General features: G+C 36.3%; 2 protein-coding genes and 2 non-coding genes across 10 annotated transcripts; 3 read left to right on the forward strand and 1 right to left on the reverse strand.

Annotated features, from left to right (window-relative positions):
• Positions 1–7,214: 7,214 nt before the first annotated feature.
• LOC141709611 (small nucleolar RNA R71) lies at positions 7,215–7,321 on the forward strand. Its single transcript, XR_012570177.1, has one exon. It is a non-coding gene; the product is annotated as a small nucleolar RNA R71 (small nucleolar RNA).
• Positions 7,322–43,527: 36,206 nt separating this feature from the next.
• Positions 43,528–43,634, forward strand: LOC141709989 (small nucleolar RNA R71). Its single transcript, XR_012570534.1, has one exon. It is a non-coding gene; the product is annotated as a small nucleolar RNA R71 (small nucleolar RNA).
• Positions 43,635–48,823: 5,189 nt separating this feature from the next.
• LOC141707697 (uncharacterized) lies at positions 48,824–54,800 on the forward strand. Of its 2 annotated transcripts, XM_074511015.1 has the most exons (9): positions 48,824–49,347; positions 49,513–49,572; positions 52,229–52,477; positions 52,588–52,664; positions 53,173–53,249; positions 53,349–53,481; positions 53,569–53,777; positions 53,881–53,925; positions 54,288–54,800. In XM_074511015.1, the coding sequence occupies exons 1-7, from the start codon at positions 48,912–48,914 to the stop codon at positions 53,722–53,724; spliced, it is 1,188 nt and encodes a 395-aa protein (XP_074367116.1). In that variant the 5' UTR covers positions 48,824–48,911; the 3' UTR covers positions 53,725–53,777; positions 53,881–53,925; positions 54,288–54,800. The 2 variants fall into 2 exon arrangements, with proteins under 2 accessions (XP_074367116.1, XP_074367115.1); XM_074511014.1 differs by lacking the exon at positions 54,288–54,800 and having other exon boundaries at positions 53,881–54,205.
• An 856-nt stretch (positions 54,801–55,656) lies between these two features.
• Positions 55,657–57,468, reverse strand: LOC141707698 (nuclear transcription factor Y subunit C-2-like). 6 transcript variants are annotated; one of them, XM_074511017.1, is made up of 2 exons: positions 57,269–57,468; positions 55,657–56,560 (listed from the first exon to the last, which is right to left on the reverse strand). In XM_074511017.1, exons 1-2 carry the CDS (start codon positions 57,451–57,453, stop codon positions 55,861–55,863), a joined length of 885 nt encoding a protein of 294 aa, XP_074367118.1. In that variant the 5' UTR covers positions 57,454–57,468; the 3' UTR covers positions 55,657–55,860. The 6 variants fall into 6 exon arrangements, with proteins under 6 accessions (XP_074367118.1, XP_074367117.1, XP_074367119.1 ...); XM_074511016.1 differs by having other exon boundaries at positions 55,657–56,572; XM_074511018.1 differs by having other exon boundaries at positions 55,657–56,572; positions 57,265–57,459.
• Positions 57,469–72,089: the final 14,621 nt, after the last annotated feature.

The raw sequence follows: 72,089 nt of genomic DNA on the forward strand, positions 1-72,089 counted from the left end.
CAATCCTACGATTATACAAAGAATAAAAATTCTAGGCACAAAGTGATATACAACACTACAAGAAATCTGGAGCTTACTACGGAATCGTGCTTCTTATTTACAACTCAAATGCTTATTTGACCGTGCAATGAGTGAGGTCCACAATAGACTTATACAATGGTATCCATGTAACGAGCGTTAGGTTAGCGGATCCCAGACTCTAAAAGCCTTAGGTCACTAGGCACAAAGTCCCCCAAGAACTTAATAACTCGAATACCAAAGAGCCCACTCTTGATCAATTATGCAAATTTTTTTTTTTTCTTCTTTTTTTTTCTCTCTTTTTTTTTCCTGAGCAAGTGCGTTTCGCTCCATCTTGCTCAACCCTAGACTACTCGCATAACATGCGAGCCGGCTACTAGCCATTTGACGCCTAGCCATAAATTCCATTTTTACTCCATTTTTTTTCTTTTTCATGCCTTTACCACTAAGAACCTATTATCAGATTCTAAGCATAATAAATAGATTATCCTCGAAAATAATCAGATCATAACAACAATCTAGTCCTTAAGCATTCTCTAAGATTTAGTGAAAATACAAGTGCTTCTAGCATGCATATCAACCTACACAACTTAATATCACTTTAATGCTATCACTACACTCGCATCAATATCACAATTCAGTCGATAAATCATTGCAAAAGGGATCATGGTATATGTATGAGCTATATGATATGACAAACAAATAAAGCTATAAAAAAACTCTATAGCAAAAATTATGCAACTATATGAACTAACTCTCATGAATATGCAGCTATATGACACACACAAAATATTCCTTAACTACCACCCCCAAACTTAAAATCTTCACTGTCCCCAGTGAAGGTAGTAGAAAGGAACACAGGGTATACCTACTCGGAGTCATCATCATCATCACCCTCAGTGGGTGGAGTATCAGGCGGCGGGTATGCAGAGTCCTCACCAAAAACTGGCCACTGGATATCAGCTCCAAGGCCTCGAAAAGCAGTCCCTAACGCAAGGGTGAGCTCCTGAGCAAACCTGCTCTGCGTCTCATACATGGCATCCATCCGCCGTGAAAGCCTCCTATACTGGGCATCACCCATCCCAGCACCCTCCTGAGCTCTTGAAGAACTAGCCTCACCACGCCCTGGCCTGGCCATAGTAGCACCTCGTGCTGGACGCCCTCCTGGAAGACGATAACCCAGCCCATGCTCCTCAGGCTCACCACCGGTCCACTCCTGCATCCCATTCAGAGTGCCAGAATCTATCGGAGCTGCTGGCAACTGCAACTGCTCATGACCCGGCCAGTTCACTCCTACTGCTCGGCATAGCTTTGTAACCGTGGATTCATAAGGGATGTTCATATGCTTTGCTCCCCTCAAAAACTTCAGAATTCCTTGGTAGATAAACTCACCAAGGTCCATATAGTATTCCTCATTCAGAATTCCCCACAACAACTGTTCATGGCGATCGCCGGAAAGTGACGATACTCATTATTGGCTGGACTGCGGTTCCAAACTGTGCCCGGTCGACAGAGAGTCGCACAAATCAAATCCAAGTCAAAATCCTCAGCAGTCTTTTCATTCCAGTTCTCCTCCTCGGGCTTTCTCTCTCGCTGTCCAATCACACGGCGAATCGCCGCAGGATGATAATCAACCGTCAGCCCACGAACTACAGAAAACCCATTCTTTTCAGCCTTCGCGTAGAACTCGCGAACAACACTCATCGGTACTGCTTCGGGTGACTCACAAAAAGCTATCCACCCCTTCTCTGCAATCATGGGCAACAACTCACCATCCCTCCCTGATGGTAAAAACCCCCTCTCCTTCAAAATCGGCTTCCCCAACAGCCTAGTGTACTCCTCCTCCGCAGCTCTGTCAGTTAACCGAGGCCTTGCAGCAGTACCCCTTGATGAATCAGCAGTAGGAACTGTGCTGCTGCTGTCAATAGTGCGTGCTCTCTTGGGTGCCATTGATTTGTGAATAAAAGTGTGTAAGAACTAATTTTTGATGTTTATGAGAGGGTTTAAGTGTAGGAAGTTGTGGGAGATATGTAGGATAGGTGTATGTATATATAGGGTGTGGAGTAGGTTAAATTAGATTAGGAGTGGGGTTGAGGGATAAAATCATGGAGTAATGGGAAAAGAATTCGTGGGTTTATGGGTTGTGATGGGTTTTTGTGTTTTTTTTATTGTTTTTTTTTTGTTTTTTTTTTTCTGAACTGTAAAAAAATTTCTGGAACTCGACCCCTGCGCGGCCGCTCAGCATTTCTGCGCGGGCGCGCAGCAAGCTGCGCGGTCGCTCAGCATAGCTGCGCGGGCGCGCAGAGGGTCTCTGGAATTTTTTTTTTCACCCCCTGTTTTCTGATTTTTTTGTGTTTTTGGATAGGTTATTAACTTCTAAGGGTTCCTGTAACAACAATTCATGGGTTGCCTCCCATGCAGCGCTTCTTTTTCGTCATTAGCTTGATGTTCCGTATCTTTCTCAAGTAGTCAACAAAATGGCACTAACCACCTCTCGGTTTGCCATGTCCCCATAGTAGTGTTTCAACCGCTGACCGTTAACCTTGAATGCTTGGTCCGAATCATTCTCAAAAATTTCCACTGCTCCATGTGGAAACACAGTTTTGACAATAAAAGGTCCAGACCACCTTGATTTCAACTTACCAGGAAAAAGTCGGAGCCGAGAGTTGAATAACAGAACTTGTTGCCCTGGCACAAATAACTTAGGATGTAGCTTCCTATCGTGCCACCTCTTCACCTTTTCTTTATACATTTTGTTATTCTCGTACGTTTGAAGTCGAAATTCATCAAGTTCATTAAGCTGAAGCATTCTTTTCTTACCAGCTGCATCTAAATCCAGGTTCAATTTCTTCAATGCCCAGTAGGCCTTATGCTCAAGCTCCGCCGGTAGATGACATCCCTTGCCGTACACCAACTGAAATGGTGACATCCCAAGTGGAGTTTTGTATGCTGTTCTGTAAGCCCAAACAGCTTCATCGAGCTTTAAAGACCAATCCTTCCTTGACGGACAAACAACCTTCTCTAGAATGCGCTTTATCTCTCTGTTAGACACTTCCGCTTGACCATTTATTTGCGGATGATAGGCAGTAGCTACTCGATGATTCACATTATAACGCTGCATCATAGAAGTGAACTTACGGTTGCAAAAATGCGATCCTTCATCACTTATGATTACCCGAGGTGTTCCAAACCTTGTGAAAATTTGCTTATGAAGAAAATTTAGCACTGCCTTTGCATCATTTGTCGGTAAAGCTTTAACTTCGACCCATTTTGAGACATAATCGACTGCCAGCAAGATGTACTGATTATTGCAAGACGAGATAAAAGGCCCCATGAAATCGATTCCCCATACATCAAAGATCTCGACTTCAAGCATCACATTTAATGGCATCTCATCCTTCCTTGACAAATTTCCCACTCTTTGGCAACGATCACACCTTAAAACAAACTGATGAGCATCCTTGAACAAGGTAGGCCAGAAAAAACCTGCTTGCAGAATACGAGCTGCCGTCTTCTCACCTCCATAGTGTCCACCATAAACCGTGGAATGGCAGTCTCGTAATATCCCCTCCGTCTCACAGAACGGGATACATCTCCTGATGATCTGGTCAGCTCCCTATCTAAACAAATATGGTTCATCCCACATATACCACTTCACCTCATGCAGAAACTTCTTCTTTTGCGCGGATGTCAAATTAGGAGGCATTATATTGCTGACAAGATAGTTTACAATATCTGTAAACCATGGTTCTTCCTCCTGAATTGCAAATAACTGCTCATCCGGAAAAGATTCATTGATTAACGTCCTATCTTGTGAAGTAGAATCGGGATTCTCCAACCTAGAGAGATGGTCAGCTACTTGATTCTCAGTACCTTTTCTATCTTTGATCTCTAACTCAAATTCTTGAAGTAAAAGCACCCAACGAATGAGTCTCGGTTTCGAATCCTTCTTAGAAACCAGATAGCGAATAGCTGCATGATCAGTGAATACTGTCACTTTCGTACCAAGCAGATAAGATCGAAATTTCTCAAAGCCAAAGACTATAGCCAAAAGCTCCTTCTCAGTAGTGGTGTAGTTCAATTGGGCCCCATTTAAAGTCTTACTCGCATAGTAGACCACATGGAAGAGATTTTTCTTGCGCTGTCCCAGAACTGCACCTACCGCATAATCACTCGCATCACACATCATCTCAAACGGTTCTGTCCAATCTGGTGCTGTAATAACTGGTGCCGTGATTAAACTCTCCTTGAGAGTCTCGAATGCTGCCAAACATTCATCATCAAATTTGAAAGGCACCTCTTTCTCAAGCAAATTGCACAACGGCTTAGATATCTTTGAAAAGTCCTTGATGAATCGCCGATAAAAACCCGCATGACCGAGAAAACTACGGATTCCTTTCACCGAATTAGGTGGGGGAAGATTTTCAATGACTCCTACCTTGGCCTTGTCCACCTCCAGACCCTTGCTAGAGACCTTATGCCCAAGGATAATGCCTTCACGCACCATAAAATGACATTTCTCCCAATTAAGCACCAAATTAGTTTCCACGCATCTTTTGAGTACGGCGCGCAGATTATTCAAACATTCATCATATGAGTGTCCAAAGACGGAGAAGTCATCCATGAACACCTCGACGTTATTTCCAATCATGTCAGAGAATATAGCCATCATACATCTCTGAAAGGTGGCCGGGGCGCCACATAACCCAAACGAAACTCTACGAAAAGCAAATGTGCCAAATGGACAGGTGAAGGTAGTCTTTTCCTGATCCTCTGGTGCAATACAAATCTGATTATACCCGGAATAACCATCCAGAAGACAAAAATACTCATGTCCCACCAATCTGTCAAGCATTTGATCAATAAATGGAAGAGGAAAGTGATCCTTTCTTGTGGCTTTGTTCAATTTCCTGTAATCCATGCATACTCTCCATCCTGTAACTGTTCGAGTAGGGATGAGCTCATTCTTTTCATTTGCGACCACAGTGATACCTCCTTTCTTAGGTACACATTGCACGGGGCTCACCCACGAGCTGTCAGAAATAGGATAAATGATGCCTGCATCTAGCCATTTCAGAATTTCTTTCTTCACCACCTCCTTCATGATCGGGTTCAGTCTTCGCTGCTGTTCCACAGTTGGCTTACTTCCTTCCTCTAGCAGAATTTTATGCATACAATATGAAGGACTTATCCCCTTGATGTCTGCTATGGTCCATCCTATAGCCGATTTGAATTCTCTCAAAATCCTTAAGAGCTTGTCTTCCTCACTACCTGAAAGGTCAGCTGAAATAATAACAGGTAATGTAGATGAATCACCTAAAAAAGCATACCTCAAGTGTTCAGGTAAGGGTTTGAGCTCTAAGGTAGGTGCTTCCTCTATTGATGGTTTGAGCTTCCCTTCAGCATTCTTGAGGTTAGAAGTACCAAGAGATTCAAATGGTATGTCCAGCTTTCGCTTCCAGGGCGAAGCGTTCAGATATTGTAATTGCTCGTTGCTATCTTCATCATCACTGTCAAATTCCCCCACTAAGGCCTTTTCCAATGCATCAGACATTAGCATGTGCTCGAGTTCCGAAGTAACTGCGGAATCAATCACATCCACTTTTAAGCACTCCTCATCTTCTGTAGGGAATTTCATTGCCTTGAATACGTTGAAGGTCACATCCTGATCTTGGACCCGCATAGTAAGTTCCCCTTTTTGCACGTCTATCAAGGTACGACCAGTAGCCAAGAAAGGCCTCCCCAAGATTATGGGAATCTTCTTATCTTCCTCAAAATCCAGAATAACAAAATCTGCAGGAAAGAAGAGCTTATCCACCTTTACGAGCACATCCTCAACTATGCCCCTTGGGTAAGTAATGGAACGGTCAGCCAATTGTAGCGACATGTATGTGGGTTTTGGATCAGGCAGATCCAGCTTTTTAAAGATCGACAAGGGCATCAGATTAATGCTTGCTCCCAAATCACAAAGGCACTTGTCAAAAGTTAGATTGCCAATGGTGCAAGGAATGGTGAAGCTTCCTGGATCTTTCAGTTTTGGTGGTAACTTTTGCTGTAGAACAGCGCTGCATTCTTCCGTGAGAGCAACGGTTTCAAGGTCATCCAGTTTCACCTTCCTTGAAAGAATAGTCTTCATAAACTTTGCATAACTAGGCATTTGTTCCAGAGCCTCAGCGAAAGGTATATTGATGTGAAGTTTCTTGAACACCTCCAGAAACTTCCCGAACTGTCTATCCAGCTTTTGTTGCTGCAATCTCTTAGGGAAATGTGGTGGAGGATAGAGCTGTTTATCCCCTGTATTAGCCTCAGGCAGAGTGTGTTCAACAGTAGTCTTCCTTGGTTCCGCCGCTTTCTCCTTTTGCTTAAATTCTTCATCTCTAACTTCAGCTTCGACTTCTTTTGCCTTTTCAGCATCATCTACTTTTCCAGACCTTAAGGTAATAGCCTTGACTTGCTCTTTAGCTTCCTTCCTGCCTGGTACTTCCGTGTCACTAGAAAGAGTGCCAGGTTGACGATTGAGCACTGCATTGGCTAATTGACCGATTTGATTTTCCAAGGTCTTGATAGAAACCGCCTGACTCTTGCACAACAGCTTAAGTTCCTCAAAATCAGCACTAGTAGGTGCAGTTGCACTTCCCTGTTGAGGATATGATTGCCTTGTAGCATACTGTTGTGGTTGCTGGAATTCAGGTGGGTTAAACTGTTTACTTACTCCTTGCTGATATGGTGGCTGAATAGCATTCTGATTATTTCCCCAACTGAAATTTGGATGATTTCTGTTGTTAGGATGATAGGTCGCTGGCACAGGCTGCTGTTATCGCTGATAATTATTCACATATTGAACAGATTCGTTGACAAGAGAACACTGATCCGTAGCATGAGAACCTGCACAAAGCTCACAAACCATAGCTATTTGATTAACTCCATACGTAGCCAGAGAATCAACCTTCATTGATAGCGCTTGGAGCTGGGCTGCAATAGCGGTGGCTGCATCAACTTCCAGAATACCTGCGACCTTGCCTGACGTCATCCTCTGAGTTGGGTTTTGATGCTCATTTGCAGCCATCGTCTCGATAAGATTATACGCCTCAGTATAGCTTTTAGCCCATAAGGCGCCTCCAGCTGCTGCATCGAGCATGGGCCGAGATTGGGCCCCCAAACCATTATAAAAACCAGTGATTACCATCCAATCCGGCATTCCATGATGTGGACATTTTCTCAACATTTCCTTGTAGCGTTCCCAAGCCTCGCACATAGATTCTGTAGGTTGCTGCGTAAACTGAGTAAGAGCACTCCTTATAGCAGCAGTCTTTGCCATTGGATAAAACTTCACCAGAAACTTTTGCGCAAGATCTTGCCACGTAGTGATGGACCCAGCTGGTTCCGAATGTAACCAGTCTTTAGCCTTATCCCTCAGTGAGAATGGGAAAAGCCTCAACTTGATAGCCTCATCAGTCACGCCATTATACTTAAAAGTGCTGCAGATCTCGACAAAATTCCTTATATGCATGTTGGGGTCTTCAGTTGCCGCTCCTCCAAAAGAAACAGAATTCTGCACCATCTAAATAGTGCCCGGCTTGATTTCAAAGGTGTTAGCTTGAATAGCCGGATGAAGGATGCTTGACTGAATGTCATCAATTTTAGGCCGAGAAAAATCCATAAGAGCTGGATCAGCTTGTTCAATACGATCTCCCATGTTTACTGGTTCTTTCTGCTCAGTTCCTGAATCCGAATCCTCAAAATCTAACTTCTCCGGTGTATCAAGAACTTCGTCTTTCTCCTCAGCTGTATCTAAGGTCCTCTTGCGAGCACGAGAACGAGTTTGCATAAACGCTTGCTAAAGTACCTGAAACACAACCGAAAAGAGTAATTAACTACTACGTCCTAATCACTGAGTCCTAATGACCAATGATGGTAAGTACATAAACTAAACAAATACGCCGAGTCCCCGGCAGCGGCGCCAAAAACTTGTTAGGGCGAAATCACGCACTAATATTCACGCAAGTATACGCGTTCGCAAGTAATATAGAATATTTTCTAGTTCGTTCCATCAGAGACTCAGACTAATTTATTGTCTAATTTAACTCACTCACCAATGTATGATTACTTCTCAATGTTAAGATAATAACACTTAAAATTGTTGATTAAATATTAACTATAATTAACTACTTAATTAACCACTTAACTAACACTTCAATTTATCAAATATAAAACACTCATGAGATCACAACTTCATTATTACTTCCTTCTATAGCCATTGTTATTACCTTTAGCATGTGACAGTGATGATATTAATCGAATAACACGAAACTGATAAAAGCCAACTTTCATTGTACTAATACCATTCTACCAAACATCCACAATTAAGATAGAAGTTGAATAGTCATCAATTATGTTGAGTTCCTATATGTCTACAGAAATTGACAGCACAACGATTTAAGCACAAGTTATCCCTTTTTGATTACATAGGGCAAATAAAACTGTTAGAGTTACCCACTAATCATGCACAACGTACATGAACCTATGCTAGCATGGCAAGTTCTAAATCTCAAGATCCACTGTCGCTTCACAAGAGATTAACACCCTATCTTATATGTTCGCGACGCACATAAGACGAATACGCACAACCAATACTAGATATCATACAATCATCACATACTAAAGTATTAAACAATTAACTAAAGAATTCCATAATAAATCCGTTGCAACCCCATGATCACGATTAGCCCATAATAGAACTTATCGCCATCATGGGTTCATATGAAATCATGATAAACAAACACAAGAAAATAATAACTAAACTGATTATATTAAAACAGAGTATGTCACAAGAGTAAATAAGTCAAAGCAAGAAAACTAGCATCCAACGTTACAACGAAACAAGAATCACAAGAGTATATGCTTCCTCTTCGTTGCTGTGTGCTAAATCGGTCTTCTTCCTTATCTCCTTCGCTTCTTGCGCAAAACACAATCTAAAACATAATCTCCTCTTTTTTTCTCCCATGAAAACGTCTCAAATCTACCTATATAATAGTCCCATAAAACTCAGATTAGTCTAAAATAATATATCTTTTCCCCGACCCTGCGCGGCCGCTCAGCATTTCTGCGCGGGCGCGCAAGGCTGCTGCGCGGCCGCTCAGCATTGCTGCGCGGGCGCGCAGGACCCTACTGGAAAAATTCCAGGTTTGCTCCGTTTCTTCGCCGTAATCTGCCCGTTCTTTTCCTCTCTCAATGGTGAACATATGCCAAGGCTTATTCTTGATGATTCCTCCTCCGAAATGCAACTAATACCTTGAAATGCATAAACACTAGAAAAACGCATCAAATACACAAAATACTTGATTTCAAGACACCAATTTAAGCCATTTTAAGACGTTCTAAGTGGTATAAAATGCCACTTATCACCAACTCAGATAACATAATTTCAGGGGGAGCATCAGAATATGTTGATGGAGACAGCATGGATCATGGGGGAGCATCCAGTTCTAGAGATAATCTTCCATCTGCAAGGAAGTGGACTAAAGCACATACACCTGACTTGATTATTGGAGATCCTGAAGCAGGTATATGTACTAGGACAGCAACATCAAATGAATGTCTCTATCACTCTTTTATTTCTCAGGCTGAACCAAAGAAAGTAGAAGAAGCTCTTCAAGATGTTGATTGGGTGCAAGCAATGCAGGAAGAGTTAAATAAATTTGAAAGAAATAAAGTATGGACCCTAGTGCCAAGACCAAAGAACAGATCTGTTGTTGGTACAAAATGGGTGTTCAGAAATAAAACTGATAGTGATGGCATAATTACAAGGAATAAAGCAAGGTTGGTTGCAAAAGGATACTCTCAACATGAGGGAATTGATTATAATGAAACATTTTCACCAGTTGCTAGATTGGAAGCCATAAGGATATTTTTGGCTTATGCTGCTCATAAAAAGTTTGTAGTCTTTCAAATGGATATAAAAAGTGCTTTTCTTAATGGAGAATTGGAAGAAGAAGTATATGTTGAACAACCTCCAGGTTTGTAGATTCAAAATTTCCTAATCATGTCTACAGACTTGATAAAACACTTTATGGCCATAAGCAAGCTCCAAGAGCATGGTATGAGACATTAGCTCAGTTTTTTTTTTGGAAAGTGGATTCAACAGAGGGACTATTGATAAAACTTTATTCTATCTCAACCATGGAAAAGACTTACTTTTTGTACAGATATATGTTGATGATATCATTTTTGGTTCTATAAATGATAGACTTTGTAAAAGGTTTGCCAAGCTAATGCAATCAAGATATCAAATGAGTATGATGGGAGAACTTAGCTATTTTCTGGGCCTTTAGGTCAAGCAGAATGAGGAATGAACTTTTATTTGTCAATCTAAGTACACCAGAAATTTGTTGAAAAAATTTGGAATGCAAGACTGTTCAAGTGCATCCACTCCTATGGCCACTGCAACAAAATTGGATAAGGATACTGGTATATCAGTAGATATTACTGATTACAGAGGTATGATTGGCTCATTACTCTATCTAACTACAAGTAGACCTGATATCATGTCTGCTACCTGTCTTTGTGTAAGATTTCAAGCAGATCCAAGAGAACCTCACTTAACAGATGTGAACAGAATTTTCAAGTACCTTAAGGGTACAGCTGATCTGGGATTGTGGTATCCTAGAGAATCAGACTTTAAGCTAATAGGTTACTCAGATGTAGATTTTGTAGGATGCAAAATTGACAGGAAAAACACAAGTGGAAGCTGCCAATTTCTTGGAGGCAGATTGGTTTCTTGGTTTAGCAAGAAACAAAAGTCAATTTCCACATCAATTGCAGAAGCAGAATACATTGTTGCAGGAAGCTGTTGTGCACAGATTCTTTGGATGAAGAATCAGTTACTGGATTATGGGTTAACATATTCTAAAATCCCTATTTACTGTGATAATCAAAATGCTATTGCTATGACAGGTAATGCAGTTTAACACTCAATGACAAAGCACATCAGCATTAGGTACCACTTCATAAGGGAACATGTGATAGAGGGTACAGTGGAATTGCACTTTGTTCCAATAGATCAACAACTAGAAGATATCTTCACAAAACCACAGTGTGAAGCTACTTTTACAAGATTGGTAAATGAACTTGGAATGGTTTCATGTTCTTTCTCTAAATCTGCTTAGTTTATGTTCTGATACATCAGACTTTATGATTAGTATTTACAGATATTACTATCTTTGGGTATTCTGTGCTTAAATTGAAATTTTTTAAGTGCTGATTGTTGTCTGATGTGAATTTCTAAACTTTGATAGTGATATGAATGTTTCTGTGACTATTCAATCCAATGAGGATAACTGTGCCAGATACTGACCTAGTAGTCTTTAATATACTAAAGATCCCATGTTTGAAGTAATTGTTTATGTGGAAATCTTTTTACACAAGCAAATTCTGATACTGAGCTTGGTTAGGTTTACTTTGTGTATCTTATTACTAAGTCAAAAACTAGAATAGTGCTTCTTATCTCTTAAGTTCTGATGTTGGTAAATCTTATGGATGTACTAAGTGCTGATAAGCCTCACTTATCAAAAGAAAAAGAAAAAGAAAAGAAATAAATATCAGGTACTCCTTTGAGATCTAGAGAAAAATGTATGTGGAAGGAAAGACCCAAGTGCATTGTTGGTATTAAGTAATATGCATTAGAAAAGCAAAATAAAATTTTCTTGGTGACTTTTCACATTCTTTGATTACTGGAGAAATACTCTGATAATAGCATAAATTCTGATAAGCAGTCGTGGCTCACTTACACTGAGAAGCCACTGTAAAAAGGAATTTCAAAATATGCATAAAATGAGCATAAAACAGTTGAGGTGGACTCATGCATAAACTCATTCTATAGTAGGCTTCAGACTGTTGACAGATTTTAAGCAAAGTTCTTAGTTATGCCTTATTTCTAAGATGTACTGAAGTGAATCAAACTTTACTCTTTGTCTGATATTTAGCTTAATGCACACACTTACACTCCATATGAATGATGAAAATTACTGTGGTGATCAATGTTATTTTAGATGAACAGTTTAAGTGTCAGTTGCATAAATTCCGAGGACAAGTTCTGATGGAAGTTCTGATGATTAAGTTCTGTTGTAACCATATCAGTATTTGTGTGAAGAATTACAGAAATAAACATTCACCTTTTGAGTTAAGAAGCCATATTCTGATGACTTTTAAATTCTGATAATAATCAAGTTCTGATGCTGACGTGGCAGTATTTATTTACTTGGTTTAATTTTAAGTCAATACTTGAACGGTTATATTTTTCAGAATATTGGACTATGTGAGATAAAACAGTAATAATCATTTATTTAGTGAGAACAGTTTCTTTTTGAAAAACTGAACATGCAAAGTAATCATTACTTATTTACCGTGCCCATTAACTTTTGTCTTAACTGCTGCATGGATGATAGGTGTAAGGTCTGTTCCACTTCTCAATAACTGTTGTCACGTGGGTTTTCTAAGTAAAAGAGATAAAAGATTTTCAAATCTTTTATTCACATTTATATTCTATTCACTCTCTCTCTTTTTGTTGTTCTCTCACATTTTTTGACGGTTTTCTATACAGACATTTCATCAAACACCTTTCAGGAACACTTATTTCTCACTTATTTCTGATGGCGCCCAAGGATTTAATTGTTGATGGAGCCAAGTTTGTACCAAATAACTATGTTGCGATCTTGAATAAGGCTGAAGCTCTATCAGATCTGCACTTTGTGCAAGATTTATTAGCCAATAGTGAGATTGGGTATGCTTTGACCCAACCTCAAACTATTTCAAGCAATCAAGTGCTGACATTTTGGCGAACTGGGATTTTTGATAATGGTGGTGCTGCTGGTTCACCAAGCATAATTCTCACATCAGGAGATGTCGAGCATGTGGTGACTCTAGGAGCAGTTCGTAAAGCTCTCCACTTACCTGAAGGTTGTACATTCTCAACAGTGGAGGATCCTGTTTTACAGCAGCTTATGGCCAGTCTGGGCTATGAGAAAAGTTTGGGAAAGCTGGGTCAACTGAAAAGATCAAATATCATAAATGAATGGAGCTTTTTCTTTGATTGTATCACCAAGGCATTCGCCAATAAATGCTCCAACTTTGATGTTATTCCCATCATGAGTCAGCAAATCGGGTATGCCCTTATCCATCAAACTCATTTTGATTTTGCAAGTGTTGTGCTAGGTTTTATATGGGATAGGATGACAGAGGATAGGAATATAGTATACTTTGCTAGATTCTGTCACCTTACATATACTTATTGTTGTGCTGATGAACCCCAACCAGCCAATGATTTAATTTCACCCTTTAAGCTTACAAAAAGGGCCTTTAATGATTTGTTAAATGCTGACAATAAGAAACAAGTGCTGAGACCCTTACAGATTCCTCAGTCAGTAAAACAAATCTTGGTAAATGCTAATCCACAAACTTATACATATGTCTATCTTGATGTCCAACCCACCAACTCATCACAACCAACACAACAGCCATCAGAACATACCACCTCTCATCAACCTCAAACTCAACCACAACCTTCAACACATCCAGTGAAGCCTACATCTTCAAAACCAAAGAGGACACAGACTGTGCCTCAGTCTCAGCAGAAGAGAAGGATAATTATTCTGAGAGATGAGTCAGATAATGAGGAACAGGTTCCACTATCAGAACATGTTGTTGTAGAAGCTGAGAAGATCTTTTCTCAGAAAGATACTGAAACTGGGAGTTCTGGGCCCCTCAAAAGGCTTAGAAAGCTAAATACTGATGATGAACCTCCCAAAGTCTCAACTTCAGCAAAGAGACTTAAAAAGCAAAGAGCCAGGAGGGCTGTAAGTGAATCATCACACTCTGAAGAAGTCCTGGAAGCAGCAGCTAAGGAAGGGGGTCAGGAATCTATGATCCCAACAGAACCTATAGTAATCAAATTACTTCCTACAGCTGAATCAGACATTACTCAAGCTCAAAAGTCTCCTATTCAAGAGCAAGAGGATATTCCAGAGCAAGTGCCTACACCTCCCGTATCTCCTATTAATGATCCAGTACATGCTGAAGATCCAGGTACAAGTGATGAAATAGATATTCACAACTTGGTTGTACCTGATGTTCTGTACTTGGAAGCTCCACCCACTCAAGTTACTCCACCAACAACACCAATTCTAGATGCTGATTTCAATGCAGATGTTCCAACAACACCAATTCTGAATCTGGATGATGAAGATCAAATATTAGGTGGGCGTCAGAATTTGGATGTTGATCAGAACTTAGTTACAGATCAGAATTTAGAGGATGATGTTGAAACATTTATAGACTCACATACTGTTATTCTATCAGAAGATGCTGATACTGCAGGCTCTGTAAGTTCTAATGCTGACAATGTTGAAATTACCGGTGAAGCTGCTACAAATGTGGATGCTGATGCAGCTGGTCCATCTGGACATGCACCTCAACAAGCTCCATGCAAAGCTGATCTAATCAAGAAGTTTGTTAGAGAGGATGCACCAGTACCTTGGAGTGAAACTCCTAAAGGAAAGGAGTGGAACAAAGTTAATTTTGTTCTTACTGAAAAAATTCTTGCTAAGCACCTAGCCAAAGCTGATGAAATGCTGATAAATAATGATTTCAAGGCACAACTTAGAGTTACTGCATTGAGTACCAGGCACCTTCAAGGTCAACACTCAATAACTCATGACAAGGTGAACAAAATTTAGGAATCACTGACAAGATATGAATGTAAAATTGGAAAAGAACAGATTTTTTAAGCCAGCCTTTGACCGAATTGGGTATATTGAAAAGACTCAGGAGAAGCAACAAAATCAGATTTCCGAAATTCTAAAGAATCAAGCTTCTCAGCAAACTCAACTCAATGAGATCCAATCCTCAGTGGAATTGCTTGTCTCTCGTCTTCTATCTGCTAATGCCAAAAAGGGGGAGAAAATGATTAAGTCCAACTGCAAATCTATTCAACCACTGAAGGGTAAGGATGATGGAAATGATGACCAGGGAAACTCTAAAAAGGGTAGAGGTCATGGTCAAGGTCAAGATTCTTCATCTAGGAAATCTGAAACTTCTACACAGAGATCAAGCTCTGATGTTGATAGAAGAATAAGTTCTGGTAAATAAGTTCTGACAAAGCCTGATGTTCCTACACAGGGTGAAAGTCAAGAGTTTATGCGGAAACTGAAGCTCAAGGGGAAGGAAACAATAGTTCACTATCAAGACCATAAGTTACAGAAGCTGGATGAAGAAATTTCAAAGAGATTATTTCTTAAAGAAAATCCAGGAATGGACTTTGAAAGTCTAAAGGAAGAAGAAGCCAGACTTAAAGCAGAAAATGTTAAATCCAAGTCTAAAGCTTCTATTGTTGAAAAGAAACTTCCAAAGCCTAAGGGTATTATGATTAAGGAGAAGACAAATTCTGAGGCAACCAAAGCCAAATCACAAGTGGAGGTAGATCCTAGATTCAAGGGCAAAGCAAAAATTGATGAACTTGTAAAGGTATACATGCCAATCATGGATGAAGAAATAATTAATGATGAAGATACTAGTCTGATTTTAAAGAAAAAGGATATTCAAACAACCTCTGACAGAGCTCATGTTGTTCAAGGTCGGGACTTAGTAAAATGTGATATTACAGTGAAACAAGCAACCTCTGACATAGCTCAAGTTGGCTTGATATCAGAAGATAAAGAAAAGGAAACCTCTGACATTGCTCATGTTAAACCTTCAAGGATGTTACTACCTGGTTTTACCAAAGCTCAACAATCTACTCAACTTTTGAAGACTACATCAAGTGGTTTTGATGCAAGAGTTATTAGAGGAAAGGAAGCTAGAGACAAATCAGGATTGGGTAGTTCTAAAGAGAAGAGAGTAAATAATACCACCAATGATCCAACTTCCTTAAGTGAACCAGGAGTAGGAACAACTCCTTAAAAGATTGAATCAATTGGAGTCTGTACAAATGGTTTACCACTCTGTTTTGAAAGAAAATATCATGTTATATTTTATGACAGATGGGAGGGTATTCCAGATCAGGAAGAATGTTATTAGATTGAAGTATGTTGAAGAACTGGAACATGTTCTATTTCTACTTCAAGTGAAGAACACATCAAAAAATGATGCTGCCAGTTATTTAAAATCTGATATTCAAAGGCAGAAGAAACTTTACTCTGTAAAGTCTGACAGGCCATACTTTCCTAAATATAGAGATCAAAATGGTGATATTGTTGAAATGAAGCCTAATACTGCAAAAATCATCACTACATTTTCTGGTATTAAGGGACTTGAATTCTATCTAGAGTCTGATAAAGCCTATATCATCAGACTACATCAGGATATAAGGAAAGCAAAAATAAATGATCTCAGGGCTGCTATCTTCCAAACAGGTGAAGATACAGTTGAACTTAAAGATGTAAAAAGGAGGATGCAGAATGAACTTGAATACGCTGAGAGAAGTCTGTTGAAGAACTATCTCAGAACAACTCCTGATATTAAAGAGATTACATACTAAAGCAAAGTCAAAGATCTACAACTGCTTAAATTCTGAAGGATATACTGACTGAAGCTGATATCAGACTTAAGGATGGTAAAGCTATAAGGACTGTAAGTTGTAGTTATCTAGTCAAATTCTCATATGCATTTGTACTTAATGTTTTTGACATCATCAAATATCTGTTAAACTTGTATATTATGCTAATTTACAAGTTGGGGGAGATTGTTAGATATATTTGTGATGTCATGTCTAATAATGATTTGTGTTTAGTTTTCAGATCTTAACTAACATGACAAATCAAGACTTAACTGGAAATCAGTACTTATACTGAAGTCAGGACTTAAGATATCAGAACTTAAGTTATTAGAAGATATTTATCAGGAGATAATATCAGGACTTAAGGAGACTTTCAGATAAGGAAGTCGGCTGATTGAAAGGAAAGAAGATCGAGACTAAAACGAGAAGAGATGTGCATGGAGAAGAATTCTATGAAAAATAGAATACTTGGAAGAAAAGATAACTAGTTGATATATTTTAGGATGCAGACTTATGTTCGATATCAATTAGAAGATTATCTTGTAACTGTGTGTCTATATAAACACGTCATAGGGTTTACACTATATGTATTATCCAATTCGATAATATTATTCATTGTAACCCTAGCAGCTCTCGTGATATTTGTTCATCACTGAGAGAGGACGGTTCCATTGTAATACTGTTTTATTAATAAGATTATTCTGTGTTCCATACTTTTGTTCTTAATTCGATTTGATTGTGCTAGACACTGTATCCAACCCCCTTCTACAGTGTGTGTGACCTAACAAGCGTGTCAAAAAGTGATGTATAGAATTCAATGGGACAGATGGAGTACTATTTAAGTAAAAAAAAAACCAAAATATCACTTCTTTGTCAAAATGTCATTTAATAATTGGGTATCGTGAAACATTTTAAAAACACGGCAAAATGCTACACGAAGTATCGTTTCACTATTTTTTTTTTACATTCCAAGGTGACCAACGTCAGATGAACCAACATTTTGTGTATATGTTTTTTTTCTTATTTGAGATGCTTTTGGTATATTATTTAGGGGTCCGGAAACATCACTTAATGTTACATTTTCGAGATTTCTTTTTTATTTAGTATTTTTAGAATTTAATATTATATCAATTTTTAACATTTAAGGTTCACCAATCCCCTTTAGATTTTAGAAATATTAAAAAAGAAATTAATAAATGTTACATTGATTTAGGGTTTAGGATGTAGGATTTAGGGCATTAACCCTAAAGCCTACACTCTAATTTAAGCTAGGATTTAGGCCCTAAATCCTAGAATCCAAAAAAATGTAAATTTTAAATTAAACAATTTTAAATTGGAAAATGTAACTTAATTTAATAATTTTTAACATTTTATGGTTCACCAATCCCCTTTTGGGTTTTGGAAACAATTTAAATAATTTTTCAGTATTGTAGGAATTAACAATTTTTTATTTAAGGTTAAAAATATTTTTTTAAAAAAAATATACGTGTAAAACGCTAGATAAAGTAGAGTTTTAGGGCCAAAACGCTACATAATGTAGTGTTTGGTTTCAAAACACTACATAATGTCACGTTTTGCCAGCTTTAAAAAAAACCAAACAATTTAAAACTTTCTTTCAAGTAATATTTTTTTTTATTTTTAAATTAATAAAAATAATAAAACATTACACGAAGTACCGGTACCGTTTTACGGGTTGAAAAGAAAACGCCTTAAATGTTACACGAAGTTCGTCGTGAATTGACATTTTGGGCCTTAATTTCCAGAAATGACATTATGGATCATAATTTGTGTTAGAGTGACATTAAGGGCCACCACCCTCTTTCCTTAGACCGACGGATGTAGCAGCATTTACCATTTTTCCCAATTTCTTTTCCTCCAAGATAGTATCAATTTTCGTTTTTTAACTTATTAAATATCTACTTAGACCCGACAATTTTTAACACGACACGAACATGACATAAAAAATTAGTATTTGAATTTGCATTTTGAGTACACGACACGAGATACACGACTGATATATTATGTCGGTTTTGTGTTTACCATTTGGGTACACGACACGACACGAGTTGCATGTAATAAATATATTTTTAATTAAATATTAATATCTAAATTAAATAAATGTAATATAAATATGTATAATTATAATGTATACTTTAAAAATAATGCATAGCTTCATAATGTTGTAAGTATAAATGATTTAAATATTTATATTTCATATACTTTTATATATAATTTACCTCAAAAAACAATATTTACATTTATTAATTTAATTAATTATAATAATATTAATATTCAATTTTATACGAAATACGACACAAAACGACACGAAACGAAGGTACACGAACCCTATATGTGTCAATTTTGTGTTTGGCTTTTGAGTACACGACACGAAAATGTACACGACACGAATGAATTAACAATTCTAACAGTACTTCCTCCGTACCTTTTTATTATTATGTTTTGATTTTTGAGGTATAAATTGACGTAATTTTGATTAAAAATTATGTATATTATATATAATTAAAATTGTTTTGAAAAATTATATTATTGAAAAAATATAATTAATTTATTTTAATATATAATTTTCAGTTTTCTAAAATAATAAATAAATGAGTTTTTATCATTGATCAATAATCGGTCAATTTTATTATTAAAACGTAATATATAACAACTAAAAAGGGACGGAGCGATTAACGTTTAGATTATCGTTTATAACATTAATGGTTGTTTTTATTTTCAAAAATAACAATGTAATTAGTTAATATGCTAAGTTTTTTCATATCATTTTAATAATATCGAATCTTTCGAATAATTTACTAATGATGTATTCAGACCACAACTTACAGTACAATTTGCATATAAATTTAACCACAACTCATCGTTCGTAACTATTTCAGAATAGAGTAAACTTGGACTTTATATAATTCTCAAATTTAATGTTAATTTTTAGTTAATCCTGAAACATAAAAAACTAGATAGTATCAATTTACTTCCAATTAACTAAACATTGGTTACAAAATGCTCAATCCCAACCAAACACAATGGATGATCTTTTGGTTGATCAACTCTCAGGTCTTGCAAACATGACACAGCATCTGCTCACTACTAATATGACAAATCAAGACTATCAGACAATTCTGCTCACTTATAATGAAGATGTTGAAAAGCAAAAGCTGAAGATAGTGAATGAAGCTGAGCAGGATGACAATGTGGATGCTTGGCTTTCTAAGGACTTCACCTTGGAGTTGGATGAGGTCTTGGCAAGGTTCAGAGAGGAATATGTCACCATATTGGGGGGTAATGCCAAGATCCTCACTCCACAGGAAGTGTATGATGCAGTCAATGAAGTTTACAAGGATCAAATCAATGCTTTTCACCTCTTTGGTAAAGCACTACAAGTGACTGGTCATCAAGACAAAATCAGAAAATTGGTGAGGGAAAAGATGGATGAGATTATCCCTTCACAAGTTGAGATCAAATAAAAATCTTGCCATAACAGATGGCAAGATTTGATCTAACTACAGTGGATAAAAATGTCAAAAATTTAAGGCAATCTTTTGTGGCTCTGCATGAGGTGGTTCAGCAGCACATTGCAAATTCAAATGACACCAAACTCAAGTTGAATCAATTTCATCAAAGCAGATATGAGCATATCAATCAAAAACTCTTTTGATGGAAGGCATAAAGGAAGCTGTGCAAGCCACTTTTGGCACTTCTAATCTCACGTTTTTCCAACTTTAAAAAAACAAACAAGTTAAAACTTTCTTTCAAGTAACGTTTTTTATTATTTTTAATTTATTAAAAAACAATAAAACGTTACACGAAGTACCGATACCGTTTTACGGGTTGAAAAGAAAAACGCCTTAAACGTTACAAGAAGTTCCGTCGTGAATTGACATTTTGGTCCTTAATTTTCAGAAGTGGCATTTTGGATCATGATTTGTGTTAGGGTGATATTTAGGGTCACCACCCTGTTTCCTTAGACCGGCGGATGTAGCAGCATTTACCATTTTTCCCAAATTCTTTTCCTCCAAGATAATATCAATTTTTGTTTTTTTTAATTTATTAAATATCTACTTAGACCCGATAATTTTTAACACGACACAAAATTTAATATTTGAATTTGCATTTTGAGTAAATGACACGAGATACACGACTGATATATTGTGTCGATTTTGTGTTTACTCTTTGTGTACACAACATGACACGAGTTACATGTAATAAATATATTTTTAATTAAATATTAATATGTATAATTATAATGTATACTTTAAAAAAAATGCATAGTTTTATAATGTTGTAAGTATAAATGATTTAAATATTTATATTTCATATAATTTTGCATATAATTTACCTCAAAATTCATTATTTATATTTATTTATTTAATTAATTATAATAATATTAATATTCAATTTTACACGAAACATGACACGAAAGCGACACGAAACGAAGGTACACGAACACGAAAATGCACAAACCCTATATGGGTCAATTTTGTGTTTGGTTTTTGAGTACACGACACAAACGAATTGACAGTTCTAACTGTACTTCCTCCGTACCTTTTTATTATTATGTTTTGATTTTTGAGGTATAAATTGACGTAATTTTGATTAAAAATTATGTATATTATATATAATTAAAATTGTTTTGAAAAATTATATTATTGAAAAATATAATTAATATATTTTAATCTATAATTTTCAGTTTTCTAAAATAATAAACAGATGAGTTTTTATCATTGAACAAAAATCAGTCAATTTTATTATTAAAACGTAAAATATAACAACTAAAAAGGGACGAAGCGATTAGCGTTTAGATTATCATTTATGACATTAATGGTTGTTTTCAAAGTTTTTTCATATCATTTTAATAATATTGGATCTTTCGAAAAATTTTCCTAATGAAGTGTTCAAAACCACAACTTACAGTACAATTTGCATATAAATTTAACCACAACTCATCATTCGTAACTATTTCAGAATAGAGTAAACTTGGACTTCATATAATTCTCAATTTTAATGTTAATTTTTAGTTAATCAGGAAGCATCAAAAACTAGATAGTATCAATTTACTTCCAATTAACTAAACAGTGGTTATAAAATGCTTAATCCCAACCAAACACAGTGGATGATCTTTTGGTAGATCAACTCTCAGGTCTTGCAAATATGACACAACATCTGCTCACTACTAATATGACAAATCAAGACTATCAGACAATTCTTCTTACTTATAATGAAGATGTTGAAAAGTAAATGTAGAAGATAGTAAATGAAGCTGAGCAGGATGGCAATGTGGATGCTTGGCTTTCTAAGGACTTCACCTTGGAGATGGATGAGGTTTTGGCAAGGTTCAAAGATGAATATGTCACCATATTGGGGAGTAATGCCAAGATCCTCACTCCACAGGAAGTGTATGATGCCGTCAATAAAGTCTACAAGGATCAAATCAAGGGTTTTCACCTCTTTGGTAAAGCACTACAAGTGACTTTGACTGGTCATCAAGACAAAATCAGAAAATTGGTGAGGGAAAAGATGGATGAGATTATCCCTTTACAAGTTGAGATCAAATCAAAATTCAAGACCTTTGCAGAACAGATGGAAAGATTTGATCTAACTACAGTGGATACAAATGTAAAAAATATAAGGAAATCTTTTGTGGCTCCGCATGAGGTGGTTCAACAGCACATTGCAAATTCAAATGATACCAAACTCAAGTTGAATCAACTTCATCAAAGCAGCCTTCAGCTCTGTTGATGGAAGGCATAAAGGAAGTTGTGCAAGCCACTTTTGGCACTTCTATCACTTTAAACTCTCAACAATCCATCTCAACATCAACCAACTTGCAGATCCAAGCTCTCTAAACTCAAGTCTCCACTCTGCAATCAGCTAATGAGTCTTTGACAAATCAAGTATCACAACTCACAACCATGGTTCAAAGTCAACAGGCTGATATTCAAACCTTGGTGGACTCCCATAAGCATCTACAAATGCAGAATTCAGTCTTATTGGGAGCCATCATGGGTGCACTCAACATTCCACTGCATGCACTTCCAGAAGTTGTGAGGCCTGAAATCCCTACACCTCTCATCTTGCCTGCTAACAAGACTAGAGGGAGATAGAGGCTAGGTTATTAAGATCATCTGCCCAAGCTGTTCAAACTGTTCAAAAAGCATATCCACAGTAGTTGATGTTGGAATGGAGAGGCTTATAAAAGCAGTTGAGGGACCTAGTCTAAGCAGGGAATTTGATGAATTGCTCAAGGCTCTCAGGGCTTCTCTAAATAACAACTTCTTCACATACAAGAAGGACTTGGACAAGACAATAAATTTTATAAGGGTGTTTTCGGTGACAAGGGATAATTTTCAGGAGAAAAGAATTATGGTCAACATAAATGACTCAGGGGTAGACAGGTGCATACATGTATCCCTTAACAATCTCATAATAAGAAAGGCATCTGAGCTGGATATTCTAATAAATAAAGTCAAGAGAGTGATTCAAGAAGACATTCTCTTGCTAACTGAATTGAAGAAGGCTCACGTAGCTGCTTTTATAGAAGCATATTTACATCCAAGCAAGGGAGTGATATACATTTGTCCAACCACCAAACATTACAAACACTTCCAAATTCCTAAGCAATGTGTCATGGCAAACAAAAAGCTGATTATGACTTTGGAGACAGACTTGAAGACTAAGCAATACAAGACTGTTGAAGATGAAGAAATGATCAAGCGGTTAGGGAGATATCTGAGAGATCATGAAGCCAATTTGCCCAAAAATCAAATCAATAAGGATGACTTGGATGATGATGAGAAGAAGAAAGATGATCAAAAACCTTCTGGCTCAAATCCAAGTCAATCTTCCAAGGCAACTAGTAGCAAAGAAAATGAGAAGAAAAGAGATGCCAAGAAAAAGAGAAATGATGAGAAGAAGGGTGATGGGAGAAGAAGAAAGAAGAAGGAGGATGGTTCAGAACCAAAGAAAAATTCCCTACAAATCCAAATCAAACAAACTCAAACCCCTAAGCCAACAAACTCAAACACTTTACCATCTCTAACCTCTAAGCCTAAATTTTTGTACAAACACACTGCAAACACCATACTGAAAATACCAATCACTTCCAGCCAAACTTCTCTAAAGAAAATCTCAAACCTACCTTCCTTCAAGCCACCGATCAAAACTCATTACAAATCTGTTGGAAGAAAATCAAAGAAACTGCAAGTTATTGAGAGGGCCATCTGGAACTGCTTTAATCAAAATGATTTTCTACCTTTAAACTGGTGCATCATATATGATGACTACTTTCAACAATTAGCTGAAGAAATGGTCAAAGTTTGGGTTGTATCATTGAGGGAAGTAAGAATCTATTATCAAGATGGATCCTACACTACTTAGCACGAATTTAATGGATATATTTTCAACCACAGAGATTAAGAGGGTAATTAGCTTACCGAAGGATAAGGATACTGGTACAATAATATGGAGGTCTGTATTGCCTGTATGGTTGATAGTAAGGGAAGAAAGAAGAGCAAAAGAAAAGGCTGAAAGATAGGAGATGGAAAGGAAATATGTTGGAGAGATAAGAATGTTTGAGCAAAGATCTAAGGAACTCAAGGCAAAGGGGATGAGCAGAATTTCTAAGGATGGATATTCTCTGAAAATTAAAGTTGGCAGATTCTCAAGAATCAGAGTTGGTTACTTGAAAATTATTCTTAGATGAGTGGCTCAAACTTGTGGAAGCTCTAATGGGACTCAAATTATAGAGGAACTGCAAGTACTTGTAGAATTAAAGGACCTCATTAGACAAGAAACATGCTATGAGAAATCTGTGTGATGAATGTACTTATTGAACTCATATAATCATTTAATGTATAAAAGTTGTACTTCTTTCAATTTTTTATGTAATGTTCTATTGTTCATTGTAATTGGGGCTAGTCTTGTTACTAGGAATGAATTTATGATAAGCAATCTTCTCACAAATTGGGGGAGATTGTTGTGCAAGACATGCATGTACTATAACAAGATTGAGTCAAATTGACAGCCCTAAGAATTAGTTGTATGATAATCTAAATTTGTATTTTGTATTGTGTTGTGCAAGATATGCCTGTACTATAACAATACTAAGTCAAATTGACAACCCTAAGTAAGTTGTATTGTAATCTAAGTTTGTATTGTGTATTGTATCACTTAAGTCTCTAAAAATGTAAATAGACCGGACTGGAGTATTTTTTCTATGAACAGTCTCAAGCCTAAGAATAAGCTCTGGAAGAAGATCATGAAGATCATGCCTTAGAGAAAGTGTGAAGAAGCTTGAGTTGAATAAATCTGTTTTGTGAAAAACATTCTAAGTCAAGAAGTCTACAAGTCACAAATTAAGTGTTATAGAGAAGTTATTCTAGAACTCCCGAATGACTTATCAAGAAGTCAAGAAAAGCTACTAGAGAACTCAAAGATATCGACAAGCCAAATTGAAGACATGAAGATTGGAGATATCGACAAGTCATTTCTTCATTAGAGAACTTTGAGATATCGACAAGTCAAAATATCACTAGAGATCTCTGAGATATCGATACGTCAAAATATCACTAGAGATCTCTGAGATATCGATAAATCAATCTATCACTAGAGAACTCAGAGATATCGATAAGCCAAAGTGAAGACATGAAGATGAAAGATCTCGATAAGCCAAATTCTCTTATAGAGAACTCAGAGACTTTGATAAGTCAAACAACTATAGATTAATTAGAGATCTCGATAAGTCATTATACTTATCGAGATGTCGAGTTTTCTATATGACTAACTGGAGATCTCGATGTAAAGCTCAATTACAGAATGCAGATCAATTTAATATCCAAGATTATCAATCAACAAACAAATCAATCACTGATTTGTAAAGTCTACAAAAGCAGATTGAAGAGTACAAGATCAAAGGCCAAGATTAACTGGCAAAGTAAAGTCACAATCAGGAAAAATTAGCAAAGATACACTAAGCCAGAAACAAAAATATTTAGTTATCCAAAATTAGGGTTTAGTACATGATGTTGCATGCTGTGTAAAAACCAGTATTTACTGTTCTATAAAGTAAACACTCGATGCTTTGTTTTAAAAGTAACAAATAGATCTGAAAAATCTTGTAACTCTCAAGAGAGAAACTGAGTTCTTAACATACTAAGAACTCAGAAATTTGTAGAAAAATACTAGCTTGATTTTTAATATAAAATTAAGTGAATTTTGAAAGATAAGTGTGTTAATGTGCATGTTTTAATTATTCTGTTAAAACACATTTTCTCTATAATACAGATTACTTTGTTCATCATTCTTAAAAGTTTAAAAAGCCATTAAAATTGTTAAAAACACATTCCCCCCCTTTGTGTTGTATTCATTACCCAACAAGTGGTATCATAGCAAAATCTAAAAGCAAAAAGATTAAAGTTCTTGGAAGAATGAATACACAGAAACTTAGTATTATCAAAATCCCCACCTTTGAGAGATCTAACTATACTCTATGGAAAAAGAAAATACTGTTGTTCATCAGAATAGCCAATCTATTATACATTCAGATCCTCAAGAATTGGCTTTTCACTCCCATGGTAAGAGTTGAGGAATCTACAGATTGGGACATGGTCATTCTAGCACATTATGCTCCTAAAGAAAAAGTCTCACCAGATAGTGGCTTGTAGCTGATCTTGATAGAGTCACTTGACAATGTCATGTACAATAACTTTGTCAATTGTGACACAGCCAAACAAATCTGGGAGAAAATAGAGATCTTGTGTGAAGAAACGGAGGAGGTTAGGTCAAACCAAATGAGGATTCTTGTTTCTCAGTATAAGGGGTTTATGACAAAACCAAAAGAAGGAATCACTGAAGTTTTTGAAAGGTTCAATAAATTGATAAATGACTTGCAGCCACATGATAAATACTATGAGGCTGAGGAGGTTAATCTTAAGTTTCTGCTAGCCCTTTTTGACCATCTTGAACAAAAAATATCAGCCATCAGAGAAGGAAGATATTTGAGCAGAATAACTTTGGAAGTTCTATGTCGAATCTTGAAAACTTATGAACTTGAAATGATGCAAAGAAAGTCATTAAAAGCACACCATGGTCATATTATTGATGGTTAAAGTGCTTTAATTGTAAATGGCAGAGAAGAAAGTGAAGATGAGCAAGATGATCAAGTTTCAGTTGTTCAAGCCATAGAACAGAAGAGTAAAGGACCTGAGAAACAAGTTGTGTTGGAAGTGGAGGAAGATGAATATTATACCTTGGATGAGCTAGATGAAATGGACCGATCTATGGATTACTTAGCTAGGAAGTTCTCCAACATAAGAGTCAAGAAGCCAAGGTTTTTTAAAGGCAAAGGACAATCCTCCAATAGCAACAATTGGAAACCAAAAAATCTGTACAATTCAGTTAACAAAGGTGGCTACAAAATAGGATTTATGGACATATCAAAGATAAGGTGCTTCAACTGTGATAAGTTGGGTCACTTTGCTACTGAATGCAGAAAGCCTAAAAAGGTGAAGAAAGAAAGGCATATCTTGAAATAGAAGTAAAGTATGAAGCTCTCTTGAAGAAGCAGTCTGGAAAAGCTTATATTGCAGAAGGAAAGAGTTGAGATGACACTGATGCTAATGATGAGGATGAAGAAGTTAGAAACTATGCACTAATGGCTTTTGAGCATGGAGAAGCATCTACTTCAAAATCAAAGGTACCAACTTTAACCACCATTGATTTAAATGCTAGTCAATATAAGGAGACTATGGAAAAGATGAGTGTGGAGATTTCCATATACACACTAGCTTAGTAGCTGCTACTGAGGAAGTTAGTAGGCTAACAAAAGCTAATGAGAAGTTTGAGAGTGAGAAGCAAAAGATGGATCTACTACTTGTGGAGCTTGAGTCAGTCAAGCAAGAAAATGAATATTTGAAAAATAAGCTGAAGCGTGCCAATGAGATTGAAGCTATGTTAAGAGAAAAGATTGAAAATAATGAAGTTAAGTTGAAGTCTTTCAGGAATGCATCTGAGTTGGTTGGACAATACCATGAGAAGAACAAACCATGTGCTAAAAATTATTGGTCTTGACTATAATGCCTTGAACAACAAGAAGAAAGATATTGGTGGTAAAGGAAAAGCAATAGAAAATGAAGATGTTCCAGCTATGCTGAAAAAGGTTGATTCACCTATATTCAAAGCATGTGAGATAGATTTCAGTGAAGAAGAGTTGATCATTAAACAAGAAATTGCTGATGAAGACAATGAGAAGAAAAATGCTGAAACAACTCCAACTTCCAAAGCTGAAAAGAAGCCCATGGTCAACCAAGATTCCAAGACACCTGTCTAGAAAATGAAAACTAAAGATTCAAGAAAGAAAAAGAAAAATAGAAATGGCAAGATTAAGATAAACAAAAACAACAATTTTGCTTATGTTGCAGATTCTCCAAGGAAATAATGTCAAAAATGTGGCTCTATGAATCATCTAACTCACCTTTATAAAAAGGTTGTTAGCAAGCCAGTAGAAGAAGCATGCAAAAACAATGAAACAAATAAAATGATCCCTACTCATTCTGTGACAAGTTTGATTGCATCCCTTGTAACTTGAAAGTGATGAAAAGTTACCATAAGCTGATAGTAGACCTTAAAGAAGTAAAAATTGTGTCTACATCAAAAAGGGAAAATGCACAACAGTCAATGAATTCTATTTTATCTGAAATAACTCATTTTGATTCTGCTCACTCTATTAACAAGAAGAAAGTACCCAACACTGTTTGGGTTGATAAACACACATAAACTCATTGTGTGCAGGACAAAAAGAAGAAAGTAATATGAATCATAGACAATGGATGCTCAAGATATATGACAGGAGATATGACCCTGCTATCACAGTTTGAGGAGAAGGATGGCCCATTAGTGACTTTTGGAGACAACAACAAAAGCTTCACAATGGGATATGGCAAATTGATTTCTGTAAATATTGTCATTGATGATGTAGCACTAGTAGATGGTCTTGAAGTGAATCTTCTCAGTGTTAGCCAATTTACAGACAAAGGTTTTAAAGTTTTATTCAATAAAGAAGAATGCAATTTTATCAGCAAGAAAACTGGTGAAGTTGCTCTGAAAGGAGTAAGGAAAGGTAGCTTATTTGTTGCAGACTTGGACTCAACAAATAAGGATGGAATGTGTTGCTTCTACACCAACGAATCTGTAGAACAAAGCAAGATATGGCATAAAAATTGTCTCACTTGAATTTCAAGGCAATTAACACTCTGGTCAAAAAGGAGTTAGTGAGGGACATGCCTAATTTGGAGTTTGCTCAAGATGAAGTCTGTGATGTTTGTCAAAAAGGGAAACTGAAAAGATCAAGTCACAAAAGTAAAACTATGAATTCTATAAGTGCACCTTTGCAACTTATTCACATGGATTTATTTGGACCAGTCAATGTCCAGTTAATTTCAAAAAAAAAGATATGCACTTGTAATGGTGGATGACTACTCAAGGTACACATGGGTAGAATTTATGTATTCTAAGGATGAGACTCCACACATCATAATTGAGCACATAAAGAAGATTGAAAAGCAGGCCGAAGATCAGAATTGTGTGAAAAGATTGAGGAGTGACAATGGAACAGAATTCAAGAATGCAACCTTAACTGAATTCTGTAAAGACAAAGGCATTGTTCAAGAATTCTAAACAGCTAGGACACCTCAACAAAATGATGTAGTTGAGAGAAAGAACAGAACATTGGCGGAGGCTGCTAGAACGATGCTACAAGATGCAAAATTGCCAACCAATTTTTTGGGAAGAGACTGTTAACACTGCATGTTATACTCAAAATAGATATCTCATTAACAGGAACCTTGGCAAATCACCCTACTCAGTCTTGTCTAAAAGAAGGCCTACTATAAAGCATCTTCATGCGTTTGGAAGCAAATGCTATATATTGAAGGACAACTCTGAATATGTGGGAAAATTTGACTCTAAAGTTTTTGAGGCAATTTTTCTGGGATATTCATTGGAAAGAACTGCATACAAAGTCTATGTGATTGAGCAAATAAAGATCATGGAAAACACAGACGTTACTTTTAATGATGACAAGTGCCCGAGCTTAGAATGCCTTGATGAAAATGAAGCAGAAGCCCTCAAGTTTGAAAATATCAACATTGATAGTGATTCTGATGATGAAGCTGAAGTCAACATAAATCACAGAATAAATGAAGATTTAACTGAACTAGTGAATCATGAGAATGGAAGCTCATCTCATGGACCTGAATTTGATAACACAAACCCAGGGGGAGAAAGAGAGGAAAATTCTGGAAGTCATGTCAATAATGAAGAAGATGCTGAAAACACAGGTTAATAAACTCACATAAGAAAGTGGGATAGAAGTCACACTAGAGAAGCAATTATTGATGATCCAACTGCTGGAGTGTGGACAAGAAGTGCAACTGCAAATGGATGCCTTCATGCATATTTTAGTTTTATGTCACAAGTTGAGCCAAAGAAAACTGAGGAATCCTTTCTTGATTGCAAGAAGAATTAAATCTGTTTGAGAGAAATAAAGTTTGGAAATTGGTTCCTGAACCAAAGAACAGAAGTATTATTGGAACAAAGTGGATGTTCAGGAACAAGATGGATGAAAATGGAATTGTTACCAGAAACAAAGCAAGACTGGTTGCAAAAGGCTACTCTCAGGAGGAAGGAATTGATTATGATGAAACTTTTGCTCCAGTTGCAATACTTGAAGCAATAAGACTTTTTCTGGCATTTGCTGCACATTCAAATTTCAAGGTATATCAAATGGATGTGAAGAGTGCATTTCTTAATGGTGAGTTGGAAGAAGAGGTTTATGTGCAATAGCCACCTGACTTTGAAGATCCAGAATTTCCAAATTTTGTGTACAAGCTCCTCAAGGCTCTCTATGGACTTAAACAAGCACCTAGAGCTTGGTATGACACACTGTCAGAATTTTTGATTAAGCTTGGATTCACTAGAGGTATAATTGACAAAACTCTCTTCCACAATAAGCATGGTGATGATAAAATTACAGTACAGATCTATGTGGATGATTTTTTCTTTGGCTCTACTAATGAAAAGATGTGCCAAAGATTCTCTAAGCTTATGCAGAGTGAATATGAAATGAGTATGATTGGGGAATTAAGTTACTTTCTTGGACTTCAAGTCAGTCAAAAAAGTGATGGAATCTTCATCAGCCAAACTAAGTATGTCAAAGATTTATTGAAAAAGTTTGGCATAATTGATTATTCACCTGCATCTACATCTATGTCTATAGCAACAAAGTTGGATGAAGATAAATAGGGAATGAGTGTAGATATTTCAAGCTATAGAGGAATGACTGGATCATTGCTTTACTTAACTGCAAGTAGACTAGACATCATGTTTGCAATATATCTGTGTGCAAGATTTTAAGCCAATCCAAAAGAATCATATTTGATGGCTGTAAAGTGAATTTTCAGATACTTGAAGGGGACTCCAAACTTGGGATTATGGTATCCTAAGGGAACTGGTTTTGAAGTTGTTTGATACACAGATGCAGATTTTGCTGGATGCAGGGTTGACAGAAAGAGTACTAGTGGAAGCTGTCAGTTTCTTGGACAAATAATTGTATCTTGGTATAACAAGAAACAACAATCTATGTCAACTTCCACAGCTGAGTTTGAATACATAGTTGCTAGAAGTTGATGTGCTCAAGTGCTTTGGATTATAAATCAGCTAATGGATTATGGCCTAGTGTTACACAAAATTCCAATCATGTGTGACAATACTAGTGCTATATCTATAGTGGTTAATCCAGTTAATCATTCTAGAACAAAGCACATTGATATAAGGTACCATTTTATTAGAGAATATGCTACAAATGGTACCATTGAGCTTATCTTTGTTCCAATAGAAAAACAATTAGCTGACATTTTTTTACTAAACCTTTGGATGAAGCAACCTTCACTAGACTTGTAGGTGAAATTGGAATGGTAAATTATTCATCCCAAGGCAAGAACTCAGTTAATGTTTTGTAGCAGATTAAATTCTAGTAAATCAAAATTCATTTGATTAATTGGAAATTAACTGAATGAATTATAAATATTTCAGAAATCTCTACACATTTATTTCTCAAAATTCAAAAATCAGATTGGAATTTTTCAAATTCTAAGTAAACCGCCTGGTTGTTGATTTACATTTTCAATATGTAAAATTAGCACAAGGCGGAATCAAAGTGATCAAAAGTATATTGAGAACTGAGTTCTCGATAAGTCTAATTGACTTATCGACAAGTCATTTTAAGACTTCTCGAGTGAGTTCTCAATAAGTCATTTTCCTGACTTCTCGAGTGACTTCTCGATAAGCTTTGTTATGACTTCTCGATAAGTCATTGTAGAGTTCTCTATAAGTGTTAATTCACAAAGTTCTCTACAAGTATAATTTTAGACTTAAAAATAACTCAGAACTGAAATAATTTAACCCAATAAATTATTTTAGTAAAATACATTTGATAAAATTATTCTGATTTTATTTTGATTTATTCAAATAAAAATTGGAAACAATTCAGTCCATTTTGGACAAACTGGGTACTTATTAGACATCTCGATAAGCTTATTTTTCAGTTCTCTACAAGAATAACAAAATGACTTATCGATATGCTTTTCACTTTTTAAATGACTTCTTGATAGACAAATTCCAAACGTCTATTTTTGAGTTCTCGACAAGTCATTTACTTTTACTATAAATACCCAGACATCTCGACATACATATACTTACGCCTTCAAGAACTCTAAGTGACCTAGCTTTTTCAATTCAAAACCAATTTCTCTCTCGTTTCAAATCCTTTCTCTTTAATTTCTTTTACCCATCAATCGTCACATTCACAATAATGACAGCAAACATTATTGTAACCTTCATCCCAAAGGAGACCAACTTCCTTGCATTCTTAGATGCAAATCAAGCACCTGAAGCTTTCAAAAGCTTTGTCAAGTTCTTATCTGAAACCTACTTTGTTGGAGCTCTTACAGCTAACCCAGTTCTCTATCTGGATGTGTTGGGTGATTTTTGGAACACAGCTGTAGCTAGGACAGTTATGCATGAAGACCAATCTTCAAGTCTAGTGGTTAACTGTCAAATCAAAGGACAACAGGTTGAAATAATTGAAGCTGATATGAACCTGACCTTGAACATTCCAACTGATAAGGTAGTAGGGATTCCAACTCAGGAGGAGCTGTATGAATTCTTGGATTTTATCAACTACTCTGAGAAGATTAACCTGGCTAGCTTGAACAAGAAAAATCTGAGAAGGGAGTGGTCTTTTCTGTTTGATTCTGTGATAAGAGCTTTCACATGCAGGAAATCAGGATTTGACAACATTTCTAGTGTTGTTCAGAAGCTGGTCTATTCAATGACTCACAACAAACAGATTAATGCAGGACACTACATTCTGGAGGAATTGAGCACCAGGCTCATCATGCCGTTTACTTCAAGAGGTAAAGAAATTTTTCTTCCTAGATTCATTATGTCTTCTTTAAATCATAAAGTACATGACATACATATGCTTGAAGGTGTAGATAGGTCATTAATAGGCAACTGTAAGCAAGTGTCCAAAATCCTATTTGGATCACTTACTACTAAAAATAAGGTACATGTGGGTCTTAAGTTAACACCTTTCATGATTGAAAGATTTAAGAACTATCCTTGCCCTATGCCTGACATGAGGACCAATGTAGTTCAATCTAGTGCAACAATGGTTCCTGACCTTGTGGAAGTACAAACACAGGCACACCCACATGAACCTATCCATGTTGAGCCTACTTCTTCAAAACCAATAGATGCTAGGAAACCAACCACTTCATCCTCTCAAAAGGGTAAAGTGAGTAAATATAAGAGAAATGAGATAACCCTTGATGTATTGAATGAGAGTGGTGAGGAACAAACACCAACTGAGACACCCTTGGTCAGAAAAACAAAGAAGGCTCAGCAAACTGAATTGACCACTCTAGACACCTCTACATCCTCTCAAAAGGATGTAGTTATAAACAAGGGACTTGAACAGACTCTAGGGGTATCCTCTCAACTGGGTGTCTCTATTGAAAAGAGCATTCTCCCAAATGCATCCTGTAAAGAGTCTGCACAACCATCACTTGATCAAATACAAGTGTATGGAAGGAGAAACAAGGATGGCACACACAAGGAGAGCACATCTCTTGAAGCTCCCTCATCCATTCAGGGGGAGTTGCTAACACTCACTAATGACCAACAAATCTTAATCTCTCAAATTTCTTCTTCAAATACTGCACTTAAATCCATTCCTCAAGTGCAAACTCATTCAAGTGACATGGTTCAAGAAACCTTGATCACCACCCAGACACTAAATTTAGATGGTGAGATGCTACTAGCTGGGGTAGACCTTGATGACATCATCATAAAAATGGGGGATTCATCAGTTTTTACTGAAGACCCCATGGTGATCACAAATGCACCTTCATGCGCAAATCAGCCTTCATAGGCTGTTATTTTGAGGGTAGTACTCCTGAGGGGGAGCTATCTAAATCCTCTCCAATTAAATTGGAGGTTCTTGTTCCAGGAACAACTCCCCTCAAAATCCTAGCAGAAATTGTATTAGCAATTGATGCTAGGAGTACAATTACCAATGATCCTGTTATAGAGGAGGCAAGTACATCACATTCAGGTGATAATGTTCTGAAAGGGACACAAGGGTTTGATATTGGTGTACATGAAAATAACCCAATCAAATCCCCTCCAATTCAAATGGAGGTTCCCACTTCAAGTGGAGGACAATACACTGTCATAACCACAATACCTGTTGTGAGTTAAACTGTAACTCCTGTCACAAGGGTCATGTTATATTTTCACCTTCTTACCCAACAAATCAACCCTCAAGCTCTCAACCTCAACCATCTCATCTCCCAGTGGCTTTAAGAAACTGAAAATCAACCTTCAACCATTGAAGATCTTGTAGTTGAGTTGACCAGATTGGAGGCCTTGCACAAATCTCACAACAGCTGCTCACATCCAACATGTCAAATCAGGCTACCAAGCTATCATGCTCACCTACCAGACAGATGTTGAAGAATATCAAGCTAAAATTGTAGATGAAGCTGGTCAGGATGCAAACTGTGATGCTTGTCTAGATAAAGAATTTTCTATTGAAATGGATGTTATGCTAGCTAAGTTCATGGAGGAGTATATCACTATTCTGGGAAGCAATGCTAGATCTCTAACTTCTTAGGAAGTGTATTATGCCATCAATGATGTATACAAGGCTCAAATCAAGGTTTTCCACAACTTTCGAAAAGCACTTCAAATCACATTAACTGAACATCAAGATAAAATAATGAAGATGGTGAGGGAAAAGATGGATCAAATCATTCCTTCTCAAACTGAGATAAAAAACAAATTCATAAACTTTGTTGACCAGATGTCAATGTATGATCTCAGTGGAATGGAAACAAGTGTCAAGAATCTCAAGACCTCGTTTGCGGCCCTGAATGAACAAGTTCAAAATCATATCATTCATTCTAATGACACAAGACTGAAGGTGGATCAAATACACTCTAGCAGATATACTTCTTCAGCCTTGCTCATGGATGAAATCAAGAAGGTTGTACATGACACTTTTGGGGTTTCTACTTCCTCCACATCTCAATCCTCCTCCACACTGCAAGTTCAAGAACTACAACACCAAGTATATTCTCTCAAATCTTCCAATGACTCACTGAGTGCACAAGTACAAGCTCTTACATCATTGGTGCAGAGTCAACATATAGATATCAAAACCCTGGTGGACTCTCACAAGCATCTCCAAATGCAGAATTCTGTTATTTTGGGAGCCATCACGGGGAAGCTCAACTCCAGGCAAGAGGGAAGTTGAAGAACAGGTGAACGCCATCACCTTAAGGTCTGGAAAGGTCGCAAGCCCCCAAGTTCAGCAAGACGAAGAGCCAGAAAAATCTCAAGATTCAGAAAATACAGTTGTGGCTGAAGAAGATGTGCAGAAGGAAGTAGAGGTGGAACCAAGGAAGACTACTTTGGAACACACTCCTCCTGAGGGTAATACAGGGGAGAAACAGATTTATCCTCCACCTCCTTTTCCTAAAAGGCTGCAGAAGAAAAAGTTGGATAAGCAGTTTGAGAAGTTTCTAGAGGTGTTCAAGAAACTTCATATCAACATACCTTTCGCTGAAGCTCTTGAACAGATGCTTAGCTATGCGAGGTTTATGAAAGGTATTCTCTCTCGGAAAGTGAAGCTCGATGACTTAGAGACCGTTGCTCTAACGGAGGAATGCAGTGCTGTACTGCAACAGAAGTTGCCTCCGAAGCTTAAAGATCCTTGAAGCTTCACTATTCCTTGCACCATCGGAAACTTATCGTTCGACAAGTGTTTATGTGATTTAGGAGCTAGCATCAATCTGATGCCCTTATCTATCTTCAAGAAGCTTGGTCTGCCTGAGCCGAAACCAACATACATGTCATTGCAACTAGCTGACCGTTCCATCGCTTATCCACGAGGTATAGTGGAGGATGTCTTGGTCAAGGTGGATAAACTCTTCTTCCCTGTTGACTTTGTAATTCTTGATTTCGAGGAAGATAAGAAGATTCCCATTATCTTGGGAAGACCATTCTTGGCTACAGGCCGAACTATGATCGATGTACAAAAAGGAGAGCTTACGATGAAGGTTCACGATCAAAAGGTCACTTTTAATGTGTTCAAGGAAATAAAGTTACCCACAACTAAAGAGGAGTGTTTTAAAGTAGAGCAACTGCAGGTTTTGAATGCACTTCCGTGGAAGAGGAAGTTGGATGTGCTATTCGATTCTCTTGGGTTAGCAGAGCTGAAAATTTCTCAGGAGCGTCTCGAGCCGTCTATTGAAGATGCTCCCACACTTGAGCTCAACCCACTACCAGATCACTTGAGTTATTCATTCTTAGGTGCAAACCCTGACAAGGGGTTGGGATATATCTTTGATGATGTAGAGGGTAGCCGAACGGATCCTGTAGTGCCTACAGAGGGTTCTTCTCATGTGCAGCAGGTAGTTGATAGGACTGGTGTTGGTGATGAGCAGTACATGCGAGTAATTAGGCGTATGGAGGCCATGCACGACATTCACCGTCATTTTGCGGAAGATTTGACACACGCTTTCGGTACTATTTTCCGAGACACTAGTGGCGAGATTGATTGGCTACCTGATCCTCCACCCGATGAGGGTGAATCTCCCGCTAATTAGGTATGCCTGAAATCCTTATTATTGCCTTCAATGAGGACATTGAAAATTTTAAGTTTGGGGGTGATAATGTAAGGATTAGTAGTGTGTGTCCATATAGATTTATGTTGCATGTTTAGTTGTAGTTCATTCATATTTTTACATGATTGTTCATTTAGGACATATTTGTTTGTTTTTATGTAATTTCATATAGTTGTATTTGCATGCATATTTAGCATGATCCCTTAAGATGAACTATGATATTTGATAAGTTGATGTTGATTTGAGTGTGGTGATGAGGAATAGAGGGATGTTTAAGTCTTAATGAATTGATTTGCATGCCAGAAATAAATATTTTCACAAAGTCTTATAGGGTTGCTTTTGATCTAGATCATGATCATACTTGTTTGTTGTTGAGATTTAATCACTTGGTTATATTTAGAATTTGTGATATTCTCGTAATGACGTAAAAACACGGATTTTTTTTTATCTGGAGAAAAACTTGGATTTCATTGCTAGTTGTTGTAAGGCTAGGCGTCAAATGGCTAGTAGCCGGCTCATTTTTTATGAGTAGTCTAGGGTTGAATGAGATGGAGCGAAACACGCTCATTCAGAAATTGTTGAAAAAAAGGAAAAAAAAAAGAAAAAAGAGAAAAAAAAGAAAGAAAAAAAGTATGTATTTATGCATAATTGATCAAGAGTGAGCTCTTTAATACTCGAGTTATTAAGTTCTAGGGGACTTTGTGCCTAGTGACCTAAGGCTTTTATAGTCTGGGATCCGCTAACCTAACGCTCACTACATGGGTATTATTGTATAAGTCTTTTGGGACCTCATTCATTGCACGATCAAATAAGCATCTTTGCTATGTGTTCAATAATAGTGTGAATCCTTGTATAACTCTAGTAGAAAGGAGGTGTTGTGAGTCATAATGCGTTTATTGTCTATTCTGTTTATAAACTTTTGATTGTTTCAATGATAGATAAGTTAGGGTTATTAATCTAGTATCGAGAGTATATCTGTTAAGCATCCACACACGCACGTTTCTGATTTGTGAGTTGGTTTGTGGGATTTATTTAAACTCCTTTTCAAGTTATTGCATTCTTAGAGGCATTGGCTTATTCATTTGGTTATGGTTATTCTGAGGGGATCGATTGTATTGTCATTTAGTTGCATTCACGTAGTTGCATTCATGTATTAGGTTTGTTTTGTAGTTTTGAGTCTGTTTATGCTTGAGGACAAGCATCGATTCAAGTTTGGGGGTGTGATAAATGGATTTTATATCCACTTGGAACGCTTTATTACAAGCTTAAATTGGTGTTTTGGACTCAAGTTGTTGGTATTTTGATGTGTTTTTGTGTTATTGCATTTCAGGTATCAGTTAAATGAAGAAAAAAGCTTTTAAAGGAAATATGATGAAAAGTGATCAGAATTGGAAGCCAAGGCCATTGTCAAGTTGTAGAGAATCTCAATAGCTTCGCGTGGGCAGTTGTATCGCCTAATTCTGACGAGTAGAACTCAAGTTATGGTCAAAACAAGATTCATCAGAATATTTTTCCAGTCAGTGGCTGAGCGCCCGCTCAGTAGAGCTGAGCGCCCGCTCAGAGAGCTGAGCGGCCGCTCAGGAGAACTGAGCGGCCGCTCAGGGCGCGGCTGGTCGCTGATTTCGCTGAAAAAGCCTTTTTTGAGTAGAATTTGACGATTTTAAGGGTCCAGGTCCACTAGGGGCGTATATATACTTAAAAAAAGGGTTTTCATCATCCGGGAAGATTGGGATACCAAGGAGAAGACCTAGAAGCACAGAACAACTCCGAAAAAGAAGATCTTGTTTTCAACTTGTGATTCTTTGAATTAGTTGTAACTTTGGATGCTCGTTTTCGTTCTTGTTGAACCTAAATCTCGTTTATTCGTACTTTGATTATTATTTAGTTTATTAAGACCTTGTTTATACCATGCTTTCATTGGAACCCATGGTGACGATGAGTTCGATTATGGGCTAATCGTTGTCATGGGATTCTAGCGGATTTACTTATGGATTTCAATAGTTAATTGTTTCGATATCTTGGTGTGTGGTGATTGATTGATATCCTAGTATGGTTGTGCTTATTCATCTTATGTGCGTAGCTAACATATAAGATAGTGTGTTAATCTCTATTGAAGCGACAGTGAATATAGAGGTTTAGAACTTGCCATGCTAGCATAGGTTCATGTATTTGTTATATATGATTCGTAGGTAACTCTAACCATTTTACTTGCCCTATGTAATCAAGATAGATAACTTGTTCTTAAACCGTTATGTTGTCAAATTCTATAGACATATAGGGTCTCAATATAATTGGTGCCTATTCAGCTTCTATCTCTTTTGTGGATGTCTGGTAGAATGGTACTTGTGCAACGAAAGTTGGCGTTTATCAGTTTCGTGTTATCTGATTAGTGTCCTCACCATCACATGCTAAGGTTAAGAACGAGAAGGCTATTGAACGAAGTATTTAATGAAGTTAGGATCCCATGTTTGTCATATATAGTAATTCAACTTCAATTCTCTTAGTTAATGTTATTTAGTATAATCTCTTAGTTTAATAAAAACCCAATTTGTTATTTGTCTTAGCATTCAGCGATAACCATACATTGTTGCATAGGTGCATAAATTGAACTTAACCTAAACCAGTCTCTGTGGGAACGAATCTGATTTATATCTTATACTACTTGTGAACGCGGATACTTGCGTGAATATTAGCGTGTGTTTTTGCCCTAACATTTACAGACTCAAGTAATACAATATGTTGGGTAATAAATATAACACGGGGGGGTGAATGTGTTTTTGACAGTTTTAATGGCCTTTTAAACTTTTAAGAATGGTGAACAAAGTAATATGTATTGAAGAAAAAATGTTCTTTAACAGAATAATTAAAACATGCATATGAACACACTTATCTTTCAAAACTCACTTAATTTTTTATTAAAATCAAGCTAGTGTTTTGCTACAAAATTCTGGGTTATTAATATATTAAGAACTCAGCTTCTCTCTTGAGAGTTACAAGATTTTTCAGATCTATTGGTTACTTCTAAAACAAAGCATCCGGTGTTTACTTTATAAAACAGTAGACACTGATTTTTACACAGCATGCAAGAACATGTACTAAACCCTACTTTTGGATAACCAAATCTTTCTATTTCTGACTTAGTGTATCTTTGCTAATCTTTCATGACTGTGACTTTACTTTGCCAGTTAATCTTGGCCTTTGATCTTGTACTTTTCAAGCTGTTTTTTGTAGACTTTACAAATCGATGATTGATTTGTTTGTTGATTGATAATCCTGGATATTAAATTGATCTGCATTCTGTACTTGAGTTTTATATCGAGATCTCCAGTTAGTCATATAGAGAACTCGACATGTCGATAAGTATAATGACTTATCGAGATCTCTAATTAATCTATAGGTGTTTGACTTATCAAAGTCTCTGAGTTCTCTATAAGAGAATTTGGCTTTTCGAGATCTCTCATCTTCATGTCTTCACTTTGACTTATCAACATCTCTGAGTTCTCTAGTGATAAATTGACTTATCGATATCTCAGAGATCTCTAGTGATATTTTGACTTATCGATATCTCAGAGATATATTTTGACCAGTCGATATCTCAGAGTTCTCTAGTGAAGAAATGACTTGTCGATATCTCTAATTTTCATGTCTTTAATTTGGCTTGTCGATATCTCTGAGTTCTCTAGTAGCTATTCTTGACTTCTCGATAAGTCATTCTGGAGTTCTCGAATGACTTCTCTATAACACTTAATCTGTGACTTGTAGACTTCTTGACTTAGAATGTTTTTCACAAAACAGATTTATTCAACTCCAAACTTCTTCACACTTTCTCTGAGGCATGATCTTCTTCCAGAGCTTATTCTTAGGCTTGATACTATTTACAGAAAAAAAACTCCAGTCTAGTCTGTTTACATTTTTACAGACTTAAGTGATATAATACACAATGCAAACTTAGATTACAATACAACTTCATTAGGGTTGTCAATTTGACTTAGTCTTGTTATAGTACAGGCATGTCTTGCACGACAATCTTCCCAAATTTGTGAGAAGATTGCTTATCACAAATTCATGCCTGTTAACAAGACTAACCCCAAGCTACGATGGACAGAAATAATCTTTACAACACAAAAATTGACGGAATTACAATCTTTATCATTGAGTGGTCACAAAAGTTTTATCAAACTATTCATTATATAAAATCTTCATAGCCTGGCTCTTTTCTAATGATATCTTTAAGAGTTACTAACACTTCTATTTCTTCTAACATCTGTTTCCACAAGCTTGAGCCACTCATCCAATGAATAACCATTTAGATATTTTGCTCTAAATTTGGAGAATCTACCAACTTTTATATTCAGAAAATGTCCATCTTTGGAGAGTCTGCTCATCCCCTTTGCTTTAAACTCATTTGATCTTTTCTCAATTCTTACAAGTTCTTCTGCATACTTCCTATCTCTTTCTTCCTTTTCAGCCTTTGCCCTTGCAATTTTCTCATCCCTTTCTTTCACCCATACACAATATACAATTTTCTAAAACCTTGTGATTGTATCCTTGTCCTTCATTAGACTGATCACTCTTTTGAATTTTGTGGTTGAAAGTGTGTCCATTAGATTACTGCCAAGTAGAGTGAAAGAACCATCATCATAATAGATTATGACTTCTATATATGATAAAACCCAGACTCTAACTATTTCTTCAGTTAGCTGTTGAAAATATTCTTTATCTGTGAGGCAACAATTTAGTGGAAGAAAGTCAGTTTGATCATAGCAATTCCATAATAATCTCTCAGTAACTGGCAGTTGTTTTGCTTTTCTTTTAAAGTATGTCTTGATTGGAGGTTTGTATGAAGGTAGGGTTGTGATTTTCTTCAAGCTGGTTTGAGTGATAGTGATTGGAATTTTGAGAAGTGAGTTTGCAGTTGGCTTGTATAGAAATCTTGGCTTTGAGGTGAGAAATGGTTGAGTGTTTGAGCTAAGAGATTTGGTAGGTTGAGATTGTGTCATTTGGATTTATAGGGTTTGTTGGTGTGGTCCTGGATTGTCTTCCTTCTTTTTCCTCCTTCTTTCATCTCCTCTCTTCTTGTCATCATCCTTCTTCTCATCCTTCTTTTTTATCCTTGCTGCCAGTTGCCCTTGAAGATTGACTTGGATTTGAGCCAGAAGGTTTTTGTTTATCATCCTTCTGCTCATCATCATCCTTGTAATCTTTTAAGTTGTATTGAGTAGATGGCAACATGGTGTCAGCATTTACCAGATACCTTTCAAGAATCCTGATCATTTCTTCGTCTTCAATTTTCTTGGTCTTTTTGTACTTTAAATCAGATTGAAGATTCATGACCAGCCTCATGTTCCCTCACACAGTTCTTGGGAACATTGAAGATTTTGTTCTTCTTGGTCTGTGAGTAGATGTAGGACACCCCCTTACTTGGATATAGATAGGCTTCAGGAAAAGCTGTTATCTGTGTATTTTTGAGCTCATGAAGAAGCTGAGTGTCCTCCATGATGACTACATGAACTTTGTCAATCACAACATCTAGCTCAGATGCCCTTAGTGTTCTGAGATTTGAAAGGGATACTTGAAGGCATCTATCCACACCACCATCATTGATGTTAACAACAATCCTCTTCTGTAGATAGTTCTCAACATTCACAACTACTGCCCTGGTAGAGTTGATAGTCTTGGCCAATGCTCTTTTGTATGTGATGAAGTTATTTTGAAGAGACATCCTCAGGACTGCAAGAAGTTCATTGAATTCTTGATCTTTATTTGGTCCTTCTGCGGCCTTGATGAGTCTTTTTTTCCCACATCTTGAAATTATTGAGTTTGTGAAGAGCTTTGGCAAACCTGAATAGGCCCTTTAGACTTAGATTTAACATCCCTGTATTGTTGAATCCTAGCCTCAATCTCCCCTTTAGTCTTGATGACAGGCATGAGTAGAGGAGTTGGTAATTCTGGCCTTATTTCTTCAGGTAGTGAAACGTTCCTGGTGGTCGATTCAATAAGGCATTAGCAATTTGCCCAATTTGGTTCTCCAGATTCTGGATAGAAACAGCCTGGCTTTGGCATATAAGAGCCTGGTTTTTGTACATAAGCCTCAACTCCTCCAATTCATATTTTTCATTCGAAGATAGACCTGCATCATTAGTTTGTTGTTGAAGTTGAAGTTATTGTCTTGGTGTAAATTGGTGCTGAAAACCAGGAGGGTTAAATAGCTTATTTGCAAACTGCTGGAATGGCTGTTGCATCACATTCTGATTGTTGCTCCAGCTGAAGTTAGGATGATTCCAGTTGTTAGGATGATAAGTGTCTGGAACTGGTTGCTGCGATCTCTGAAAGTTGCTCACAAACTGAGCTGAGTCGCTAGATATAGCGCATTGTTCTGTCGCATGCGGACCTGCACACAGCTCACAAACACTAATTATCTGCTTAACACCATAGTTAGCCAGAGAATCGATCTTCATAGACAACGCCTTTAGTTGAGCAGTGATAGCCGTAGCTGTATCCACTTCAAGAACTCCTGCTACCTTGCCCTGTGGATATCTCTGGGTTGGATACTGATATTCATTAGCAGCCATCAGTTCAATTAGATCATAAGCTTCCTTATAGCTCTTTGCCCATAATGCTCCGCCTGATGTTGCATCGAGCATGGGTCTGGACTGTGCTCCCAACCCATTGTAAAAACAAGTGATGATCATCCAATCAGGAATTCCATGATGAGGACACTTCCTAAGCATCTCCTTGTAGCGCTCCCAAACTTCACTTAGCGATTCTCCCGTTTGCTGCGCAAATTGAGTAATAGCATTCCTGAGTGCAGCTGTCTTCGCCATAGGGAAGAATTTAGTAAGAAACTTTTGAGCAAGATCTTCCCAAGTAGTAATCGAACCAGCTGGTAGAGAGTGTAACCAGCTCTTAGCCTTGTCCTTCAGAGAGAATGGGAACAGTCTCAGCTTCACAGCATCTTCAGAAACACCGTTGAACTTGAAGGTGTCGCATATTTCAATGAAATCCCTAATGTGTGTATTGGGATCTTCCGTTGGAGAACCCCCAAACTGGACTGAAGTCTGTACCCATTGAATTATGCCAGGCTTGATCTCAAAGGTATTAGCTGTGATAGCTGGCTGAACAATGCTAGATTGAATGTCATTGATCTTGGGTTGAGAAAAATCCATCAAGGCTTTCGTTCGTGCTGCTGGATCTCCCATTGTAATGAGTACCTGAAACACAAATAAATAAATCGTGAAAGTAAAAGAATCCGAGTCAGTGAACTTTAACGACCACTGATGACAAACACATAAACTAAAAATTAACACCGAGTCCCCGGCAGCGGCGCCAAAAACTTGTTAGGGCGAAAACACACGCTAATATTCACGCAAATATACGCGTTCGCAAGTAGTATAAGATATAAATCAGATTCGTTCCCACAGAGACTGGTTTAGGTTAAGTTCAATTTATGCACCTATGCAACAATGTATGGTTATCGCTCAATGCTAAGACAAATAACAAATTGGGTTTTTATTAAACTAAGAGATTATACTAAATAACATTAACTAAGAGAATTGAAGTTGAATTACTATATATGACAAACATGGGATCCTAACTTCATTAAATACTTCGTTCAATAGCCTTCTTGTTCTTAACCTTAGCATGTGATGGTGTGGACACTAATCAGATAACACGAAACTGATAAACGCCAACTTTCGTTGCACGAGTACCATTCTACCGGACATCCACAAAAAAGATAGAAGCTGAATAGGCACCAATTATATTGAGACCCTATATGTCTATAGAATTTGACAACATAACGGTTTAATAACAAGTTATCTATCTTGATTATATAGGGCAAGTAAAACGGTTAGAGTTACCTACGAATCATATATAACAAATACATGAACCTATGCTAGCATGGCAAGTTCTAAACCTCTATATTCACTGTCACTTCAATAGAGATTAACACACTATCTTATATGTTAGCTACGCACATAAGACGAATAAGCACAACCATACTAGGATATCAATCAATCACCACACACCAAGATATCGAAATAATTAACTATTGAAATCCATAAGTAAATCCGCTAGAATCCCATGACAACGATTAGCCCATAATCGAACTCATCGTCACCATGGGTTCCAATGAAAGCATGGTATAAACAAGGTCTTAATAAACTAAATAATAATCAAAGTATGAATAAACGAGATCTAGGTTCAACAAGAACGAAAACGAGCATCCAAAGTTATAACTAATTCAAAGAATCACAAGTTGAAAACAAGATCTTTTTTTTCGGAGTTGTTCTGTGCTTCTAGGTCTTCTCCTTGGTATCCCAATCTTCCCGGATGATGAAAACCCTTTTTTTTAAGTATATATACGCCCCTAGTGGACCTGGACCCTTAAAATCGTCAAATTCTACTCAAAAAAGGCTTTTTCAGCGAAATCAGCGACCAGCCGCGCCCTGAGCGGCCGCTCAGCTCTCCTGAGCGGGCGCTCAGCTCTCTGAGCGGGCGCTCAGCTCTACTGAGCGGGCGCTCAGCTCTACTGAGCGGGCGCTCAGCCACTGACTGGAAAAATATTCTGATGAATCTTGTTTTGACCATAACTTGAGTTCTACTCGTCAGAATTAGGCGATTCAACTGCCCACGCGAAGCTATTGAGATTCTCTACAACTTGACAATGGCCTTGGCTTCCAATTCTGATCACTTTTCATCATATTTCCTTTAAAAGCTTTTTTCTTCATTTAACTGATACCTGAAATGCAATAACACAAAAACACATCAAAATACCAACAACTTGAGTCCAAAACACCAATTTAAGCTTGTAATAAAGCATTCCAAGTGGATATAAAATCCACTTATTAGTAAAAATATTAAATATTAGACTAGAGTATTTTTCTGTAAACAGTCTCAGGCCTAAGAATAAACTCTGGAAGAAGATCATGCCTTAGAGAAATTGTGAAGAAGATTGGAGTTGAATAAATGTGTTTTAGGAAAAATGTTCTAAGTCAAGATATCTACAAGTCACAGATCAAGTCATATAAAAAAGTCATTCGAGAACTCTAGAATGACTTATCGAGAAGTCCAAAACAGCTTATAGAGAAGTCTCAGAGATATCGACAAGCCAAATGAAGACATGAAAATTGGAGATATCGACAAGTCAAATTATCATTAGAGATCTCAGAAATATCGATAAGTCATTTCCGTATTAGAGAACTCAGAGATATCGACAAGTCAAAATGAAGATATGAAGATTGGAGATATCGACAAGTCAATTTTCTCATTAGAGATCTCAGAAATATCGATAAGTCAATATGCTTATAGAGATCTCAGAGATATCGACAAGTTATTTTCACATGCAGAAATTTGGAGACCTCGACAATCCAAGTTCACTTATAGAGAACTCAGAGACCTCGACAAGTCAAAGACAATTATAGAGAACTCAGAGATCTCGATAAGCCATTATACTTATCGAGATGTCAGTTCTTTATAGATAAAAGTGGAGATCTCGATATGAAGCTCAAGTACAGAATGCAGACAAGTTAAATATTCAATATTATCAATCAACAAACGATCTAATCACTTAGATTGAAAAGTCTACAAAAGCAGTTTGAAGAGTACAAGATCAAAGGCCAAGATTAACTGACAAAAAAAAGTCACAGATTTACAGGATTTGCAAATATACACTAAGCCGGAAATGGAAAACGTTAGAGATAACTTAAAGTAGGGTTTAGTACATCTATTGCATGCTGTGTAAACCTGTTTTTACTAATCTGTAAAGTAAACACCGGTTCTTTGCTTTTAACTCTCTCAAGGAAGAAGCTGGGTTCTTTACTTACAAAGAACCCATGATTTGTAGAAAAATAATAGCTTGGTTTTAATACAAAATTAAGTGAGTTTCGAAATATTGTGTGCACTGTTTAATTTCAGTTAACATAACATTAATGCATTTCTAATCTGCTTTGTTCACCAAGTAACAAACATTCAAGAAGCCTTAAAAATATCCAAAACACATTCAACCCCCTGTGTTATATTCATTACCTAACAGTAAAAAAGTACAATTTTTCAAAAATATGTGTATTCGATTTAGTTATTTATGTTTTTTGAAATGAGATATGAAAATTTGTAACATAGTATAATTTTCACAAATTTGTAATTTTACTCAACTTATCTATATAATATATATTGCTCGATGTTGCATCACAGCGCTGTCTTGCGTTTCATTATAAATTTGTGCTCCACTCCCCGATTTTAAAGAATATTCACTGCTAAATAATATAGTTGATGTTACACCGGTCTCAAATAACCTTGTTAAAAAAACTTAAGCATTATTACATTTTTGATGAAATAGATTTAATAAACACTGTAATAGTCGCATTTGCTCTATTTTTAATGATCTTAATAATAATATTTATTACTTATGGGTATTTGATTTAGTCAGATAATATTTTTGAAATAAAAATTTAATATACGTAATATGGTATAATTGTAAAAAAAAATAAGTTTATTCAACTTGATTATATATTATATATAACACTGCGGCGCCGCCGTCAGACATTTCATTATAAATTTGTTTCCTTAATTTTACTAGTATATCCACTCCAAATTGATTTAATTGTTATTATCCCAATTTCAGACAATATTACAAAAAAAATACAACATTATTATATTTTTGGTGAATTAGAATTATAAAACAATACAACAATCGCATATCTATCGCATATCTTGCATTTTATCATAATTTTTATATTTTTTTGTAATCATGTGTATTTGATTTATTTGTTTAAATTTTTGAAATGAGATATGAAAATTCGTGACATAGTATAATGTTCACGAATTTATAAATTTACTAAATTAATTATATAATATATATTTCTCGACGTCGTCTCACATTTCACTATAAATGATTATCCGAGAATACTCACAACTAAATGGTGTAATTGATGTTACATCAATGTCAAACAACCCTCTAAAAAAAGAAAGCATTATTATATTTTTTTGATAAATAAGAATTTTAAAACACTACAATAATTGCATGTCCCATATTTTTTGATAACCTTAATAATAATATTTATTAATTATATGCATTTGATTTAGTTATTTAAGTTTTTTGAATTATGATCTAAAACAGTGTATAATTTTCACAAATTTGTAAGTTTACTCAACTTAATTATATAATATATATTACCCGACAAAGATGTCTCGTATTTCATTATAAATTTATGAACCACTCTGATTTTAATGAAATGTCCATTATTAAATGATGTAATTGATGTTACACCAATACCAAGCAACCCTGTAAAATAAATAAAATTGGATTAGATTTATGATGAATTAAAATTATAAAACACTGCAACAATCGTATGTTTTAATTTTTTTTTATAATCCTAAAAATATTTTTTAATTAATAATGTGTATTTGATTTAGTTTTTAAGTTTCTTTCAAAATATGATTTGAAAATTTGTAACACAATATAATTTTAAAAAAATTGTAAGTTTATTCAACTTAGTTATAATATATATATATATAATAGACGCCGACTCACGATAACATTTCACATTTCATTATAAATTTGTTCACTATTCATTAATTTTACCAGAATACTCATTCGTAAATGTTGTAACTGTTGTTACACCAAACCAAACAACCTTATAAAAGAAATTATATTTTTTATAAATATATATATATATATATCTTTCATTTTTTTTAAATGTTTCAATTAATTAATATTGCAATCATTATGTTTTATAATGGAAGGTTACTCAACATCGGCCGACAATTCCGTATAACATTTGTTTATATAAAAAATTACAAATATAATAATTTATCAATTATCAGTGAGCGAATTTAAATATTTTTTACCAGACGAGTGCGACTACCTCGAAAATAATTTGACTAATTTACGGGGCCGGACGAACTTATCAATAAAAGGAAAAGATAAAAAAGATCTAACATGGGCTAAAATAGGCGGGGCAAACATATTACAAAAAGCCCAACTCATAATGCATCGTACTAAATCAAACACTCTACCTCAGAAGCCCAAACAGACCACACTTCAATTAATCCAACACTCTCTCCGGTTAATATTACCGGCAAATTAAATGGCCCCGCTCCTCTCCCTCTCACCCCCTCCGATTCTCCCTCAAACCCCCATCTCTCACCACACCCATTTCAACCCTCCACACTATCCCACACTCCGATCCCCATTTCCGGCCACCCCACTTCGCCGGATATCATTCCCGGCGACCCCATTAAGAGCTGTTAGAGAATGGCAAGAGTATGAAGCTGCAGTCAAGGAGAAAGATTTAGCTAAAGCCTTACGGTTCTTGAGAGACGTACAAGTTGTAGAGGAAGAAAAAGAAGAATTGAGTGAGTCGACTCGGTTAGAGACCGAGTTGGGAATGTATGGATGGGACAGAAACTGGGAGGTGTTGGATACATGTTTGAATGCAGATGATTTGAGATTAGTTGGTGCTGCTTATTCTTTTCTTAAGGATAAAGGCTTCTTGCCCACTTTTGGAAAGTACAGAAATATTGGTAACACTCTCTTTCCTTTTTAGTAGGTGCAGTTAAACAGTTAAACTTCGATAAATGAATAAGAGGATATATTATTTACTTGATGAGATTTTTTTGTTTATGTATTGGTTAGTTAATGTACATGTATATTGATGTTGCTGTAATAATTGAGGTTTAGTTTTGCAGTTCTGGAGGGACCAAGAGATGTTACACCAAGTGTAATAAGATCCTCGGCTGGTTTACAAGGTGCATTTCTTTAATCTTAATGTAGATCAGTATTTACAGTCTATGCAGTGGATTAATAGTATATAATGTAGCATGTTGCTTAACTTCTTTTTATACCTCCTCTTTTGGGGATTTTATACTACTTGAGCTGTTAGGTCGAGTGATGCAGATGTTGGTAATTTTAGAATGACATGAAAAGGTAAAACTAATTAAACAATATTAATCTACTTCTTATGTCTGCCATTCATAGGAACTCATATGAACTTGAGTGAGGTGTGTCACGGCTAGCCACTTGAATAAAACATATCTTTGTACTTGATGAAAAAAATTGAACTATAAAAAGGCTTCACATTAGAGCATGCAAAAAAACACAACTAAAAAAGAGTTGCATGATTGGATGCAAATATGAATAAATGCATCGTTTGTTCCAAATTTGCAACCAAGGATGCATATATGCATCTTGTCATATCCACATAATCAATTAATCATGAATAAAATGGCTGTTGGTGTGTACTCTAAAGAAAGTTAGGAGAGAGCAACCAAAAGTTAGATAAATTTGGAATTATTCGGCTGTAAAATGCAACTAGCATTGGAGTTCAAGTTATTTTTAGCTCCAAAAAGCACTTTTGGGTGCCATACTATAACAATAACTATAGCCATTTTACAATTAGAATCGAATTTGGCCTTCCCTTATAGAAGTTCTTCACCTTTGGACTTGAGAAGTTCTACCAACCTCTAGCCCCAGGCTCCTATCTACGCTTAGGCCAGGGCTATGTTACTCCGACACGACACTTCTTGCAGGCGTACTCGTGTTGTTGACACACACGACACGACACGGAATCTGTGTCGGATTCGTTGGTTGAAAAATAGACACTCCCCCGTCATTAGAGGAATTTAAGGTCGCTGAAGGAACCTTGTGGGTGAAATTTTAAGACATAAGAAAAGGAGGAAGAGCAAAGAAGGATGGCGATATTACATACATATGCCTGCATCTATGTGTGTGTACTATTTAGAATGAACAGTTGTGCATGGATTAAGAAATAAGAAATATATCTGATGAGTGATGATGATAATGAATTCAGGTAGGTTCTTTGACTGGTCGTGTTTGAAATAAATATAATATTGTACAGTGTACAATGAATGTACCTGAACTGATACTTTAAAGAAAAGCATAACAGGACACGCCTTATATTTGTATTGGACATTCGAAGAGATCATCTCTTATAATAAAATTATAAATTTATCTTCAAATAATAATTGATTAAATAATGTTAGATGTCTACAATTAGTTATTTATTTATTTCTATTATGTAAATTAATTAATTTAATTCAAATTATGCCGTATTCCCATACCCGTGCTCAGTTGCAAAGTAGTCTTCTCTCTGTTGAGCTAAGATTTCACAGACACAACATGATCTTCTTTTTCATGTCTATCAAATGATCTTAAAATCTTTTGCTCATGATCAACCACAAAGAAATGCAACTAGATGGTCATGATACGCTTTCACCGGTGCTCTACTATTTAAAAACTTTATGGTTATGACACGAACCTCCAATTGCAAGTAATAAAACAACAAAAAACAAATTTAAGGATAACGAAGATATTGTGAGGAATTCTACAATGTAAATAAATTATAATTTTTCTGGTCATCTCAGACGTAGAGTGGGACCTTTAATGCACTCTTTCCACTATATTGTTATGAGAGATTGTGTATATCAAAATTCGTAATGTGGAGCCTTGTTTGAATTTAACTTTTTCATCAAGTACAAAGATATGTTGTAATTCAATTGGCTAGCTGAGAAATACACCTCACTTAAGTTGAATTTCTGATTTAAGTTCCTATGGTAGACATAAAAAGTAGATTAATGTTTCCTGATTAGTTTTAACTATTCATGTCATCTTGCAATCACCAAAAAGAATTAAAAAAAAATAAAAGTTTTTTTGCAAGTCAAATGATCTTGGTCATTTTACTTTTTACGGTCAATTTTCTTTTTAACAATTAAATGCAAGTCCTGTCGTAAATTAGGAGTCGTATGGTGTTTATTGCTATATAGTAACATCTTGCGATAAGGAACATGAGTGTGGGATAGAGGAAGCAAGGAAAACTACTGAAATATTTCTGGACTCGCCATATTAGTCTTTGTACCCGTGTTCACCGGACATGACATGGGTGTGGGTATTGCATCTATGCGTCGGGTCCTTATTAAAATTGGACACTTCACCTTGCCCTCTTGTAGTATCTAAGTTCAAATGAAATATAAGGTCTCTGTACAACCTGTTTTAGAGAATAAAGGTCCACGACTGACTTGTTTATTTTTTTGCTTTTAGTTTTATGCTAGTACAATTTTACATGCACAAGTGTATATGATTTATCTGTAGTGAACAATATTTTTATGAATGAACAGTGAATTAGTCTATATGAAGTTTTACTTCTGTTAAGCTAACATGGCGAGTCCGTGCACCTGTGTCCAACTTCTGATCCATATCCAAGAATCTTAATTATCTGAAAACTAGGAATCCAACTCTTGGATCCGCCCCTGTTTTTAACACCTATACTGAGTCCGGGTAACATAGCTGGACATCTGCGTGCTAGGTGCAAAGTTTTTCAGTTTGCTCTTTTCATTATTCAGTATTAATGAAGCTCCAGCTGCATATGTTGTTTTGGTCCTGTTACAGTTTCAAAACTTTCACCAAAAAAGTGGGGTCTTTCGGGAAGTTCTAGTGTTGTTTTGGCTGGTTTCTTTGCTGGAATATCTTTTTTAGTTAATCAAGGAATAGATATCAGACCAAACCTGGCGGTTGTCCTGGGGTTAGCCATGGCAGATTCTATATTCCTTGGTGGTTCATGTTTAGCTCAAATCTCAAGTTATTGGCCACCTTACAGACGGAGGATTCTTGTGCATGAAGCTGGACATCTTCTAATCGGTAAAACCTATATCATGGGGCTTCATTGAAACCTAATACTGTACGTACTTATGTGCTGAGGCGAGATCCCTTATTTTTACTAGGAAAACTTTATTTTATCTTTCTTGCAGCATATCTTATGGGTTGTCCAATTCGTGGGGTAATCTTAGACCCAATTGTTGCAATGCAAATGGGCATTCAAGGACAGGTATGTGATATATGTGAGCCACTTGATGTACTGCTTACGCTAACTTGACTCGGCTTCAACTGCAACACTGTCATCTGTTTAATTTTCTACAACATATTTCACTGGAAGCTAAAAGGAATATATGCCATTTGCAATGTTTCTTCTCCCAAAAGCTCCCTTTTTAGTATAACAAACATAAATCTCAACATCTGACTGATTTTTTTTTGTCAACAAATTTTCTCAACAAAATAGAGGCAGAAAAGTATGCAATTGGTTCTCCCTTTACATTATTATTGATGTTCACTGACAAAAACAACTTTACTTCTTTCTCCTAAAGTCAACAACCTTGGTAGTCCTGCTATGTGATCTTGTGACCATGAAGGGTGTTTATCATTATCTATCATTAGCGTGACAGAAATTTTTTAATTACATTGATTACATTCATTGTGCATTAAAATACTCCCCGGTCATTCTTTCTTGTGCTTGAATTCTGATTTAAGTTGTAATATATTGTACTGTTTTATTGCAGGCAGGAACACAGTTTTGGGATGAAAATATGCAAAACGAGCTTGCTCAGGGCCGATTGAGCGGCACCGCCTTTGATAGGTGGCTGTCCAGGCTCTCAACCTATGTTCTTATTTGCTTCCCAGCTTATATTGTGTAGTTGGCATGTTTATATGTTTTCAAATAATGATTGTTTTTTAGGTATTGCATGGTGCTATTTGCTGGGATTGCAGCCGAAGCCCTTGTGTACGGTGAGGCTGACGGTGGTGAGAATGATGAAAATCTATTTAGGAGCATTTCGGTTCTTTTGGATCCTCCACTCTCTGTTGCCCAGGTCTCTCTAAGATTAAAAAAATTCACGTCTTTGAATATCTGTTGATTTATAACAAGTGTAGTAATCAGTTTCTGTTCTATTATATAGATGTCAAATCAAGCAAGATGGTCAGTTCTACAGTCTTATAATTTACTCAAATGGCATAAGCATGCCCATCGAGCAGCCGTTAAAGCTCTGGAAGATGGAGGTAGTCTAAGCGTGGTTATTAGGAAAGTCGAGGAGGCCATGTCTACTGGTAGATAAGATGATGAGTAGGAGAATATGCTATCTTATGCTTTTGACACACAGATAACCAGGTCAGATTAGTATATTAAATCTACAACTCTCTTTGTACTCTTTGAATATTGGATGTTGATCTCATTGAACTGTTGTTAATACATAACCATAAAAATTTGGCAGGACAAACCTGAATTATGTCAAACTCTGAAGTAAAGAGAATATGGTGTAAGACTGGTTCTTCTTTTGTTCCTCAAATTTTGAAAAGTCTAGCATGAAGTTGGTCTACCTTTTAGCTTATACAAGCATGAGAGTAACTCTTGTGTTGTGTATATAAAAATATATTTAGAGAAGGCTTGTAAATAAATTGCAACAATGTCTATACTGTAGCATCTGTAGCAATGGAAAGGATGCTACATCAAGAGTGTGTGTAAATTTATAGAGCTATGGTAGTAATCCTTCATTGTATATATATTATTTACTTAATTAAGAGATTATTGAATGCTTAGCTTTTGGGATTATGAAAAGTATATATATTCTTTATTTATTAATGAATTACTGAACATGGTTTATGTATGACGACCGAAAAGTGGTAGGAAATTGTTACATGTGCTCGCTTGGCCTATGGATGAAAGAGCTAGATGGTGTATTCAACTTCATTGCGGCTAAATGACGTCTACGCTGTCAGCTCTATGAGATAGTAGTAACATGCTGGTTAGGCAGAATGGAGTCAGAAGAAAGAGCTAGACAGTGTCCTAATCCCAATGCGACTAAGAGGCCATTACGTTGTCCAGTTCTGTGAAAGCTTTGGAGAGTTCTTGGTGTTGGGTTGGCCAGTAATCAGTCCTTTTGCAGTCTGTCAAGCTTGGGCATTAATTACAGGGCGGCCTGTAGCATGCGGAACGAGCTCCGACCTCTTTGTAAACTACTCATAATAACCAATTATAGTGGTTGTGCCTTGTTCGGCATATAAATTTAGTGGCTTGGTTCTGATAATTTTTTCTGTTTTATGCTTACTCTGTAGCAGGCTTTAAAGCAGTAGTTTTCTTCTCACAATTGTTACCGAGGACATTACAACAAGGTTATATATCTTGGTAAGACCATCATTTCTGTCAGATTCTGGAAGTAGGATTTCTAAACATCCCTTAAATTTATGTTAAATGAGATATGCATCGTCCCATTTGGGTTTGGTCCCTTCTTTGGGAGGAAATGTTAAATGTGTTTCAGAGGCAACTCCAGTCCTATAATTTACCTCTGTGTAACATACAATTATGAAATATTCGGGGAAACTATTGCTCTTGAGTGCGCTTAACATGTGGCTAGAAAAGCATGCAATTATCATTTTCCTGGTTCGTACATGGTTACCATTCTTGGTGGACAGGTACAAAGTCAGACGAGTGGCAACGAAAGATGATGATAGTAGATTTGAAGACAAAGCAAAAGGAACGGAAAAATAAAAAACAAAGACACTGGAGAAAGACAGATTGCTCAAGGGAAAGAGTACAAGGAATAAGGAACAAGACCGAAAATTTTACAAGTGCTTCTCTGAGTAGAGACCTTGTCTCTGAGTAGCCACAGTACAGCAGCATGGGGTGGTAGAGATGCGAAGGAGGAGGTTGTAATTGGTTCCCTCCCAAGATCTATCAAGTTGGATATCTTCGAACTGCGAGATGTCAAATACTGTAAAAAGAAATGAAAAGAAGATAACACTCTCCCTAGCAATAAATTTATTCCAGTTAGGCTCTATATGTGGCCAAGCAATATGATTCAGTGGAAGATAAATCCTTGTAGCACCAGCCAGGAGTATCAAGGATAGAGAAGTCAGCTGTAGAATTGGACAAAACTATGCATCTTTCGAACAAATGCCATGTAAACTAGATAACCAAGTTATCCTGCAGCAGAGATTGTGTAGTTTCACACAACGTTAAATGGCAACATGAGAATGCTCCGAGACAGCGGTTGAAGCAGTTAAATCACAATCATATAAACATAAACTATTCCGCCTAGACTGGTTTAATCATACATATTCATCATGTCCTGCACATATATTACATAGTTCAAGCTACCAAATCATACTTACTTGACCACTGATTAGAAGCTACCGAGATTCATCTAGAACACCAACAAAATCCTACTCGATAGTACAAAGGTCAATACAGATTCTCAGTTGCCATTTTCCTGCTGCTGCTGATTTTGATCGTGTTGGGGCTGATGCCACTGCATATATGGCAGTGGTTGATGGTTCTGCTGCTGATCAGGATAAAACCCTGCTGGTCCCACTGCATGCTGCTGCGGAACATAGTAATATGGACCAGAATCAGCAGCTGGTGGACCCATCAGCGGAATTGTAACCCTTGTGTCCTCCTTAAACTCGTCCTTTGGGATGATATCAACAAGAAAATCAAAGACATCCGTCCTTGAAACTGCAGCTGCGATATCATTCTTCTGCAGCGTTCTCCTTTTATTCTCCTCGGTGTGTGACCAAGAACGCATAGTCAGATCCATGATGAACATCTCGCACGCCTTAGCAAATAAAACAGGGGCCTCAGATGAAATCATCCTGACATCTTCATCAGCTTTCATTACCTTCTTGATGCGAGCAAGCGGAAGGTTATGGTTCTTGAAGTCGGTCGTCTGTTCAATTTCGTGCATTTGGTTAACCCAAAACGCCTGAAGCTGATCCTGTTGCTGCAGCTGCTGCTTTTGCTGAAGGAAATGGTGCGCCTGAGTTGCTGCAGAAACTGGCACAACAGGTGTACCTGTTGCAACTCCTTGTCCAGCATGGTACTGAGGCACACCGTAAGCAATATCAATCACCTCTTCTTGCTGCTGATGAGATTCTTCTGAATGGTCCATTTGAGACCTACCAAACATACTAGATATGAAGAGAATTGTACATAAAAATGGGTACACAATAGAGCTGCTAAACACAATACATAATCGAATATGGAACATTAAGTAGGCTATAATAGGGATATACTGAATCTAATATAATGATTAAAACATGGTAGTGCTGTAGTGTTATTTAAAATGAGGGCAGATAGGTAGATGAGAAAGGTAATACATATGACCAGTAGATGAATGGATGTTGTACATGAGAGGATTGGCTTTGTAAAAGGGGGGAGTAGCGTAGTTGCTGCTTGCTTGCCTTCCAACTAGATGTGTAATCATTCAATTCATCCTAAGTTCGATGTGTATTTAGCAAAATAAATAAATAATTTCGATGTGCATAAATTCAATGTATAATAAAAGCTGAATGTATAATACAGTACAAGTGAAAAGAATAACACTAGCTGGGATGTACAATCAATCAGGAACGAAGGGAAATTGCAACTCAAAAGAGTTACCCCACAAGTGCACAACATTCTAGAGTATCATTCAAAAGTAGAAACAAATCACATAAAAATACAAGATGAAAATTACGAGAAATCTGTGACATATATCCAGACAAGAAAGTTGAGAAAACATACATATATACATACATATGAGTCTAGGGCATCATGCATAATTCAAGAAAATGGTAAGAAGAAACAACAACAAAAAATGGTGGTGAAGGAAAACACTTACTTACAAGTTACAATTAGCTGAAGAGTGAGAGAGCTGAGCCCAGTGAAGGAGGGAGGGGGTGTCAAACTCAAAGGTTTGTTTAGGTTGTTGTGTTGGGTTTGGGTGGACAGGGGGGGGGACTGGACAGGTGTCGCTCTCAGCGTTGGAAGGGACACGAACCTCCTCTGCCTCATTTCCACGTGGATCCATGCGACTACTAGTCTACTACTACTCTACTCCAGGGCTAGGCCCTCTCTTTGTTTCTTTCTTTTCCTTGCTCCCCTTTTTTTTATTTATTTAAAATTTTAATGGATCGATAAAAATTCATGCATTCTATTAAATTTTAACAATTCATGACTTGTTACGAATCTATAAAAAAAATAGATAAGATTTTTTAAATTTTATACAGATTTTGATGAATTTTAATGAATTGATTTATCAAGATTTTGATGGATTAAATTAAACTAGCTCTATAACCCGTGCGAGGCACGGGCATGATCTAACATCATTATTATAAAATTTGTATATGTGCTTATATAATAAAATATAATTCCTCTTACGAGAAATTATTTTCATTTGTGTACAATCTTTGCTGTAAGAATGAGTTTTTCGGCCTTTATATTTTATAGCCACTAAGAGACACTGCCATTTTCAAAACTCATATGTTAAAGAAATTTATACATTTTATAGAATTGAAAAATATGGTATGATGTGCGATGCACTTCTTTTTAATTTTGTATTTTCATAAGAGATGTACTTGAAAGTGTTTAAAAATTTTAAATTTTCATAATTGTTACCATACATGGAAATTCATTATTTGACAATATCATGTTAATCGATTACAAAAGAATTGAGTTTATTTGTGTTAGTTACCTTAATTTCTTATATCTCGTATGTATGTGTATATGTATGTATACTTGTATGTATATATGTGTGTATGTATGTACGTACGTATGTATGTATGAATGTATGTATGGATGGATGGATGGATGTATGTATGGATATATATATATATAATGTATGTATGTATGTATTATTGTAAACTTATAATCCAAATTATAATCTAAGTATTATACATATCTAATAAAAATATGATGTTTGTTTTTTCGTTTGAAATAGAGTTTTTTGTACTGTAATTGGAATAACAAAAATATTACATACGATATATTAAATGCAATAATAAAAAATATATAAAATACATACGTACGTACGTATGTATGTATGTATGAATGTATGTATGTATGGATGGATGGATGTATGTATGGATGTATGTATGTATGTATATATATGTATGTATGTATGCATGTACGTATGTATGTATGTATGTATGTATGTATGTATGTATGTATGTATGTATGTATGTAAGTATGTATATATATATATATATATATATATATATATATATATGCATTATTGTAAACTTATAATCCAAATTTTAATCTAAGTATTATACATATCTAATAAAAATACGATGTTTGTTTTTTCGTTTGAAATAGAGTTTCTTGTACTGTAATTGGAATAATAAACATATTACATACGATATATTAAATGCAATAATAAAAAATATATAAAATTATAATAATATAAGAATTTTAGTCTATACTTATAAAAATACATATCTAATTATAAATATAATTCCTTAATATATAATAACTGAGTAGTAATAAATATATAATTATTAGTAATTTATGAGCTAGATGCAATTAATGTACGTTATAAATTTGATATTTATTAATACATATTCATGAGGGGTACTTAAGTAATTTTAAATTAATAAATTGTCTCAATAAACCCCCTACTTGCTCTATTATATATAATAGATTTATAAAGTTTATTGGATTGATTTATTATTATTTTTTATTTCACAATATCATATATCAAAATTAATAACAAGATTCAATTAACAAGTTTAACCCATAAGTCATTATCTATATGTTCCATACTCTCGTTATATTGATTTTCATCATCTTCTTCAATTACGACACTACGAGGCATATCATCCCTTATACAAATTAGAATGTTAGCTCTTAAGTATTTGCTTCAATTCTTTATTGTTGGCGGCTTAATATATTATGTTCATGTTTATAATTTTCCGTATCCGAAAATTGGTCATCCCATTGATGTGTTATTTTATAATACTGCAAGTGCACAATGTCTGTTCTTTTCGATACAGACAAGTACGGATCGTATTTGGTGGTTTGCATACCTGAAAAAGAAATAAATATTAAATTATATTAGTGTATATGATGAAAGAAGATAAATATAGTTTTGGGATTCCAGATATATTGATAATAAGCATTTTTGGATGCTTCTTCAAACATGGCCTAAACCACATAATATATGGATTTCATCAAACACTCCTCCATCCCAAAAAGTAACTACCTGTTATAAAGAACACAAATCTTCAAATCTCACTTAATTTTATATTAAAATTAAGAATGTTTTACTACAAAATTTCTAGGCTCTTTGTTGATAAAGAGCTTAGCTTCTCCTTGAGAGTGTTACAAAATTTTCTATTCAAAATTATTACAACTGACTAAAGGACCAGTGTTAACTTTATAATTCAGTTAACTGCTGATTTACACAGTGTACAATAAGACATCCTATTAGCTTTAGTAAATAGTTAGTTGTCATTTCCATTTATAGAAAAGTATATCTTTTATTTCCGGCTTAGCATATCTTAGCATAATGTGTTAACTTTGATCTTCTTTTGTCATTTAATCTTCACCATTGATCTTGCACATCCTTTAAGCTGCTTTTTGTAGACTTGTCAATCCAGCTGTTTGGATTGTTTGTTGATTGTTAGTCTTGGATATTGAACTGATCTGCAATTTTGTACTTTGAGATTTTACCTCGAGATCTCCATTTGGTCTATAGAGAACTTGACATCTCGATAAGTATATTGGCTTATCGAGATCTCTAATACTCCATAGTGAATTTGACTTATAGAGGTCTCAGAGTTCTCGAATGAGACTTTGGCTTGTCGAGATCTCTCAGCTTCATGCCTTCACTTTGACTTGTCGATAATTTAGAGTTCTCTAGTGAATTTTGACTTATCGATATCTCTGAGTTCTCTAGTGGACTTTGACTTATCGATAACTTAGAGTTCTCTAGTGAATGTAAACTTGTCGATAACTCTGAGTTCTCTAGTGAGGAAATGACTTATCGATATCTCCAAATTTCATTTCTTTAATTGACTTATCGATACCTCTCTGAGTTCTCTAGGAGCTTTCCTGACTTCTCGATAAGTCATTTGGAGTTCTCGAATGACTTCTCTATAACACTAGATATGTGACTTGTAGAGATCTTGACTTAGAGTATTTTTATCTAAACAGATTTATTCAACTCCAAGCTTCTTCAAAATTCTTCTGAGGCATGATCATCTTGATCTTCTTCCAGATAGAATCCTTAGGCTTGACACTGTTTAAGAAAAAAAATACTCCAGTCTGTTCTTTTGCATTTTTACAGACTTTAAAATGTTACAAGTACAAAATACAAATTAAGATAACAATATAACTTACTTAGGGTTGACAAATTATCTTAGTCTTGTTAAGGTACAGGCATGTCTTGCACAACAATCTCCCCCAATTTGTGAGAAGATTGCTTAACACAAATTTATGCCTGTTAACAAGACTAACCCCAAGTTTAAAAATGATGGAAAATGAAATTAATATACAAAGCTTGATAGAATTACATCTTTTGTACAACATGAGATTTACCAAGTTCAATGATTAAAAGTATCAGGTAAAGACAGTTTTTGTGTCAGCTTCTTCTCTAAGTAGATCCTTCAAGTGATCTAGAATTTCAAGTTCTTCTATTATAAGTGTTCCACTTAGTGCTTCTACAAGTTTTTGTCTTTCTACCTTGGGATAACCACTATCTAGAAAATCTATTCTAAACCTTGAGAATCCACCAGCTTTGATGTTTAGAAATTTCCCATCCTTAGAGATTCTGCTCATTTCTTTGGCCTTTAGCTCTTCTGATCTTTTTATAAACATCTCAATTTCTTCATCATACTTCCTCCTTCTTTCCTCAGCTTCAACTTCATTTCTTTTTCTTGTTTCTTCCCTTTCAATCAACCACTCAGCTATAACTGATCTCCATGCCCTTGTGGCAGTATCCTTGTCCTTTAACAAACTTATTATTCTCTTAATTTCTGTGGGACAGAGAGAATCCATTAGACCACTTCCAAGAAAGGTGAAAGAACCATCTTCATAGAAAACTCTGAATTCCCTAAGAGATACAACCCAGACTCTGACTATTTCCTTAACAAGTTGTTGAAAATGATCTTCATCTGAGATGCACAAATTTAAAGGTAGGAAGTCAGATTGCTTGAAACAGTTCCAGATAGCCCTCTCAGTGACTTCAACTTTTTCAGAAGACTTGACTTTCTTAGTTTTTCTTCCAACAGATTTAATATTGACTTTTAGTGAAGGCTTGGTTAAAGGTAGGATTGAGATTTTCTTGAGACTTGTTTGGCTTGTGGTAATTGGTATTTTTAGGTAAGAATTGGCTGTTTGTTTGTACAGAAATTTTGGCTTTGAGGTTAGAGGTGGTTTGATGTTTGAGATAGTTGATGTTATAGGTTGAGCTGAGGTTTGAGCTAGTTGTGTTTGGATTTTTAGGGTTTTATTTGGTTCTGAACTATCATGTCTTCTTTTACTTCTTCTCTCATCAGTTCTCTTCTTCTCATCCTCCTTCTTCTTCTCACCACTCTTGCTACCAGATGGCTTAGTGGACTGACTTGGATTTGAGTCAGAAGGATTTTGATCATCTTTCTTCTGCTCATTATCACCCAAATCATCCTTGTTGATTTGAGTTTTGGGCAAGTTGGCTTCTGCATCATTCAATTATCTTCTCAACAACTTTATCATCTCCTCATCTTCAACAGTTTTGTTCCTTTTTGATTTCAGCTCAGTTTCAAGAGTCATGATAAGCTTTTTGTTGGCCATGACACACTTTTTAGGAACTCGGAAGTGTTTGAAGTGTTTGGTAGTATGACAGATATATGCCACTCCCTTGCTAGGATGTAGATAAGCTTCTGAGAAAGCAGCCACTTGTGCATTCTTCAATTCTGTTAGCAAGAGAGCGTCTTCATGAATCACTACTCTGACTTTATTTATCAGAATATCTAACTCATATGCCCTCCTAGACATAAGACGGTTGAGGGACACCTGCATACATCTGTCTACCCCCGAGTCATTGATGTTGACCACTATCCTTCTTTCCTTGAAGTTGTCTCTTGTCACCAAGATCACCCTTATTGTGTTCATTGTCCTGTCCAAGGCTTTCTTGTAGGTGAAGAAATTGTCATTGAGAGAAGCCCTGAGTGCTTTAAGCAATTCATCAAATTCTCTGCTTAGACTGGGACCCTCAGCTGCTTTAAAAAGTCTCTCCATTCCAATATCAGCTTTTTGACTTAAGATCTTTTCAGCACCTTGGACATGTTGAGTAGATGATCTTGATTGTGCTAGCCTAGCCTCTATCTCCCCCTTAGTCTTGTTGGCAGGCATGAGGAGGGGAGTAGGTATTTCAGGCCTCACAGCTTCAGGTAGTGCAGGCAATGGAATATTGAGCTTACCCATGATGGCCCCCAAAGCAACTGAATTCTGCATTTGTAGGTGTTTATGGGAGTCCACCAAGAATTGGATGTCTGCCTGTTGACTCTGCACCAGTGTGGTGAGAGCATGCACTTGAGCTGTGAGCTGATTATTTGATGTTTGCAGCGTGGAGACTTGTTGTTGAGGTGCTTGAATTTAAGGATCTGTTGAAGTAGATGCAGGTTGATGAGAGCTTAATGTGGAGATAGAAATAGAGGATCCAAATGTAGCTTGCACAAACTTCTGAATCTCATCTATGACCAAGGGAGAAGGAGTGTATCTTGCAGTGTGCATCTGATCTAACTTCAACTTTGTGTCATTGGAATTTGTGATATGATTTTGAACTTGATTGTGCAAGGCTACAAAAGAGTCCTTGAGTTGATTCACACTCTTATCAATCCCACTGAGATCATGCCTATACATTTGGTCTGAGAAGGTTTTGAATTGCTTTTTGATCTCAGTTTGAGAGGGAATGATCTCATCCATCTTTTCCCTTACCATTTTCCTGATTCTGTCTTCATGACCAGTCAATCTCAGTTCTAGTGCTTTTCTAAAGAGATGGAAAGCTTTGAGTTGAGGTTTTGAAACTTCATTGACTGCATCATAGACTTCACTAGGTGTTAGTGCCTTGGAATTGCTACCCAGAATTGTCAAGTAATCTTCTTTGAACTTAGCTAACACATCCTCCATTTCTAGATTATAGTCCTTGCTCAGTCAATCATCATAGTTTCCATCCTGTTCAGCTTTATTAACAATTTGTCTTGTTGTTCTTGGACATCTGATTGATAGGATAACATGATTGCTTGATAGTCCTGGTTAGACATGTCAGAGGTCAGCAATTATTGAGAAATTTGTGCTAGGCCTGCAAGCTGATCTACCCTGAACTCTTCAAGATGTGATTGTGGTCTAGCTTCATGGAGCCAGATAGAGACAAGTTGTGGTTGAGAAGTTGATGGTTGTGAGGTTGAAGGTTTAGAAACACCTGTGACCGAGGTCACAGTTTTACTCACAGATTGCTCTATGGTTATGGCTAGTTGTTGTTCCATACTTGTGGGAACCTCCAATTGAATTGGATGGGATTTGACTGGGTTACTGCCATGTGCACCAGTCTCAAACCCTTGTATATCTTGCAACACACTGACACTTGAATGTGCTACACTTGCCTCCCCTATGACAGGATCATTGGCAATTGTACTCCTAGTGTGACGACTGAGAATTTTTCGACGTAATTAAGTCAATAAAGTATGTTTTATGTGATGTGATTATAATTATGTGATTAAGTGTTGATTAATTGTCTTTGCTGTATATTAGAATATAGGAGAATAAGTAAAAATGTTCCAATTTAAAGAGTCAGCTTAGGAGTTAAGCTGTGGTGTCGGGCTGTCAGGTAGAACAGAACCCGTCCTAATAAGGATATAAAGAATATAAAATGGGAATTGTATGTGATTGAGTGAAATAAATGTTTAAATAAAGTATTTCGTCCTAAGTGACGTGTCGGTCGATAGTGATAATGAGAAGCGTAATCGAAACGCTGAGCGTCGGGCCATCAGGCTGAACGTGACCCGATACGCGTAAAAAGTGATAAAGAATTAAAGAAGGATAAATTCTATGATCAGACCTGAGTCGTTATGTGATCGTATATGTGTGATTGCTTGTCTGTGTGCATGACTATGTGCTCTGTGATATTTTTATGAATTCAAAGGAATTATTTGATTTAGATAAAGGTTTATTTAACCTTCGCGCATTTTTATAAAATTATCCGAGTAAGATAAAAATATGGGATTTGTTTTGTTATCTTCATAATAGTCCTAGGGACTTTCTAAAAATAATGAATGGATTTATTTGGTAGACGTTGCACTTTAAATTGATTTTTATGTGGAAAAATGTTATTATTAGCACGAACTTGCGAAAATCATATAAAATCAACCGTTCGCTCAAAAATCTATTATGAGTAATGGTTGAAAACATAATTTCAAGATCTACGTATTAAAATTGTCAATTGCAATAATTTTTGACTTTCTGAGAAAGATATATTTTATATTTGATTTTTATCTTAATTAAGTAAAAAGAAAAGGGTTAATCAAACAAATGAGGGAATTAGTTAATTACTAAAATGCCCCTGCCCTCTAAGCTTATATAAACTCCTTTCCTCCTCCTTCCTCTCTTTTCCACCCGACCACACTCTCATTCTCTCTCACTCTCGAGGCTCTCTCTTCTCTCTCTCTCTCTCTCTCTCTCTCTATTCCACTCGGTATATCACTCTTCTACACTTGATTTTTATGGATTCTTCCATGGAAATTCATTCTTGTTCCATATATGAGCTTTAATCCTATTGCATGCATAGTTTGATACTTGCATATGGGTTGTGTGTGTATGTAGGTTCGGCTATGCCGAATTGTTGCTTTATAAGATCAAGATGAAGTGAACTTGTGGTGATCATGTCTTGTATGTGTTTATTTTTGTAATTTTAGAAATAATCGGAGGTTTTATGGTAGGATACCCTCGAATGAGGGCACCACCGTGAGGCCACCGCCACCGGCGATGAACTCCGGTGAACCGGTGGTGAGTAATGATGTAACCACTGAACTCTACTACATCAAACTGTTCTTTTGATTATTGCATGTGTTGATTTTGAAAACCCGAATGGTCCTGGTTTTTAGAAGTTGTTGATTTGATTTTGATTATGGGTTGATTATGGGTTGATATTAGGATGATTTGTGATTTAAGGATTAAGAAAATCATTTGCATGTGTTGTTTTTTTGAAAAACCCGAATGGGATCTTGGTTTTTAGAAGATCAAAAATGATTTTTAGTAATGATCATGACTTGTTGATGTTCATTCTTGGAAATTAGTGAAGTTTGGATGATAAAATTACTTAATGTTTGCATACATGTACCAAAAAGGGTTATGTTCTTTTGTGATTTAAGTATGTTAATTGATAATAATGATTCTATGATAATTGGACTTGTATATTTGATTGGATGCAAAATTTGGTAATGCATGGTGAAGGTTTTTGGTTCGACCTTGTGCTAATAAAAAGGAGAATTGATTTTGTGACTTGATTTTGGTATAATTAAGGTTTAACTAGAAATTAATGATATTGCATGTTGATTTAAAAGAGGAATTGTTAATGCATGTTTTGGTTTGATTGTGATTGTGGTTAAGGCCGAATGGTCTATAGTACTTAAAAGGGGTCAATTCTAATTTAGATGCTTGTTTTGATCATAGAGATTAATTAAGGATTGTTTGTGAGATTTTTGCTTAATTGGCTATACTTGGTTCGAATTAAAGTATAAATAAATGAGAAGATTTATTTGTATTGTCTATGTGTTATTCTTAATGAACTAACAATGAGATTTACAGAAGGGGGGTTGAATGTAAATCTCAAAACTTTTTCAAGTTTTGAGCAGTTTCAAAGGCTATGTGTTTAAGATAAACAAGTGTATGAATTGCTTTAAGCTAATAAAGACAGATATATATTCAAACACTAATGTAAAGAACACAACAGACCTTAAAAACTTTTCTGGTGGATTGTTGTTCCACCAGAGATGGTATTTCAGAAAATCTGTGATTCAAGAAGTTGATCACAGCTGCATCCTAGTACAAACTAGATAATTTTTCTCTCAAGATTTTTCTAAACAGTTCTGGAAAAATTCATATCTAATTACTAGCTGCTACTTGGTTTATATATTACCAAGTTTACAAGTGAAGATAAAGATAAAAAGTACAATAATAAAATAAGTTCTCCATTTGTTTCTTCTCCATTTTACTCCAGTGTATTGTTGACTATTGCCTCTTTATACTAGAGTAGAACGGCTGCTTTTTCTGATGTTCCTGAAATAGGCTACCACATCTCAGTTGTCTCTGTCAACCCATGTGCCTCTGTTTGTAGGTACAACTACCACTTGTCAACTGCTATTTAACAGAACATCCGTTGAAGCCTTCATCCGTTGATGGCTTTATCCGTTGATGTGTTAGCAGTTGAAGCTCTATCCGTTGATGCACTCATCCGTTGAAGGATGTTATCCGTTGAAGCTTTAGAGACATCCGTTGAAGCTTTGTTTCTCATCCGTTGAAGGTCTTTAAGTTATCCGTTGACACCATTTCATTTATACAAAATTACAAGGCATGAAATATTTACAATTGGCCTTCCTATCTGCATATCCTCTAGTAGTCAACATGACTTATAATTTCCCTCAACATTTAAGAATTATATCTCAAATTCAGAGACTGAAATGTGCTACAACACTAGACTTATTTCTAAGTAAAGCTACACCATCAACGGATAGCCAAAATGGTCTTATCCGTTGAGGCTACAAACACTAGATTTCTACTTAAGTGTTTTGTTAAACATATCATCAAACTAATGCACATATATTCCTAACAATCTCCCCCTATTTATGTCTATAAGAATTGTAGACATAAATTCAAGGTTAACTTGATGATAACAAAACACTTAACAAATATATGAACTGAAACTAAGTAGAAATTTAAAAGTGCTGCAAAAGTGTATGTACTAGAAGGTAATTGAAGATTTACAGTATTTCCAAGGGTGCTCCTCTAGCCTGAGCAAATCATCTTTTTCTTCTTTGTTCCCTGGTTTTCTTTCCTAGCCCTTTGTCATTTTCCTCAATTTGGAGTTGGAGTTGTCTGAAGAATTCAGCTTCATCTTCATCACTGATATCCAACTTAGATTGCATTTCTTTGAGAGTTTCATTGCTGGCAATCTTGAGTTGGTCTTCAAGTCTGAAAAATCTTCTGACTCCTTTATCATCTCTGAATTCCATCAACCAATGAGGTGATTTGTGAATTGTAGTTCCCCTTTCTTGAATGAGTAAGGTTCTGGGCAAAGCATTGGGCTCCCTCCAAGTTTTCCTTATGTTGGCAATCTTGTTGAAAATTTCAGTCTTGGCAGTCCTGGTAAAGCCAGAATCCTTTTGTATGGCTGAAAAGACTCTGATCAAGGTAGAGTAGCCTTCATTCAGAATCCTGTAGAGAGGCCATGTTCTTTCCCCAGCTCCTTTGTATCTGAACACCAATCTCTCTGGTAGCTGTCTGTAGGCAGCAATTCCCCTTACATCCTCCAGCTCATCCAGATAGAGTTCAATGTCTGAAATTTCTTTTATGTCACAGATGTGAACATAATCATCTTTAGAAATGGGTGGCTTAGGGTTAGGTTTATGTTTTTGAGTGAATTTCTTAGAGTTTAGGGGAGGTGTAGATTTGGATTTTCTTTTCTGTTTCTTTGGTAGTGGAAGAGTGGTTAAAAAGGTAGGCAAATTGATGGTGTCCCAATCAATAGGTTCCTCTTTTGGGATGATTGGTTCACCATGGATGTTTATAGTGGGATCAGCAACAAAGGGTTCAGGTATGGAAGGTAGAGATTTAGTTTCTTCAGTGTTGTCCTTCACTCCTTCTATGTGCCTTGCCCTTTCTTCTGTTTCCCTTCTGCCATTCCTCTTTTTCCTCTATACTTTCACCAAATATACTCCCAAAAACCTCATTCTAAGTTTTCAATCTTGTCTTCACCCCTGACTTCAATTCCTTTTTCATTTTCTACTAGACTTGACTTTAGCTTTTGTTCAAGCTTTGCTTGTGCTCTTTTGTCAGCCTTGAGTTTTTCAGCTTCTTTCTTTAACCTTTTGGTTTCTTCCCTCTTGGCTATTGAGAATTTGGGATGTCCTTGCATCACACATATGCTCTTTCCCTCTCTAAAGATAATAGCCATGTTTCTCCTTACTGCCTCATCCATGGTCTCCTTGTGTTTTATGATGCTAGCACCCAAAACTTTGTCTTCATCAGGCTTTGGAAGAGGAAAGTCCACTTCTTCCATTTGAGCAAAGTCTAGAGGGTTCTTTGTGGAGTCCTTGCTGGATCTAGTGTTGGGCTTGAGAACCATAGGTTTTAGATTCTTGAAAGAAGTCTCTCCAACCTTATTTCTCCTTTCTGGCTTGTGCTCCATATTGATTGGTTCAACCTTTGTGCTATGTTTCACAGATATTGATTTATCTTGTGTAGAGCCAAACAACTGTTGCACCCTTTCATCAATTCTCCTCCTTTGCTCTTTCACTTGAATTTCAGCTGCTGCTAGCTGGATTAAATCAATTCCATCAGGCTTTCCTTTGATTTGAATGATTGGAGAAGTAGTGATGGCAGGAACTAGCACTTTAGATATTTGGATTTTTGTAGATGGCTCTCCTTCCCCTTCCCTTTTACTCTCCCCCTTTTTGTTATCATCAAGGAGAGGGGTCAAGCCCTGTGCTTTTGCCAGCTGCATAAGTAGATTTGTTTGAGATTGTTGGTTGTGAAGAATGGTGGCCACAGAATCTTCAATAACTTGAACTCTGTCTTCCAATTTGGCCAGCCTCTTTTCAGTATGTGATTCCTTTTTCAATCTCAACAAAATGTCCTGCATTGTACCATAGGGCATGACTGAATCCAATTTTTCAGAATTGTAGGATTTCAAGTCAGCAATATCCTTTCTGAGTTCATCCACACTCAGATTCTGTCTTACTTGCTGCAACTTCATGAGATGCAGTGAGTCCAAGTGAGCTGTAAGGATAGCCTTTGTACCATGCATGAGAAGTTTTCTGAATGGCCTGTTGGATAGTACTGATTTGTTTGACTAAGGAGACATTGAATTGCCCTGTTGTATACTCCTTTGTTAAGGCCCATTCAGGTAGATTTGGAATAGAACTAGGGCCTTCATCTCCCCCTAAGTTCATGCTTCCATCAGAAGAAACAAAGTCATCATCATCATAATTTACTTCAAATTCTTCAAATGACTCACCAGCTATTGAAGGCATCTTGTTAATAGCAGCTTTGTCCCTTTGAAGAGATGCTATTCTATGTACTAGATGTAGTGTCTTTTCTGCCTCCACATTGCCCTGTGCAGCCAATAATTGATAGGCTGAAACAGGATGAGTAAAAGTGTCAGCATCCAAGGAAATGTTATCAATGACAGCTTTGTAATGTTGCTGAAATTGTCTTTCCTTTTCAGCATCATTCACAATCATTGACTCACTAGCAATGGCTGGATCCATCCTTATATCTGCTGTACCTGCTTTTCTCTCATTTTCTCTATGTTCTTGCATCAGGGGCTCCCCCTGGCTCACACAACTCACTCCCTCACCTTCACCTACTAAGGTGGTACTCCTCTCACTTACTTTTGCCATGCTGGAAAAAATAGCATGCATATTTGAGCTCTCAATCTCTCCTTTTGCCTGGGAGCAACCCAGCCTCTCACTCAAATTGTCACTCCCTTCCCTCAGTCCTAGAAGTGATTGTACAGTAATCAAGTCTTCTACACTTGGAATTGTTTCAGTTGTGTGTGTAGAGACTATCAACGGATGCAGAATAGCCGTTGAAGGTGAAACTGATGGTATCAACGGATAACTGCTGTTAAGCTTATCCGTTGAAGAACAACCACTTGTCAACGGATGAGTGATATCCGTTGAAGAAGGAAAAGAAGTAGAAATTGAAAGTGATATAACTGTTGAATCTGTGTAGATTGATATGAGTTTTGGTGACACAGATCCTTCAATTACATCTGAAAGAATTTGCGGGTGATCCAACAAATCATCTAAAAGATGATGATCACCTGTATTTGAGTGGGGCTCCTCCCTGAGTTGTAAAGAGGGAGAATCAGGAATTGATGGGAATAACATATCCACATCTAGAGATGGTGAAGAAGTGTGTGGTGATTGATGTGTGTTAATTGTGAGAGAATGGGGCTGTGACTCCATATTTGTTGGAGCCACATCAAACTGAGTTTGAGAAGGCATAGATACAGATGGATGTATCTGTGCAGTGTGTGCACCCTGTGTAGAAGATTGGGTTCTAGCTCTCTTTCTTCTAATAAAGCTTTTGTTGGTGAGTGTTTGGCTTATGTGTCCCTCCCTCGTTTATTCTGTGTTCCTGGTTGGGAACTATTTTCAATAGTTACATCCTTTTGGGAGGAATGCAGCTAGGGATAGTGCTAGTAACCCTTTTCAACCACCACAGCTTTTTGAGAAACTGTGGCTTGGCTAGCTTGGGAAGCACTTATCTCTCCTTCCTTATCCTGGGGGTTTCTTTGATGTTCACCCCTCCCCTCACCACTCACACCCTGTTCACTCCCCTCAGGGTTAAGGGTAGATGTTACAACTATTGTCTTTTGAGAAACAACAGAGGTAGGTTTTCTTTGTCTTTGATTTTGAAAGTTTAGTTTTGGTGACCTTGGTAGGAATCTGTTGGGGCATTGTCACAGATTCCATGGCCACACTAGAAGATAAAGAAATAGAGGGGTTGGAAGAAGTAGGAATTGTAGAAGCAATTACCTCACTTACCTGTGGTGCATTCATGATTGGTAAATATACCAATGGCACACTGCTGTTCAGATCCATTCTCAATAAATCTGCAAGAACTCTTTTCTCTTGTGCCCAACACTTGAGTTTATTATTCTCATTGGTTATGACCAAACCTTCAGCAACATGGTTAGCCAATAACATAAAGAATCTAGCATAATAGATGTTATTAGATCTATTAGCTTTGTTACCTAATCTAGTACCCAATTCTAGCATAACATAGTTGCTAAAATTAAAATACCTATCAGAAACAAGCATATAGAGCATATTAACAAGAGATGAAGTTATGGCATCAAAATTGCTAATTTTCCCAGAGAAAACCTTGATAAAGGCATCCCCAAGAAAACTCCATTCTTTCCTAAGGCCTTTTCTTTTAATACTCCCTAAACTAGCAGAGTTAAGAGAATAACCTATGGAATCTAACATGCTGGATACATCATTATCAGTGTGTGGTGTCATGGCATTGTTCTCAGGTAATTTAAAACATGCTAGTAAATCATCACAGTTAACACAGTGATTTTTACCTTTGAGGGTGAAGGAGATAGTCATATCTATTGAGTTGAACTGAGCAGTTGTCCAAATCTCCTCAACTACTTCACAGTAAATCGTTGGGGCTTCCAGCATTGCATAGCTAAGTTTACAGTTTTTGATGAAGTCCATCATTTTGTGATAATCGGAATGGGCTTCATTCTTTTCTACCAAAGCTATGAAATTGTTCTTCTCATAGATGAATCCGGATTGAGACATAATCTTTACTACTGGTGCCATTGTTGTGAGTAGAATTTGTAGAGAATAACTTGAAGGTTTTGCAGAGAGAAAATGGTAAAAGCTTTGAAATTTCAAGAAAGCGTAAAGTAAAAATGAAAAATCAGAAGGGCTTATATACTTTCTCAAATTAAAA

The sequence above is a fragment of the Apium graveolens genome, chromosome 2, assembly GCF_009905375.1.
Source record: "Apium graveolens cultivar Ventura chromosome 2, ASM990537v1, whole genome shotgun sequence".
Classification (NCBI taxonomy): domain Eukaryota; kingdom Viridiplantae; phylum Streptophyta; class Magnoliopsida; order Apiales; family Apiaceae; genus Apium; species Apium graveolens.

Excerpts from the sequence above, each read along its gene's own strand:
- LOC141707697 (XM_074511015.1), top strand. The coding sequence starts at position 48,912 with ATGGCCCCGCTCCTCTCCCTCTCACCCCCTCCGATTCTCCCTCAAACC. Across the intron at positions 52,478-52,587 it reads AGCTGGACATCTTCTAATCG|CATATCTTATGGGTTGTCCA; the intron begins GTAAAACCTATA and ends TCTTTCTTGCAG. Across the intron at positions 53,250-53,348 it reads AGCGGCACCGCCTTTGATAG|GTATTGCATGGTGCTATTTG; the intron begins GTGGCTGTCCAG and ends ATTGTTTTTTAG.
- LOC141707698 (XM_074511016.1), bottom strand. The coding sequence starts at position 57,453 with ATGGATCCACGTGGAAATGAGGCAGAGGAGGTTCGTGTCCCTTCCAAC. Across the intron at positions 56,573-57,268 it reads TCTTCAGCTAATTGTAACTT|TATGTTTGGTAGGTCTCAAA; the intron begins GTAAGTAAGTGT and ends CTTCATATCTAG.